General features: G+C 45.1%; 2 protein-coding genes across 3 annotated transcripts in view; both read left to right on the top strand.

Moving 5' to 3' along the window:
* Positions 1 to 14,457: 14,457 nt before the first annotated feature.
* Positions 14,458 to 57,683, top strand: rnf130 (ring finger protein 130). 2 transcript variants are annotated; one of them, XM_080840588.1, is made up of 10 exons: positions 14,458 to 14,594; positions 15,141 to 15,678; positions 27,684 to 27,878; positions 37,586 to 37,836; positions 40,336 to 40,407; positions 45,507 to 45,589; positions 51,575 to 51,671; positions 52,323 to 52,527; positions 55,111 to 55,204; positions 55,423 to 56,213. In XM_080840588.1, exons 2-10 carry the CDS (start codon positions 15,405 to 15,407, stop codon positions 55,436 to 55,438), a joined length of 1,287 nt encoding a protein of 428 aa, XP_080696714.1. In that variant the 5' UTR covers positions 14,458 to 14,594; positions 15,141 to 15,404; the 3' UTR covers positions 55,439 to 56,213. The 2 variants fall into 2 exon arrangements, with proteins under 2 accessions (XP_080696714.1, XP_080696715.1); XM_080840589.1 differs by lacking the exons at positions 55,111 to 55,204; positions 55,423 to 56,213 and adding an exon at positions 56,345 to 57,683.
* Positions 57,684 to 71,431: 13,748 nt separating this feature from the next.
* LOC308367524 (arrestin domain-containing protein 3-like) overlaps positions 71,432 to 72,089 on the top strand; it is a 6,838-nt gene continuing 6,180 nt past the window's right edge. Inside the window, exon 1 of the mRNA XM_080841461.1 lies at positions 71,432 to 71,741. Coding sequence (XP_080697587.1) covers positions 71,486 to 71,741 — 256 coding nt within the window. The 5' untranslated portion in view covers positions 71,432 to 71,485. The remainder of the gene's footprint in view (positions 71,742 to 72,089) is intronic.

Here is a 72,089-nt window from a genome sequence, read left to right as displayed (position 1 = left end):
CTGCCATTCTCAAGAATATTCAACCACGTATGATAATCGCTTTAATAAAATTAACAAGCTATATTTCACTAACATTTGGTGGGCAGATGCCATTGCTCGAGATCTCAGGCAGGACTGAGTCTGTCTTATAACTATGGCTGTAGTGCACATACATACCATATAATAACGTGATTGGCTGAAATTAGAAGAGATCTGATAGGCTACAGGGTATATCTTTTAGAAAAAATGCATTTGTGAAACTGAGGGCCTGATTTACTAACAGGATTGCGCCCATTTCTGGCGTAAAATAGCGTTCGTAAACATAAAACGGTATTTACTAATGGGCCGCAGCGCATATTAACGCCTGTGGGTGTGAACAGGGGAGGTAACTTGGAGGTGGGTGGTAACGTAGGCGTGAGGCGCAATTTACATGGGTGGAGACAAGGTAAGTGCGCCTAATGATGTCATGCGTGGTATTTACTAAACTGCCTGTGGAGCGCACGTCTCCAATTTGCAGGCTAATTCTCCGCCTCATAAAAGCACGTCTTAACCAAGCGCAATTTCATTGAGTCTGAAAACGTTGATATGGCAGCAGTGATAAGAGAAAGGCGAAGAAAGAAGACAGAGACAGCGCACAGAAATAATTTTTTCAACTCGCATAACACATTTTCAGTTAAATGAACCACAAATCATTAGACGGTAGGCTACAGGTTAACCAGCCACGCAATACTTAAATTACTGAACCAGATCAGAGATGACATCTAACCCTCCAACCGGAGATCACATTCCATTCAATCAGCTGGTAAACATTGCAAATATTGGCACCGGATCATTTCAAACAGTTATAGTATCAGCAGTTGATATATCTCAGCCTTCAGAAAATATTCACACAGGTACTCGAAGCATTGCTATGGCGCACTGGTCAATACATTTCCCCACTGCCACAGCCGAAATTATAGACATCAAACAGGACTTTTTTTGAAATCGCAAACTTTCCGAACATAATATGAACCATTGATTGCACCCACATCCATATATATTGTAGTGAACCCATGTCCCTTGTAGAAATTATCAATCTCGCCATGTACACATCTATATTGTTATAATAGACAGTTTATGCATTAATGCCACCAATAGCATATTCTTTATAATCGTGTTCTTTTAAACATCTTGCTGTAGGTGATGGCGGGCAGAACAACATTATAGCAGCGCACACATTGAATCAGGTTCAGTGATTGAGCGAACGTGAACCAATATATCTATCTCCACTTGCTGAAGCTTAATTTTCTCTTCCTAAATAAATACCACGGAAAATGCGCAAAAACACCGTGCGTTAATTTGCGAACGCAGATTAAGAAGCGCTCGCATATTAGTAAATCAGGCCCTGAGTGCGTTAGGAAAGTTCCAAAAATCCAAACGAACGAATGCAGGGATTTGTAACTCGTGTTCGTCGGGTTGCAAACAAATGTCATGGTGTCATTTATTTTTGAATCACAAAATACATTTGTGAAACATGAAATACATTTGTGAATCGCGTTTCGTTGGTTTAAAACACGTTTCGTTGGTTTGTGACTCGCGTTTCGTTGGTTTGAAACGCGTTTCGCTGGTTTGTGAATTATGAAAATAATCTAACTCCATAAACTTATGCTTCACAATGCAAGACCTAATCAGAGAACAGAGATACTGTGTAAATACCTTACTTATGGGATACTAGCTGCAGTCTGTTACATTCAAAAGAGAGAAAGTGTCTGTCATAATTCTTTTGCTAGCTCTGCAATTCATGTATGTGTATCTCTATTAACATTTACATAAATTCTCTAGGTAGACACTTATCTTAAGTAACTCCCATGCGTTGTACATTTCTAGCAAATAACCAATATATAAAAATAAGTATCAAAAATATGTATCTGTTTTGTAAAAAATACATCCCAGGTAGAGAGGAACAGTGAAGATATTGCTAAACTTTTCAAAATAATCTTACAGGAGACATTCAAAGGATCGAATCTAACAACAGGGGGAACACTGAGGAAAAAAGAAACAAAGACAAATGTCACAATCGCTTACACCTAACCATGCACACAATGAAACATACTGGAGAAAAGCCACATCAGTGTACTCAGTGTGGAAAGACCTTTAGCCAAATGTCTAGTCTCAAGACACACCAGAGGATCCATACTGGAGAAAAAACACATCAGTGTTCTCAGTGTGGAAAGGCCTTTAGCCAAATTTATAATCTCAAGAAACACCAGAGAATCCATACTGGAGAAAAACCACATCAGTGTTCTCAATGTGGAAAGGCCTTTAGCCAAATGTATAATCTCAAGACACACCAGAGGATCCATACTGGAGAAAAGCCACATCATTGTTCTCAGTGTGGAAAGACGTTTAGCCAAATGTCTAGTCTCATGAAACACCAGATGATCCATACTGGAGAAAAAACACATCAGTGTTCTCAGTGTGGAAAGACCTTTAGCCAAATGTCTTGTCTCAAGAAACACCAGAGGATCCATACTGGAGAAAAACCACATCAGTGTTCTCAGTGTGGAAAGGCCTTCAGCCTAATGTCTAATCTCAAGAAACACCAGAGGATCCATACTGGAGAAAAGCCACATCAGTGTTCTCAGTGTGGAAAGGCCTTTAGCCGAATGTCTCATCTCAAGGCACACCAGAGGAGCCATACTGGAGAAAAACCACATCAGTGTTCTCAGTGTGGAAAGACCTTTAATCAGATGCCTCATCTCAAGGCACACCAGTGGATCCATACTGGAGAAAAGCCACATCAGTGTTCTCAGTGTGGAAAGACCTTTAGCCATATGTGTAGTTTTAAGAAACACCAGAGGATCCATAATGGAGAAAAACCACATCAGTGTTCTCAGTGTGGAAAGACCTTTAGCCAAATTTCTAATCTCAAGAAACACCAGAGGATCCATACTGGGGAAAAGCCATATCCGTGTTCTCAGTGTGGAAAGACCTTTAGCCAAATGTCTCATCTCAAGACACACCATAGGATCCATACTGGGGGGAAAGCCACATTAGTGTTCTCAGAAAGCTTTTAGCTAGGATTTGTTTAGGGGGGGTCCATTTTGTCATTTAACCTAACCTGGCGGCGAAGTGTGAGCGCAGCAGGCACGAGCATTGTAGGGGATCCGGGGGCAATTTTTTAAAATTTCTAACTGTCTGAAACGCTATTTCCTGCATTTTGAGGTGAACATTTTGTGGAATCCAGGTAATATTTTTTGGTGTGTCTGTTGAAATATTTTTGCTTAATTGTCACATTTGATGTGCATCAGTGTAACATTTTCCCTTGTGCCTCCTGCATGTGTTTTGTTCTGTCACGTGCTTCCCCCTGTCTGTTTATTTCTTGTTGTGTTTGTGTTGTCAGGCCATGTGCGTTCTGTCATTGTCCGGAGTCTCTGCCCTCTGCTGCTTCCCGGCTTTTTTGTCCCACACCTGGGCCCTGTTCGGCGTACAACTGAAACTAAGATAATTAATCCTCTAGTTAAGTTGTGCCAGGCTAAACTCGTCAGGTAATTTGCGCGTCCACGTCCTGCTTCAAAAGGCAGGAAAGGTTGATCACCAAAACCATGATTTTTAATAGTCTGAACTCAAAGAAAAACTCATTTTTGTCTCCACTAAGGCAGGATATGACCATGAATGCGTTATGAAGAATTCAAGACCATAATCATGTCAAAATTCAACACTGCCGCGGCTGCGACAGCAATATAAGAAACTGTCTATAGGCTGTCTTAAACGTATACTATTTATAAACCTATTCTCTTCATACTATTAATAAACTTTAAGCATCAAGCCTACTTTTCCAAAGGGCTACAGAGAGAGTCACCAACTCCATTACTGTAAAACCTCAAGTCATCCATATAAACTTGGATGGGAGGTAACCGGGTGCTGTCCTCCAGCCTTTCACCATCAACAACCCATTTAGATTGAGGGTGGATCTCAATGCTCTTAACCTTTAAGAACGTACGGACACAATGGTGTGACGGCCGCTGATTTTCCATAAAAGCGCACAGTGTGTTTAGAATGTAGCTACACGAGTATTCCAATGGGTGCGCAACAATGACTGTGTGTGGGCTAGCACACTTTACTCCCTACATCCTCCGTATAATTCATGCACAATAACTATGCAGACACCTTCAACTTGTCCCATTATAATTGCAACTTTATTTGCGCAATATGAGCGCATCCATAGTTTGAAGCACAGCGACTATCACATACCGGGCATCTCATTCATTCATTCATGAAACAGAATAAACACGAACATAGTAGCTACGCAAACGTTATCTAAAGTAATTAATAAAACAACATAGATTAAATTATAGAAAGTGGACATGTCCGGAAGACCAAAAAGACGCCAGCTCACGGACGAGGAAATCCACGTGTGTGGCTGGCTCAGACTGCCACGACGTTGTCATCATTTCAAACGTGCACGTACCAGTTGGCCTACGTTGTTACGATGACGTCGCACGATTGAGAAAGAACCACTTGTTGATTTAGTCTGATATTAGTAAAATATTTTAGCGAATGCACTGCTGATAAAAACGTGAAGGTAGCACATCAGATCAGGCAAACATTTATAATTTCCTTGCAGCCTTGACAATGACTGTAGAACATTCTGTAGAACATTCGTGAAGGAGCCAAAAAAAAACTCACCCAGCTGAGTACGTTGGAAAAATTTAAAACCCACGTTCTTAAAGGTTAAAATGCTGTCTTACAACCTTGGTGTCTTAGAAGAAGAGAAGGAAAGACCATCTCAATTTGCTTAATTATTTTCTTCTGGGTCTTCGATACCTTAAAATACGTCACAACACCATTATTGTAACCAGCAATAATGGTTGGTGTGATTTGCCAGGCGCCAGTCAGCCAACTTTCTAACATCAGTACGTTAGCCTACGTAAGCTACGTAAGTAACCTACGTTCTTTCAGCATACTAACGTCATTAAAGAACGTTCGTAAACAACATTTTTTTTAAATAATCATAATAACCTCGCGCAAGACAGCTTTCTGGATGAGACACCAAGGTTGTAAGACAGCTCTCTTACATTTAAGAGCATTGAGATCCACCCTGAGATTACCTCCATTGTCATGGTGATGAAAGCCAACGGTGAAATGGTACATCCAGCCATTATACCAATCTCCAAAGTAAGTGTTAAAATATTAATAAATGTTCATGTTTAGTAATTGCAGTTTGACCTGTGAAATGTCAATAATTAAGATATATTAGTACATTAATTTCTGTTAAAAACATACATTTCGGCTCACATAGCTAAAGCAGTTTGTACTTGCTTCATAAACTGTTAGCTACATGCCTCGTGCTTGGATTCATTCTGTGCATTTGTACGATACACATGACTTTGTACTTTTGATGTATGTACTGTATCTGTATTTCAGTTTCACACCGTTCACGTAATTAAACTTCACCCTCGGTACCAAGGCTGTGTGTGGTGTTTAACTTGGTGACTAGCTGAACGAGGAAACTCAGTGAGGCCAGTACAATCACTATTCTTTTTTTTCAGAATTCTAAGTAATTTAAGTTCTTTTTATTATGAATGGATGGTTTTGTTTTCTTAAAATAGGATATGCCAACTATACAGTGATGTATTGAAAACAAATTACATTTGTGAATCAAGCCACATCAGGAAAGTCTCAAAAATCTGCACACAAAAAATGCAGGGACAAAAATCCTGTATATGTGAATCAGAAAATATATTTGTGAATGGCATGACATTTATTAGTCAATTTAAAAAATATTCTAACTCCTATCCTGGATTTCCCTCCCACAACTATTACGTAGTGTACAAACATATGCAGTTGCAGTGATTTAACTGCAGAGGGAGTCACATACCACTCCATGGGTTCTATGAGAGTCTCCACACCATTAAGATTTTGGTACCACTTTACAATAAGACTCCATTATAAATGGTCTATAAATGGTTTTTAAATAGGTTATTAATTAGGTTGTTAACCCTTTGTAAGTCATTAATAAGCCCTTATAAATGAGATATAGACACAGTATTTATACATCGATGCGGGCTCACTGTTTGGGAAGATCCCCATCTTGGCAACCCACTGTCTATCCCTTAACTTGCTCTGATAGCCCAATTGCACACTCCCTACCATTCTTGTATCTGTTACTAGAGATTAAACCCCAGGAAGGGGGGGGGGGCTCACAACTCCAGAGGGAGATTTTAGGATATCCAGTAGCATCCAGACACAACATCCATTTTTTTTTTTTCAATTTGAATTTGAATTACATGGGATGCACACTATGGTCTTATCTGGTTTTCCAGAGCTGATGTAGAACAAAAGAAAATATATTTAATTGTGCTTTCTTTGTTAGCTTGTGACGTGACGACATAGGTCAGAAGGTCACAGTCCAGCGCACCATTGGCAAATAGGGAGCTTGAGTTTTATATCTTGCCTAAAGGGGGGGGGGCTTCTTGTGTTTCCGTGTTTCTTGTGTTCTCCCTATGTGGATGTTGGGTCTGGATGCTACTGGATGTCCTCAAATTTCCCTCTGGATTAATAAAGTATCCATCCATCCAAGATCAAGTTACTGCTTACTACTCATTACAAAACAAATCACCCTTTATTAATCAGTTACTAACATTTATAAATGGTAAACCAGAGCCTTATTGTAAAGTGTGAAACACATCATCATCTAGTAATCAGTGACAAACATTTATAACTGGCAAAATGGAGCCTTATTGTAATTTTGTTTTGGGGGGGGGGGGGGGGGGGGGGCACGTTGTGACAGATACAAGAATGGAAGGGAGTGTGCAATTGGGCTATCAGAGCACTCTGAGCGTAATTTTAGAATTCCTGCAGCATTTATTTGACGAGGGGAAGGCTGCTTCCACTCTCAAAGTTTACCTGGCGGCTATTTCGGCCTGTCATGCAGGCATCAATGGTAAAACCCCAGGTAATCACCCTTTAACGTCACGCTTTATGGCTGGCGTTAGGCGTCATGCACTTAGTGCCCTCATGGGATCTACTGGTGGTTTTACGCGCTCTTACAGGGCCTCCGTTCGAGCCCCTTGAGGAAGTAGACATGAAATTTGTCTCTTTTAAAACTGCGCTTTTACTGGCTCTGGTGTCAGCCAAGCGCGTGGGCGATTTGCGAGCTCTGTCAGTCAGCACATCTTGCCTTCAATTTGCGATCGCTGGTGACAAAGTGGTTATGCAACCTAATGCTGCCTACACACCCAAGGTGGTTTCGACTCCTTTTCGCAACCAAGTAATTGAGTTGACAGTATTTTCGCCTCCTCCTTTCGCTTCGACGGAGGAGGAGCGCTTGAATAAACTATGCCCGGTGCGCGCTCTCCGATGTTATACGGAGCGCACGAGTGCTTTCAGAAAAACTGACCAGCTGTTTGTCTGCTTTGGCGCACAGGCAAGGGGCAGACCTCTTTCTAAACCGAGCCTTTCCCGTTGGATAGTGGAGGCTATCGCTTTATCTTATAAGAGTTTATCTTTGGAGCCCCCAGTGAAGTTGCGTGCGCACTCCACTCGGGGAGTTTCTTCCTCCTGGGCCTTGTTGAAAGGCGTCTCAGTGGAAGACATTTGTAAGGCTGCAAGTTGGAATTCTCGCCACACTTTCATTAGATTCTATATGTTAGATGTGTCAACCCCCTCCTTTTTGCAAGGAGTCTTGCACGCTGAAAATTCAATAGCCCCCCAGAGCCTGTGAATGATTTCTTAATATGAACGGTTGTCAGAAACCTAGCATGAAAGGAATGTTTATGTTGCTTTATAATACTTCTGTCATTGATGAATGAAGAGGATGGTTGGTAAAAATGGTGGTTGACTCATAGTTGTGATTTATCTGACATCTGTTCGCAATGTACACTTTGGCTATTATTATTATTACTATCATTATTATTATTATTATCAGTAGTAGTAGTAGTAGTAGTAGTAGCAGCACAGTTGTAAATGTAGTTATTATTGTTGTTAATATTATCATTATTATTATCAGAAGTAGCAGCAGCACAGCTGTTAATGTAGTTATTATTGTTAATATTATCATTATTGTTATCAGTAGTAGAAGTAAAAGCAGTAGTAGTAGTAGTAGTAGTAGCAGCACAATTGTTAATGTAGTTGTTTCCCATTTAAGCTACCAGAACACCAGTGGTGGGTAGAGTACTGAAAATTGGTACTCAAGTAAAAGTACAATTACCTCCTTCAAAATCGACTTGAGTAAAAGTAAAAATTCCAATTGGAAAACTTACTCGAGTAAGAGTAAAAAAGTACTCTGTTTAAAAGTTACTCAAATTACAAGTTACTTTTTTGTGTTGGAGTGAAAAACATAACGTGAGTAAGTCAGAAAGAAATGCACTCTTGACACATTTCTTCACAAGTTGCTTCATTGTATCATGTATGTTTTTTTTTTTCATTACACATCTCATAGATCTCATAGAAAATAACAGTAAGCCATTAAAAATATTGACCATGTAGGAGATCTCATTCTTTCTCATGGAGAGAAATGCCCTCTCTCTCTCTTTCTGACTGCAAAAGCATTGTTATTTACAAGATCATCCCGGTTAGAGAAAAAAAGATGCCATGAATCACCTGCCATTTTACACATTTTTGACTCATGCTAGCAATTCTGACAGTATAACTTAGCTGCCTTTTGCAAGCTAGCCAAGTAAATAAACATGATGCTGACGGTGAGTTGCAAAAAATATTATTACATTGGAGTGGGGGCTGCCCCAGGACTGTCAGCAGGAGCAGTAGTAACGCTAGCTTCATCCATCTTCTCATCCATAGTGGCGGCGATTTAAAGTTATAGTCGTAACGGTCGACCTGAAGTTGTCTCCTGCGCGGTAATGAAATGAAAACGATGTTGCAACCTGTGGAGGGCGCTTCGATAACGCATAGCTAACTGACCTCTCCGTTTTTACCCTCTGGTTGCCGTGTATGCTTAGTCTGGGAAGTCCCGCCCCACTTCTTCCGGCCAAATTGATTTTGCCTCGGAACTGGGTCTGGCAAACTTTGGATAGCCGTTCATTTCAAGATTTCCAGAATCCTTGGAGCCAATCACAAACTGGCTTTTGGCTACCTGGCGCGCCATTGGCGGATTTAAAATAACCACGTCTACCGTAACAAAAGCGAAACTTAAGAGAAAAGCACAGTAAACTATATACTGCTTTCGCGGCTGTCTTGGATGATTTCAAAGGCAAGTTTTCTTTGAAAATAGAACAGAAATCTGCTCTGGAACAATTCATACAGAAAAAAGATGTGTTTGCTTTATTACCGATCGTTGTATTGTTGTATAGTATCGTTGGTCTGATTGGTTAAAGGCGTGTCCAATTACGTGAGTGAAGTGGACCTCCATTGAGGAGTTGGCCAGACTAACTGAACAAATGAAATGCAGTGAAGGGGCGGGGAATTCCCAGACAAGTGTATGCTTGTATTCCAGTAAACAAAGATATGTGTACTTTTATCACAATACTGATTTTAATGAAAGCACAATGGAAATGTAACTGAGTAAAGAGTAGAATTCTAGTTCAAATATTTACTCGAGTAAGAGTAAAAGTGCAGACTTTATAAAGGAACGCAAAAAGTTCTCGTTACTCATTTGCGTTCCTTGTAACGCGTTACTACCCACCACTGCGGAACACCAATAAAGGGAAGGCTTCCTGGATGTTATTGCGTAGCCTACTAAATCATAAACTCTCTAAGATCTCAAAGTCTCCAAAACAAATATACATAAATCCAGTTTGTCATGGGATAATGGCGAGAGCTTTCAAGCTTTAGAGGTGGTGAAGGGGATACATTATTGATGGAGTGTCACTTTCCTCTTGTGCCACTAGAGGTCAGACTTTACTAAATTATTTTAAGAACAGGGTAAAAATCCACCTGATTTGTTTATCTAGTTGTGAGTTAGCTCTTTAAAGAATAAACTGAGTCTGTACCATTGTCTTTGTGATGGCAATGTTTTCGTTTGATATTTTCATTTTAATTAAACCAAATTCTCAGTTTCTGCAGATAGACTATTTGAGCGAAAGTGTTGCCAGTGTGTCAATCAAAAAGTGACTCAGTGACACAATTCTGTGTCTCGGTCACATAGTAAACAAGGTAAACCACAGTTTTGAACGCACCTTGCCATGAATATAACACATTTGAGAGACAGAGAGAGAGAGAGAGAGAGAGAGAGAGGGGGGAGTTGTGAGTGTTTGTGTCTGTGTGTGTGGTGGCGAGGCTGCTTGTTGCTTTTCAGAATGCCAGAACGTGTTTTATATTCAGTTAAAAAGCGTTTTTTTTTTTTTCTTACCGTTGGTTTGGTTCTGATCCAAATTGGCATTGTATTAACTGTGTTACACCAGCCCTATTTGACTGGATTAGTCAACCCGCTCTGACGTTTGCATCACCATCACCATCACCAACACCACTATTTCCCAAGGCCAGTGCTGATTCCAGTGAAACAGAGAAACCACAAAATTCCAGACAAAACTGTTTAATCACAAACAGCTAGCTTGACTTCACCCTGAGGACAGATAGGAACAATGCTGATCAGGTCCTTTTGAATCGACAACTGGGGTCAAATGAGGGTAATGCATCTTCCTTGATATGATGCCATTGCAATCAAAGTGAACCACAAACGTCAAATGTGTGAGAGAGACAGGCCGACCCCCTTGTGCAAGATCGTTCTTGTTGTCTTTTCCGCCGACATTTTTCTACGTCTTCAAACATGCAAACTTGCTGAACATGCTTATTTTCATAGCTGTGTAATTACCCTGGGTTTGACCAGCAACATCCATGCCTATCTGTGAGCGACCCAGTTCTAAATGTACGAGCACTGAGTCAGAGGTCCGTTTAATCAATAAGTCTTTGGATGTTGTAGAGCTCATACAATAAAGACATTCAAACATTGTCTTTATAAGCAACTAACCATGACCACATACAACTATCTAACAGCAAACATCAGCTACCGGGTCAGAATTGATTTATTTCTGTCTTTTGTCTATTTTGCTGTTATTTTCTGAGCCAAGAACAATGGCGGCACTGCGTACGGTGTCCTCCTGTCCAACTCTGACATTTCCCTGGTATTGTGAATGTATTTAGTTTCTTGATTTAAATAAAAATGACAATGGGTGTTGACATTGATGTATAAAAGGAGCTTAGCTGTGCACACACACACACACACACACACACACAGTGATTCAGTGGATACAGTACAAAAGCTATATAGTTTTATTCACCTGATATTTCCTTCACCAAATGTATTATATTATGTAGTAGAATGTGATTTTAGTATGACACACTTTTAGTGTAATTTGAATTAATCTCAGGTTATATCAGCAACCCCCCTTCCTACCCCGCCCCCCTCCCTTTTAGCTGCCAGAAGTGAAGCAGAAGCCGCCACCATCCCATACATATTTATTTGCCTGGGGCTGTCAGCATGCTATCCGTAACCTGATCCCTCCATTTAGAGACATTTAGACTGGGGTGGCATAGTGAGCCCATTTTACCCACCAAAGCCACCCTCTGGCCTGGAAGTCCCACAGGGCCATGCAATCCTCCTCTCTGCCAGATGATCCCTTTACGTCAGAGATCATTGATAACTTTGGTCAGTCGATGCATTTGGCTTAACCTGCTCAGGATGTTAACACACTATCTGTCTCTGGGTTTGTGTGTGTGTGGGTGTGTGTGTGTGTGTGTGTGTGTGTGTGTGTGTGTGTGTGTGTGTGTGTGTGTGTGTATCAGACAAAGAGAGATACTTCAAACAGAGATACATCCAGCGGTGCCCTTTATTGTGCTTGTTAAGAGTGTAAAGTCCCTCTTTTCACTGCCAGTACATAATGTGTTTGTGTAACGAAGTTTGTGGTAGCTGAACTGAAGACAGGTTTGCAAGTTCCCATGTCTAATAAACTAAACATATTTATAGATAATAAACCAATCATTATTAGATATAATGTTGTCATAAGGTGGTTAATACTAGACAATAGTTAACATGCAATTTACCATACTGATATTGTGATATTGAATACATATATTTTGTTTTGTATGATGCCATGAGGTCATTAGCATATGTTTTCCTTTGCTAGCAGGCCAATGTCAAGTGTATGGGATAACTGCTTGCTGACTGCCTCGTGTGTATTGATCTGTACAGAGTGGTAATGCTCTATTTTATGTGCTTTCAAATGAAGTTCATTGTTGCAAAATGATTCAGGAGTTTGCGGTAGCTGAACTGAAGACAGCAGGCTAATGTCAAGTGTATGGGATAACTGCATGCTGACTGTCTCGTGTGTATTGATCTGTACAGGATGACATACGCAAAAGATCAGTTTGTGGCCGTTTCTTGTTCAGCAAAGCAGACAACTAGAACACAACGCAGAAGAGCCCGTTACATTTGCACTGGGCATCACAGTAAATATTCACAAAGCAGAATGTGTGAAACCAACAAAGTGGGAAAACATGGATTTAGCGGCAGACTATAAGATGCCAATGGAATTCAGTGGTGTGTTTTCTTACAAGCCTGCTGACAAACAGTAGATCAACCATAACAGTTTGTACACTGATTCTAAGAGCTCATTAAAACATTACTCAGAGTATTAGCCCACTAGTTTTATAAGTGACACTGTATTGACAGCAGGCTGCGAGTTAGGTTCAGTGTTGCTTAGCAACATGTGATAGTGTCAAGAAAATAAGTTGGCGAAGGCGAGCAACATTATATCTTCATTTAATGCTTCAGTAATTTCCTCCTGTGGCGACGCAATGGTCAACTTACAGAATATCTGCAGCATTCTACATTAAACTACATCACATTTGATTTTCTTACAGCAAGCACTCAACCATTGACCACAGATCTAGACTGCCCTTTTCTGACAGCTGGGGTCTGTTTCTGTTTCTCTATGTCAAGACTCTTTTGACATCTTTGCATGCTTATAAAGCACCTTGAGACTTCTCTGTGACTTAAAGTGTGCTATATAAATACAATTATTTATTAGGATCTGTATGAAATTCTTAATCCACAGCCTTGGCTACATCCTATGTAAACTAGCAGACCTAAATAGCCATCTGACATACAGTACAATACCTGCCATTTATGCATCCTGTGAAAATAGGTTACAGTGGAAAGGAAATAACCATAGCAGCCACATGCAAACACCTTATAAAACACCTTGCGATACTGACAAGCTAATCGTTGTTAGAATCAACAAGCCATTCATCTGCAGGGACCAATACAATCATATCCATACCTACTTCAGTCAGCGTAACAGAGTCTCAAAAACCGCTGTTTGCTTTTCGTCTTCCTCTGTTTGTTTTTCTTCTTTCCCTCCTAATGCCTGCTTTTGTTATCGAATGGTATGTCAGGTAGTTATGTATCACTGCATTGCTGAACTGTATCACAAAGCTCCTAGCAAGGTAACGGTATGGGGACCCTGTAGAGGGTTTCTGAACATGTAATTATAGTCTCCGGCACAAAACCATAGATTTCGAGGGGGTTCCCATGGAATTGTGGTTGCTGTGGACTAGCATAATCAGCTGTACTCAGGGAGTGTGGTTGGGATTGGGGGGGGGGGGGGGGGGGGGGGGCTCTGGCAGGGGTGTCGTCAGGTTAGGCAAAGCAGACATTTGTCCACAGTAACAAGAATTCCACATAAGACACTGAACAGATGCCTTTTGAAGATGGTGTAGATGGCGGGGACAGGGGGTAGGGTGTTAGGGGGCCCATGCTCAGACTTTTGCTTGGGGCCCCTAAAGTAGAAATGTCCTTGCCTGGATGTGCCAGCTTAAGAAACATCTGGACACACCCCCGGCTAGTGCTGACAAACGTACTTAAAGGCTACAAGGATACATATAATAGAGTGTCCTTAATTGTCAGTGTCAATTTAGCCCTTACATGCATTTATTATGACGAAAATGATCAGGATTGTTTTCATTATTCAAAATGTTGATAACATTGAAATACACTCATATTTTTTTTTTATTCAGTTTTGTTTAAAAGTCATTGGCCTGTCCACACAGAGTAAATAACAGGCTATAAAGTTTAGTTTTCCAGGACACAGACATGTGCATTACAGTTTTCTCTGCACACCAATACATACAAAAATCAAGTTTTTGACAGATGTATCTGGAGCAGTTTGTTCATGGCAAACACCGTCCGACATCGTGGATTGAGAGTCTCGGCAATCAAATAATTTGAGATTACAAGATAGTAACTACTACTGTTATCTTATTGCTATAGATCTGCTGATGCTGCCCCAACATTATTTGGAGAGACTCATTATGATAAACAAACCCAAAATGGAAATAATTGAACTGTCCACAAATGGACACCATTCATTAAAGTGTTTGACGATGGACCGGAATAGACATTAGCTACAACAAACACATCAGGTCTGATGATCAGCGTCTGTTTCGTTTTTAATACACTACCCCCTTTCAGCGTGCACGTTTGTCTCCTCTTTCGTTCTGTGGGCGAGCTTCGTATACTCCTCGCGCTTGCGCACGCCACCGCGTCGCAGAAGGAATACGACGGGAGCGGATTTGCGAGCTCGCCTTGTTTTTTGGCCGTGGGGACGCAGCGTAAAAAATATAAACGGAAAAAAAGCAAAGTTAAAACAAAAACATCTTTAGCGAGGCCATTTGAAAAGGTACGGTAGGTAAAGCTTGTTGTTTTCGCACCAGGAAATCAATGCTATCTCGGTAGATAGCTGCATGGCAGCTGGCTATCGTTATCAAGCTAATTGCGAGCACAAAGCAATATTGACAGCTTTAGCGATACATTTGTTGCAGATGCAACCTACGTCCATTACATTTCCTTATCCGTCATATTGACAGTTTTGGCATTCATACATGTCTTGCGCAAGAGTGCAGTTAAGGTTCGTGTGTTTGGATAAAGAGCTCTACAGAGCTATCCATGGCAGTGCCGTTTTTTCGGTCCAGGTAATCTGACTTTAGACAATAGTCTGGCATCTGTAGAATCCCGCATGAATGTATCACGACCTAAACAGTAAACAGTAATGAAATCATAATGGCTGTCTTTGATGGAAAAAATGCGTTAATATTTAACTACTTGCTCACGTACCCACTGGAGTAATGTCTTAATAGGAAACGATTTTAATATAACGATTGGCATAACCACTGGCGTAACATGTAAGGGTTGTTTATATTGTCTTGTCACTTTTACCTCTTTGCAGTTAATATTCGGACAGTCAAGACAGTAGGCAGCGCATATATTGGAATACGAACATGGTGTGAAGATGTTTTCATGACCGGAGGCTACGAGGTGGGCATGCGATAAGGAAGGCTACCTCGCCAGACCCCTGCCCCTCGGATAAAGAAGTGTGTATGTGAGTCAGTGTGCGTGTGCGTGTGCGTCTGTGTGTGTATGCGTGTGTGATATAATTTCTTCAGTGACGGATTGGGTTGCTAAAGCGGACTAGCAGTAAGACATTCCGAAGATGCTGAAGAGGTGGTCCGCAGCAACGCCATGCAGCAGCTCTCTCTCCGCCGTCATGCTCATCCTCGTCCTGCCCAGGTGCATGCTCTCAGTCCGTGCCGACAAAAACATGGTGAGCAAAGAGGACTATTACAGCGCGACGGTCAACGCCACAGTGTTGGACCTCAAAGGCAACCCTAAACAAATGCTCACGAAGGACGACGGGAGGTACGGGCAGAATTCACCCAAAACGGAAGCCAAGGGAATCGTGATAGCACCCGCGCCGGTGAATGGAGGTAAGCTTTAAAATACTGCTGTAAAGAGGCTCCCTGTTCCAGCCCATGTCCTATATGACGTCTACATATTTTCTTAGCGGCTTGTGATGAAAGGCAAGCGCGAACGGTGTTATTATCCTACTGTCTGATGTGGATATTCTAATGGAATAATTAGCCTACTATCACGGTTTTCATGCATAAGCTCTTGCCTACAGTCCTTTGGACATCGCTCACTAGTCGCTGTTGCCCTGTCTATTGTGTGTGTGTGTGTGTGTGTGTGTGTGTGTGTGTGTGTGTGTGTGTGTGTGTGTGTGTGTCTGCGTGTGTACGCACACCCCTGTCCTTGCCAATACAATTAGAGTTTGATCCTTCAGTTTTGTTAGTTATGTCACAATGAGTGTACACAGACACTTTGTCTATGAGAAGTTGCTGTACGGTTGTGGTGAAGGCATAGAGGTCAAACATTTAGCGCCGATTTGTGTTAACTTCTATTTAACGCATATTTAAACCGTCGCACACTTTACCATGTCACAATGATTGAACGCTTGGTGGTCCACCATCCGCTACCGTTTTAAAGAGTTCTTGAGAATGTCAGGTCAGCTTAACTGTTTGGCTGTTATCAGTACAACCAAGCCTTAATGGGCCTTCATTGGAGTGGACCTCCTAGATAGGTATGCATTAATGTTTAATGTTGTGAGTTTAAAAGAACTGAATGCATTTTAACCCCCCCAGATATAATTACAGAGTAAAGGCACAAATGAACATTTAAATCTCTGTCTGTTATGTGGAAACCTGTCCTTAAAATAAGAAGACTGTCAATCCTCAGCTCAGGTGTTTTCCTAGTTACCCAACTCATAAATACTGTTGCAAATCAAGCTATTAGTGTAATGAAAGAATGAAAACAGTATGACATTCTCAATGTATGTGCTTGTCTATTTGTGTGTGTGTGTGTGTGTGTGTGTGTGTGTGTGTGTGTGTGTGTGTGTGTGTGTGTGTGCTTGCGTGTGCTCTTGTGGTTGGTGATATTGACACCATATCATGTCTTTTTGGACAGTGTCTTGAATTGCACATGGCTCTTTAACCCAATTATTGTAAGTCATGATAAGGGCCAACTTTGGTTTCTCTTAGTGTCCTTGTGTGTTTCAGGGAACCTGCTGCATGTTCTCTTGCGGGTAGGCTCCTCCTCTTCAGCCTTCTTTCTTTTGTTTTCTTTCCTGCAAGAGCAAGCTGTGTGTGTGTGTGTGTGTGTGTGTGTGTGTGTGTGCACGCATGTTTGTGTGTGTGTGTTTTGTCTTTCCTGCAAGAGTAGGCCGTTTTGCAAGACATGGCTTGACTGAACTGTCCAAGCCACTGTCCCCAGCCGCCCTGTTCACTTTGGGGCAACATCTCAGTTCAAATATGTTTAAACCAGACTCACTAAACTTGTGTGTGTGTATGTGTGTGTGTGTTTGCTCGCACATCTGTGTGCATGTGGAAACTGCTGCGTCCCCTAACCCCTTCCTTCTTTTTCAGCGCTTACGTAAGTGCTTGGGGTCTTTAAGTGGCAGACACTTGTGTGTGTGTGTGTGTGTGTGTGTGTGTGTGTGTGTGTGTGTGTGCTGTTCATTATCTGTGTTTTGGTGACCGGATGAATATCAGAGGCACTGAACGCAGGCAGAGAAGTCTGTTTGTTTTGCTTCTTTTTTTTTTCCTGAATGTCATCTTGATAGCGCCTCACATGTCCTCACTCCTGCCCTAGGCATCTTGTTCAATTACCACATAACGGGGAGCTATTTTTGCCCCGTCCTTCTCCCAGTTGCATCAACGTTTGTATGGACTGCTCAACTACCCCCCCGCTCCCCCCAAAAAAGATCAATGAGTTATAGACCATGAGAAATCCAGGCCATATAAATGATTAAAGGGTGTTCGCCTCTATTATATCAATTGCTTGTTTTGGAACAGCCTGTCGTGTGAGTGTGGCTGTGCTCCAGTTAGATTGAGCTGACCAGCCAAACCAGTTAAGTCCTTCTGATAGGGTCTGAGAGTTTTTCCACTCTCTCTCTCTCTCTCTCTCTCTCTCTCTCTCTCTCTCTCTCTCGGTCAGTGCGGTGGTGTCCTAGTTCATCCTGTCTGTGGTTTTCCCCTCCCTTGCCTCTCCACTGTCCAGCCAGCTGTGGCCGGAGGGAGGAGTCTGACCCAGGGATGCGGCACAAACACCCACCCCTAAAGGCGGCTGCTTGGTTCTGCGTTGGTGTTACATTGTTGCGCAAAATTTACTCATAGCAATTCATGCTCCCTGAATGGTTGCGGGTGTTGCCGAGCAATTCACACCCAGAACAATAGGCTTGCGTAAAAAATGGCGCAAGTCTAGAAAAAGGGGCCGACGCACGCAAGACGTGAAAAGTTGCGCAAGGATCGCGCAAGGGGCTTGCGCGGCCTCTTGCGCCTGCGCTTACGCTTACGTCTCTGACCATAAATCAGCCTAAAGAGGTCAGCACGCCCAGCCAGAGCCATCCAAGCAAGACGCCAGTGGCTCCATTGGCCACTCTTTCTCTCCATTTATTAGTGACTCTTTCTGCCTCTCTTTCCCACCCTTTCTCTCTTTCTCTCTCCCTCCATCAGTTACTCTCTCTGCCTCTCTCTCCCACCCTCTCTCTATCTCTTTGTCTCTCTCTGTCTCTGTCTCCATCAGTGACTCTCTCTGTCTCTCTATCCCACCCCACATGTGTGTTTGGAGGCATTGCAACAGAACAGGAACCAAAAGGCCCATGAGACTTTGCACCACAAGGGTCAAACTGACTGACCTGATTGGCTGGCACAGTGGAAACCGGCACTTCAGCCGTGACTAATTCCTAAAATGTAACTGGGCAGAGCGGAAAGTGTGCCACAGTCATACCCCCCTGTCTTTCTCTTTAGAAGCAGCTTCCTCCATTACAGTATACAGTTGTGTGCGTGTCCTTCCTCTTTACTTATGAACTGCAGTAAGGCACAAAAGAGCAAAGTGTGGGCATTTAAAGCACATTTAATGTGCTAAGACCAACCCAATTTTTTTGTGCTGATAGCCCTGTCTCTTTTGACCCTGGTCGAGGTACTTGTAGCTCCCTGGACAGGCAGGATGTTGTTGCACCCTCTCAGCCCCTGGGTAAACGGTATCACCACTCAGTGCGAGTGTAGGCTTGGTGGGCGCCGCTATCTCCCCCTCTCGCCTGAAGGTCACCCAGGGCTATATTGCTGTCTGTCTCTCTCTCTCTCTCTCTCTCTCTCTCTCTCTCTCTCTCTGTCAGAGTTGTATTGAGATGCTTTGACTAGAGCATGGTGTGCTTGTTTCGCTCAAATGGAGTGTGTTATGTTGTTTCAGACATCATGTTCTTGTTTGAAGGGACAAAACAGAGTGAAAACAGAAAAACAACCACGGGCGGCAAGGTGACAGGAAACCTCATTCGCCGCCTGCTATGCTTGGCCTACATGGGGGTCATGGGGTCGTGTTTTGGACAGTTGGGGATTTTTGTGCCCCCTCCCCCCCCTCTTTCTCCAAAAGTAATTTCTCCATCAACAAGCGCGCCATGACCTAAACTGTAGGGAAGTATTCTTAGTAGAGCTCTAGGTTCTGTGCTTTGAAAATGAGGGACAAGAGAAGCATGTCTAATTGTGTTCCTGCAGTGTGCATGTGTGGAAGAAGGTTTCATCAATCCACAGTACAGACGGCTCAATAAAGTTCTGAATGCAGTGCAAGCATGGCCACATCGTCTTTGCTCAAGGGAGATAAAGCCGCCAACGGTTCCGTGCTCAGTCAAGACAGAGTGAAGACTGTGCTTCCTCTCGGGGTGCATGTCAGCTTCTAAAGCCCTCTCTACGCTTACTTCGCTGCTCGCCTGCTAGGTTCACCTTCTCTTGTGCTGCAAGCTTTCTCTTTCCACTGTTTCTCCAGCCACTTGTTTTTTTTCCATGAATCTTTTTTTTCTGTGCATACATAGTTTCTGAAACCGTGCGTGTGGAATTTCTTCAGCCTTTCCAATCCCTCCTCTATCTGTCTCTTCTCTCTCTCTCTACTCTTTCTCTGTTCATTCTCTCTCTCTCTCTCTCTCTTTCCCTCTGTCCTGTCCATTCTGTTTGTCCCAGGCTGTCTGGCAGTAAAGGGGACATCAAGCAGGGAGATCAAATAGTCGTTGCTCAAGCTGCTCTGATGCGTAGCCCTAGGCAATGAAGACCGCGTAGACCTCTGCCTTTAACTCCCCCCCCCCCCCCCCCCCCCCATTCACCTGTCCTCCATCTCCTCGACGGTTGCCACTCCAACCAGGGCCTCGTTGCTCAAGCTGCTCTGATGCGTAGCCCTAGGCAATGAAGACCGCGTAGACCTCTGCCTTTAACTCCCCCCCCCCCCCCCCCCCCCCCCCCCCCCCCATTCACCTGTCCTCCATCTCCTCGACGGTTGCCACTCCAACCACCAGCCTTCGCCCCCACCAACTACCAATGGGAAGCCAAGCTGGGGACCCCCAACCAATCAGACATCAAAGTTGATGGTGACGTGCGTCGATGACGTCGCAGTGCGGGTTTCCCGCGGTGCTCTTTCGCAGACGGAGTGTCGTTTTCGGGTGTGGGCTCAAACGGCTGTAAATGGCTCTGTGGCACGGCGTCGATTCCAGATATTAAGCCTCTCGCCAGGCACTGCGCCGGCCAGAGGAGCAGGCAACGCGCTCTGACTCATCCAAATAAGCCAGTGCATATCTCCATGGTCTACCGTGGGAGCACTGCTGAGACTTTGAGATGATATTTATAACTTGGGCAACAAGAAGCTCTCTTCACTCCACACCAGCTTTGCATGTAGGGCACCCCAAGCCTCCCGCCTGTAATTGTCACAGTCTTAGTGAATGCGCTACAGTGCGGCTGGCGTATTGACGCACTGAGAGTCATAAGAGTGTGCTTAGTAGCCTGGTGTGTGCTGCCGATTCTGTGATTGCTGAGGCAGCACTGCCCCAGGCTCTGTGGAGGCATAAGGAAGCAGAATAATGATGATATTAATACAGAAAACCATTGAAGTTGACATTGTTGTGGATGGTGCTTGCTGAGGTGAGAGTATAGCAACTAGTAACCCGAGCTTGGAGACGGAGAGATTTTGCACTGTCTGTCTCCATCATATGCTCTACTGAGGGTACGCCACTCTTTCAAGGAATGGATATCTGTGAATGAAGGCCTCATACTCCCAATGAAAGTTGTTAGACACAGCGCTCTCTCGCTCTCTCTTTCTCTCCCTCTCTCTCCATCTCCCTCTATCTTTCTCTCTCTCTCCATCTCTGTCTCACTGGCAGCTCTCCTCCTGAATGATGGATGTAACCAGACTGTTGATAGCACCTTTTGTGGGGGAGGAGAAGCCCCCACCCGCTACATTAAGGATGCAACGCACCGTTAAATTGACCCAGGACCTCAAGAACACATGGCCATGGGGCAAGTGAGTGAGAAAGGCAAGGAAAAGAGAAGGGGAGAAGGAGAGCGTGAGGGAGAGGGAGAGGGTGAAAAGGGAAAAAGAGAGCGTGAGGGAGAGGGAGAGAGAGAGGGAAGAAAGAGAGAGAAAGAGACATAAAGAGGGTGTGAGGGAGAGGGAAGACTGAGGGAAGAAGACCTGCAAGACAGTAGCCCATGCCTGTGATATGTGTCTGTAAGAGATGCAGAGCGGAAATGTGAGCTCTGTTATAATGTAGGGATATTGATTTAAGTAGCGGTTTCATCATGGCCGATTCCTGCGTAGAGAGGGCAAGGGGAACATTACTGACACACACACTCACACACACACACACACACACATACACACACACACACACACTCTGAGTTAACCGATTGAATTACACAGTAGGTTTTGCATATGTGAATGTGACAACCACAAACTCATAGAAAATTACAAGGGATTGTTTAGTCATATTGGAGCCTGGTCTCTCACTGACCTTGCAGTGTTTTCAGAAGGAGGCGATGGCAGCTCACACGCAGACTCCACGTCAGCAGAGGTAGCCGGGGGTCTCTTACCTGGCCAGACATGCCTGACTCACCGCTGCTTACGCAACTCTTAATCACACAGTGCTCTCTCTCTCTCTCTCTCCTCCCGAATTCTGCTAACATTGTGAACTGCTTCTGGGTTCTGAGAGACAGAGAGACAGAGAGTGAGTGAGAGAGAGAGGGAGGGAAGGAGAGAGAGAGGGAAGGTGAGAGAGTGAGGGAGAGAGAAAGAGTGAGGGAGGGAGTGAGGGAGGGAGTGAGGGAGGGAGTGAGTGAGGGAGTGAGGGAGTGAGCGAGCGAGCGAGAAACAGAGGATGATGAATGTGCTTGCCACTCATCACACAGTGTGTAGGGTGTTGCACCTATTTTGAGCTCTCTTTCTGTGGGTTTCTGCTTCAGGTCTTTTAGCAGCCTGTAGCTGAACACATGCAATGGAGACTATGTATACTATATAGTGACTTTAGTAGTATAATGTTATTTACCAGATTCATGGTAAATAATTGTGGCATTGGCAGAATTTGGAAATGGACAAGACGGTGAGAAATGTGGGTAGGGATAAGAATAGAAAGGAATGCATTAACAGACAGCTTTTACGCTACGTGGGAGTTGTACATCAGAGTCCTACTCATTTGCATCATATTGTCATTATAAGCTGGCTTCCAATCAGCCTGCGGATGACCCAACATAAGTCCCCAGACATGAAGATGTGAATAGAATTCCATGAGGGTCAGCACCTCAACTAAACAAGAACAAAGAACCTAAACATAACAGTATATGATGCATCTTAAATGTCATCAGCCCCCATGTTGTTCATAACAGCTTAAGCTACATATTATATTGTGCCTGTGTACTTCCAGGCAGCTCTTTCATGTGTGGTAGACAAAGACAATAGATGTCCCCCCCCCCCCCCTTCCCCCGCTCTTCCCCCACGTACAAAAGCGCTGCTGGAACTGTTCCTTACGCCCACGCCAGGCATCATACTGATGCTGTCTCTCCCACAGGTGCCTGCCACGTTCCCTTAGTGTGTGTGTGTGTGTGTGTGTGTGTGTGTGTGTGTGTGTGTGTGTTTGTGTGTGTGTGTGTGTGTGTGTGTGAGTGAGGTTGGTGCCGTTGTGTTGTGCAGGTGTCTCTTGAAAGGGGGCCCCTCCTACATGCCGTGGTTTACCGGTTTCTGACTCAAGGTCTTGCCAGAAACATTGGCACCCACAAATCTTCTTTTTCGTTCTTTAAGTCTTGTTTATCTTCCTTCTTATCCATCTTCTCCTTCCTGTTCTTCTGCTTTGTCTCCATCTTCTTCTTCTTCGTCTTCCTCTTCTTCTTGCTGTACTACTTTTTTCTTCCCTCACAGCTGTACTGTGGTTGCTTTGATCACCACCTCAGTGGAGCTGTGCAGCCTGTTGGAGCACGCATCACTTTGCATCAATTTTCTGTCTCACACCCACACATAAACACACAGACACACACACAGACACACACACAGACACACACACAGACACACACACAGACACACACACAGACACACACACAGACACACACACAGACACACACACAGACACACACACAGACACACACACAGACACACACAGACACACACGCAGACACACATACTCTGGTGATACTGCCAAGCTATTTCCTGTGTCAGAGAGAGCCTGGTCTGCTTGTTTTATCACAGTGAGAATTTCACTCTCACGGTGAGTGTGTTGTTTTTATTTGTTAGATCTGTGATAATGCACACAACGGCCATGAAAATAGAGGAAGTTGTGATGGTGGTGATCTCCCGCTTGTGGCTCTTTTCAATAAACGCCTGTGCATCCCCAAAATGAGTTCATGCTCAGCTCGTTTGGTCTTACTCGGCCTCCCTCGTGTCAGCTGGACCTAACAGTTGTCTGGCTGGTGATGTTGCCAAACGACAGCATACAAGCTTGGCCTGAATGATTTCCCCAATCGCTCGATTGAAATTAAAACTCGAACCCCTTGTGACATCCCCCCTCCCCCCATACCAACGCCCCTCCACTCCCCGTCCCATGCTGCTCCATCTCACCACAAGAGTAGATGAGTATTGACAGCAGTGAGGGCTTCTGGGAAGGATTTGGCCCTCCAGCTCTTTTATTTAACTCTTTTATTATTATTATTATTTTTTAATCAGATTCCCAGCCTGTATGGACATGCTATCATTCCACATTAAAGTCCATGTGTTGAGGCTTTGAGGCAGCCAGGCAAAGGTTTGTTTGCCTGCTACATTTGCTGTCTGTTGGATGTAAACAGAGCTCTTCTGGGTCATATGGTATCAGCAGCCTCTGTAGTCGATCTCATTACTGTATTTTAACATATGTGGTAGAAGTCCAAACCTCTCTTTCGCAGAATTCACGCTGTTTTGAATTTGTGGGCTCTACTCTTAAACATAAAAACCCACTTAGAGCTTAAGTGAGCTTATGCCAGGGACTGTATGAGTCTTTGCCTCCACAGAGACATAGTCCAGTAACGCACTGAAGGCACTTTCATGTGATGAGAAGCTTCTTCGATAGACTCGAGTTGATCCTGCTGACACAAGTGAGACTGAGGATGAATGACCCGCACAAATTTCCAGAGAAGGCAGCTTATTACTGTTACGTTCTCATTTATGGGGAATACGCTCCCCCCACCCCCACTCTCTCCCTTTGTGTCTCTCTCTCTCTTTTTTCTCTCTTTCTCACTCTCTCTCTCTGTCATGCACACTTTCTATCTTGCTCTCGCTGGCAGGGTGCGAATGGGCATGCAGAGTTAAATGGAGGACAAAAAACCTAAACCATAAACCACGTGTCATCTGTCTCTTTCTGTGCGCCTTTTCTAAACAGATGAGTGTTTTTTTGCTGGTCTCTCCCCACATCAAAGCACAGAGGGGGGAAAAAAGAGAATATAATTATGATATTGAATTTATCTGGGCCAGATTCCAGGATAGCTCAGCTACTGTTCTCTTCTTTTGCCTTTGAGGCTGGTTCTGACCTCCAGGTATAAAAAGACACATTGCCTGTGTATGTGTTAGTGTGTGTGTGTGTTCGTGCGTGTGTTTGTGTGTGTGTGTGTGTGTGTGTGTGTGTGTGTGTGTGTGTGTGTGTGTGTGTGTGTGTGTGTGTGTGTGTGTGTGTGTGTGTGTGTGTGTGTGTGTGTCAGATGCTAGGTCGAGGGCCGTGGCCCCACACAGATGGTCATTAAAGTCAAAGCAAAGGGAGTGTTTCATAGCAGAGTCATCATTATGCACTAAATAATGTATTCATGGATTTTAAAGTAAGCCTTTGAGGTTCGTCACACACACTCTCTCTCTCTCACTCTCTCTTGCCCCCTCTCTCTCCCTCTCTCTCTCTCTCCCTCTCTCTCTCTTTCGCTCTCACACTCGCTCACCCATACATACACACAGAATTATGTAAATATATTTTTTTTTTGTGGACTGGAGTCAGTATGAGCTTTTAGTAAGGTTTATTTTGTAGATGTGAAAGCTGTTTTCCGAACTCAAGAGCACACCAAGGTACCATAATACGGGAGTCCTCCATAAAATGAGGGTGTGTGGTACGGTTCACCTGAACTCTAGCGCGGTTTGTAAGCCTTCTTGACCAAAACCAGGAAGCAAACACTATAAATGACCAGTGGTGGATCTAAAAATCTCCCAAAAATAAATAAATCAACCTCATATGTGAAATTATTTATCAATATGAAAAGAATCGTGACTAGAAGGAAAGCTACGCGGCAATGTATGCTTTCGGGCATACATGTATGCACTGCAAGTAAAGCTGCAAAATGATAGCAGTGCAAAAAGGACCAAATTACCAAACACAAAGTGTGTGGCTTTTCCCCCTCCCTTAATTTGTGTCGTTGCCTAACAGTATTGGTCAATAAAAGCTGCACAATGCTTACGTGCTGATGACATAAACAGACCGTGGTTCACAGCCAAATAATGTCATGTGACAAGAAACCAGCGGGGGTGGGGGGAATAATCATGCTCAAGTTCAGAACAGCAAAATTATACACCTTTTAAAGGGCCAAGTGAACTAGCCAGCAAATGCAGACAGACAGACAGACAGACAGACAGACAGACAGACAGACAGACAGACAGACAGACAGACAGACAGACAGACATGCTTACTCTCCCTATAACACAATATTAGGACTACTGACAGACAGACAGACAGACAGACAGACAGACATGCTTACTCTCCCTATAACACAATATTAGGACTACTCACAGACAGACAGACAGACAGACAGACAGACAGACATGCTTACTCTCCCTATAACACAATATTAGGACTACTCACAGACAGACAGACAGACAGACAGACAGACAGACAGACAGACAGACAGACAGACAGACAGACAGACAGACAGACAGACAGACAGACAGACAGACATGCTTACTCTCCCTATAACACAATATTAGGACTACTCACAGACAGACAGACAGACAGACATACATGCTTACTCTCCCTATAACACAATATTAGGACTACTGACAGACAGACAGACAGACAGACAAATGCAGGCATATAACTGAGTAGCAGTAGCGTGTCTCTCCCAGACCCCATGTACCATATCAAAGGCCTGTTCGCCCTGCTCAGGAGCCCCCAGTCCAAGAGGTCGACCGGCTGCAGAGCGGCATTTCATTGTGTCATGTTAAAGAGCCCGTACTCATTGGACAGGAGGCTATCTCTGGTCCATTATCAGTGAGTGGTGGGGGAACATGTGTTGGCCAGGTCCTCCCTGACAGAGCTGTAGCTCTTAGTGGTCAGGAGTCAAGGAGACCAGAGCTCTGGAGCCATACATCAAGGAGCTAATGATTTACTGTCTGTGCGTGTGTGTGTGTGTGTGTGTGTGTGTGTGTGTGTGTGTTGTATGTTTGTGTATGATGTACAGTGTTTCACGTGACCACACAGACATGCGTCACACACACACACACACACACACACACACACACACACACACACACACACACACACACACACAATGCATCTGGTCCCAGACTGAATTCTGCTGCAGAATTAGTTTGTGTTGATTTCAGAAGGTGTCCCTTGAAGGTTAGCTCTGAGATGGGCACGATGCCACCATGCACCAGTAAAACACGCACATGCACACGCACACGCACACGCACACGCACACGCACACACCAATTTCACCAATTTCACCAATTTCACCAATTTACCATTAAGCCAGCTGCTTCTTTTTTTCGTCACCTTCCCCAGCACATTGAATCTGAGTGTTCTGTTCCCGTTTAAGCAAGTGTTTGTTGTTGTGTGCGTAACTGACATACACCATGAGCAGGTGGCCACATGGCCGTGTCTGTGTTTGTGAGTCTGTGTATTGTATTTAATATGTTCTGAGGACAGTCAAGAGAGTCAGGGGAGGCTGCTGAATAAAAGAGAAAGCTCTTCTCTTCTCTTAAACATAATCAATGACATTGACCTTGGTATCCCTGAGCAACACGGGGGCCAGGCCTCTCTCCACTCTCCACCATAACCCTCTCCCAGCCTTCTCAATCATTTCACTAAGTAGTAGACCATCAGTTTGCATAGAATGCTCTTACCTGGAGTGACGTGATCATTTCCCTGGTAATGGATGGAGGGGGGCTTGTCTTGAACACACAAAACTAACAGGGAAGTGAGCGAAGTAAAGCAACAGGAACAGCCACTCTCCCTTCCCCCTACTCTTCTCCCCCTCTCCTCTCTCCTCTCTCCTCTCTCCTCTCTCCTCTCTCCTCTCTCCTCTCTCCTCTCTCCTCCTCTTATTCATATGCTTGTGCTCCAGTCTGGCGTCTTTCCCGAGGAGCAGCGTTTGTCAGCCAGCTGCACGCGTGCACACAGGCACTACAGGGACCGGGGCTGGGCTAGGCTGGGCTGGGTTGCTGCCACTTCTCTGGAGCCTGTTCTTAGAAAGTCATATTTATAATAAACGAAGGCATATTTCTATGTATAAAGTGTGTTTTACTTGCTGTGTGAAAGGGCAGTTATGGAACCACTCACATTTACCCTTTTTTCTGTGTGTGTGTGTGTGTGTGCGTGTGTTTGTGTGTGTGTGTGTGTGTGTGTCATGCGCAGTGGTGGACCTGCAGGGATGCTGTCAGAACACACGCTTTGTGGTGCCTCCCCGCTCCACCCAGTGGGTGGCGCTGCTCCAGCGGGGCAAGTGCACCTTCAAGGAGAAGATCCTCAAGGCGGCCGCCTTCAACGCCTCCGCTGTCCTCATCTACAACAACAGCTCCAAAGAAGACACCGTCACCATGGCCCACGAAGGTAAGGCTGTATAAACACCCACACACATACACACACACACACACACACTTACAATCACACAACCAGTATACATGTCTCCTGTTACAGTTGCCCCCCCCAAACACGCATGCAGTCACATTCTCCCTAACACACATATGGGTCAAATTATTTCCTATACACATTTTTGTGTGTATATATATATACATACACACACACGCACAAAATATACTTTCTCTCCCTCTTCCTATCTTCCTTTCTCTCTCCAGGTGCATGCACACTTACAGTAAGCATTCATGCTCACACAATGGCTGTTTACCCATAAGCACTAGCTCCACAAGCTTCCTATGCTTTGCCCCAGTTCTTATTCTGTGGACTCATAATATGACCTACATGTTGTGGCAGGAGTTCCATACCCAATGTTGTGATGATGGCAAACACAATGTCCTTATGGAAAACATATTCATTTATCCCGCTGGTATGGTATAGCTTGTTCTCTGTGAATGCATACTGTGGTAGTGGGCGAGCTAGCATGGCATTTGAAAAACCACACAACAATTAGTCAGGGAAAACAGAGGTCATTCATAAGCAAACACCATATGGACATGACACTGCCCACAGCCGTGGGTGACTTTTACACACACACACTAACACACACACACACACACACAGACACACACACAGACACACACACAGACACACACACAGACACACACACAGACACACACACAGACACACACACAGACACACACACAGACACACACACTAACACACACACTAACACACACACACACACCTAAACACACTCCAGAGATGAGGATGGATTCAGGACGTGTCCTGCCTGGTTCTTCAACCTCTACTGAAGTAATTAAAAGCAGAACAACAGCAGTTGCCAGGAGATGTAGTGTGACGCCAGTAAATGTCGGGCGGGGTGAAGTGGGTTGCTGACTGGCAGAGGTGAATGAAGGGTGTGAAAGTGATGCTGCTGATCCCAGACAGGCTGGAACGTTATGTTAGGGCTTATGTTCAGGAACTGTTTACTGCGATGAAATTATGAAAGATAAGGTAATATAAATCCTGAGTAGTCATTTGGGGTAGAGGTGTGTGTGTGTGTGTGTGTGTGTGTGTGTGTGTGTGTGTGTGTGTGTGTGTGTGTGTGTGTGTGCATTGAGAGGATGCTCTTCCTGTAGGGACACTCTGAAGGGTACACAGTGAGTGCACACTGGAATCCAGCCACTAGATGCACATCTACAAACACACACTTACGCTTGAAAGAGTGACGCAGAAGCAAGCCTCTGCTTTCCAGTAGTTTTCCCTCATCCTGAAGCACTCTGTATTACAGTTAGGGTGCGATTTGTCCCAAAAAAACAGAGGGGGGGATGTTTTTTTTTTATCATGAAAACAAGCAATTAATAGGCCTAATTATTTTCAAGTTAACGGTAGGCCCTATTAGGTTACATTTTGAACAGTTGAACATTTATTGAAAACTTAAACTGCTCTGGACTCGTTTCATTTTGCCCTCATTTTATTTCCAGCGATGTTGGCTATAAGTGTAAGAAAACTCTGTCACAACCTGCCTGTTTTTTCATATTTTTTTTAATAATTGAGGGTTGTCCCCTCTGTGGATGAAATTCATCCAGCTGAGATAGGGATGTAAATAATAATAAAAAAAATTGCACCCTGATTTCAGCTGCCTGGTTCTACATGTCCATACATGCCCCTGTCTAATACATTCCACAGGCCTTCTGGCCTGCTCAGACGAGAAGATGGTCTGTTTGGAATCAGTACAGCCTTTCATTCACAGCCCCCTGGATGGAAGGAACTTGGACTGAGCATAAAAAACAAAACAAAGAACAGATCCTCATAATATCAGAAGCCCAGAGAAATCTAAAGAAGAACACACACACACACACACATGCACAAAAAGGGTTAATCTTCACAAGGAAGCCAAGTGCAGTGTGTTACAGCCAGTCTAGCGTGCATTAAGAATGCAAGGCAGCTAATGCGACTTAGCCTAGCTTAGCCAAGGCTAGCCTAGCATGATGCAGAGCGTGGTGGGGACACTGAAGCTATGAGGGAGGGAGGGATGTGGATAGAAGGAGTGAGTCATGAGGTGCGACAGCTCCATATCCCCGGGATCGATGGGGATTTATAAATATAGAAAGACCCTATGACTAATTCAGAAGGTCATTTTCCTCTCATGAACACTGGCATTCTTGGAGCAAAAGAGCAAGGGAGGGAAAAAAAAGAGAAAACTTGGGAAATATTGATCGCCCTTCACACGGGAAGGGTTTCATTCTTTCTCTCCCCCCCCACTGTCTACCTCTCTCTTTCTCTCTCCCTCTCTCTCTCTGTCTCTCATTTTCTCTCCCTCTTTTGTTTATCCCCTCTCTCGGTTTCTGTTTTTTTTTTTTTCAGTGTTTATTTTTATCTAGCAGGGCATTGTACAACTGTAGTTGTGGTTCTGGTTGTGGCTGTGCGTGTTGCAGAAAAACAAATGTTGAAGGAATGTTGATGCATTCCTGCTAAGATAAGACTGAGATGAGACCTAGATTTGCTTTGACTAGAGAAACAAACAGGAAGTGTGTTGTTCTTGGAACTGTGTGTGCATCACACTGCCTTCAGTCTCTGGCATGCAGCAACTCTGTATCTGTAGCGTCACGTCACTTGGATGGCGTCCAAAAGAAAAAAAAACCTTGCTTGCTCTTCAGCACAAAACATTGCTGAAGGACATGAAAAGAAGCCTGATGAATGTTGGGATTGGTGTTTGGTCGGATGATTTTTTTTTTTCAGCTCAAATGTTGTCCAGCATTGGTGTGAACCTGGCCAGGACTACCCCAGTGAATGCATAGCCCTGACAGTGAAGCACAGAGGAGGGAGTGTGATGAAATGGGGCTGCAGGAGTGCTAAAGGAGTTGGGGAGATGACATTCATAGATGGCACCATGAAAGCATGTGTGTATACCAAATGACTGTCTGTCCAGTTTCCACAAGCTTAGTAGAGGAGGAATATAATAATAGTGATACAAAGCAGACCGCCAAAATGATATAAGAGGAGGAACAAAAAAAGAAAACTATGACCTGGCCAGGTATGTTGCCTGACGTGACTCCAATAAAATGCCTTTGGGCCAGATAAAGGTAGAGCAACGCAACCACGCCTCTGAAGAATGAGAGAACAAATGTGTGCAACACCGGTGTCCTCCATGGATCGAGTGTCATTAACAATAAAGCACGTACAAAGTATTCGAAAAATTAAATGTTTAAATCTCAGCAATAAAAGGTGTCCCGACTTGTTGCATTGAGTCCCAACTGTGAGGCTATTTTGTAATATAGTAAGTCTTAAATTAGTTCCTCCTCTGAGGCTTTTTTGTAATCTTAATTGTTAGCTTTTAATTTGACACAAATACCTTACTTTTCAACTTAGAAATAATGAAGGTGTGTTCAATTGTTAATCATTTGACATTTTAACTAATGCCTGAACAGGATTGTGCTCCTGTTGTATACTGTAGATTTGATGCTAAAAAACTACAACCAGCAGAAAGAGGGAAAACAAAGAAAAAAAATGTGTGTGTGTGTCTGTCTGTGTCTGTCTGTGTCTGTCTGTGTCTGTCTGTGTCTGTGTGTGAATAGTTGCGGATTACATTTGAAAATGGTATCTGTTTGTATGAGTGTGTTGTTTGACTGACTTTACTCAGTGTATGTGTCTGTTTGAACAAGACTGTGTGTGTGTGGTGTGTGGTGTGTGGTGTGTGGTGTGTGGTGTGTGTGTGTGTGTGTGTGTGTGTGTGTGTGTGTGTGTGTGTGTGTGTGTGTGAGAGAGAGATATCAACTCGTCAGCATCTCTGTCCCTGGCTCACGTGGCAGTGGCAGCTGCTGCTGAAGAGCTATCTCTCTGTCAGAGTTGCAGACAGGTGAAGGTCAGCACCACGCTCCCCTCCCATTGGTCAGGTACATGGAATGTTTGGTTGAGTCATCAACGTAAGGTCAGCCAAACTGCTCCCAGCGCACAGCCTCCTCTCCTTTCCTCTCCTCTCCTCTCCTCTCCTTCACTCTCTTCACTCTTTCCGTTAAATGCACAGCCATTAAGCCATGTAAACTCACCTCTGACTGTCATATCCTTTAAAAGTGAACCCCTCCAGACCGTTGTCACCTTTCTTTCTCAATTTGATTTGAGGCAGGGTGACGAGCTCCAGCGTTGCGTAGTTTGGCGTCATACTATGGGCTATATTTATCCTGTGGCTCAGCGGGATGTATCGTAATGGGAAGACAGACATGAGTAAAAGTGATGTGGTGCATGAGCAGGCGCAGCTGCCCCCATCTTCATTAGGCCATGCACACACTGCCAGAGTGTGTGGAGTCACATGAGAAATGGGATGCAGAAGACTCGCAGATGGGCTTTTTTTTAGGACTCCTCTGGTTGCTCCGGTTAGGGTCCCTTTTTAGTTTGAAGTGTGTCTGTGTCTGTGTGTGTTTACACGTGTGTGTGTGTGTGTGTGTGTGTGTGTGTGTGTGTGTGTGTGTGTGTGTGTGTGTGTGTGTGTGTGTGCGCGCACGCTCTATATATACAAGAATTTGTGTTTGGTGTTAATGTGTGCACATATTTGCACATGTGTGTGTGTGTGTGTGTGTGTGTGTGTGTGTGTGTGTGTGTGTGTGTGTGTGTGTGTGTGCTACAGCTTTGCAGCCGGGTGTGTGACGGGCAGCCTGAGCCAGGCGGTTATAAAGGTAATGATTTATGAGGCACGGACAATCCGCCAGCCAGTTGTTTTGACTGGCTGTGATTCACCATTGATCCCCATGGCCATAGAGGCCATAAAAGTAGGTGGTTCCATGATAACATATAGGTAAATCTTTGTGGCTGTGTGCGTGTGCGTCTGTGTGTGTGTGTGTGTGCGTGTGTAGACTGTCATGTAAGCACGTCTATGTGAGTGCAGAATATGTGATTAAGCACATTTGCTTCCAAGGTATTAAGAGGTCTGAAAATCGCAGCTCTGCTGAAAGGAAACTGTCTCCTTGGTCATTAGGGCAAACCCCACAACAGAGTTATGACTAATATGGACAAAGTCATGTAATCCACAGTGCTGGAAAATACTGACGTTAATCCAAATACTCCATTTCCATTTTAGGTCTGTGGTGCTACTTTTGTAGCCAAGACATTCAAGTTCAAGTGCTAGTGTTGGTATAAGGATGACCTATGACCTCTTCACAACCCAAAATAAATTCTTCTGCCTTAACACCATTTTGTGAAGAGAAACCATTGCCATTGTTGTAGACCACAGCCCAGTAATGCCGTTTTGCTGCAGCTATAGTCGTGCCAGCCTCTATTTGCAGATGGTACAGTGCCCATCAATGAAAATGCAATTTAAAAAAGCCACCAACCCCTAAATCCCACTGGAAGCAGACCTGTGGGCCCACCCTCACCAAAGTCACAGCTCGGCTGCCAAGCACACTCTCTCCTCTACCCCTCCTTCCCTCCTCAACCCCCCCCCCCCCGGCTCCATCCTACAACCAACCCATCCTCCCCCCTCCTCCATCTGCCCATCCCCTTCTGTTTGTCAGTCAGGACGGCACAAAGGTGCCCTGCATCGCATCAGCCACACACACACACACACACACACACACACACACACACACAAACACACACACACACACACACACACACACACACACACACACACACATCTCCCATGGCACCCACTGACAGATTAGCCTCAACTGCTGAGTCATGCAGCTGTGGCCTAAAGGGCACCTTAAAGGGGCTTTCCTCTGAAAAAAAGGAAAAGAATGATCAATCTTTAATCTTTAATGACTTCACCTCCCTGTATTTTAAACATTAAGACCAAGGTGCAGGCAGGCAAGCAAGCCTTGTGAAGCGCTCTGTCTCATCATAATGTCAACCGGGATTGACAGAAACACGTCAAATATGCTAATGCTAACAGACGGGGGGAAGAGGGAAAATTCCGGAAGATGGATGCACTGCAGGTCATGAATCAAAGCACATGTGGGGGCAAGAAAAAAGAAGAGGGAGGGAGGAAGGGATGGACTAGGGGGAGGCCTCCCCATCAGCCTCTAATCTCCTCAGAGCACTTACGATGGTATTGGGCACGGTGGTTGCCGTCAAGGAGGAAGCAATCTCTTAGCGATGCCCTTGGAGTCAAGCAACAAGCAGCCGCTAGCATTTAATCTGACAGCCCCCTCCTGAGGGAGCCCAGAGAGAGGGAGCGCTCGACAGTGCCTACCTGTGTTTTATGTGTGCCTCATTCAGACAGATGACTGACATCACGCAAGAGAGAGACAGGCAGACCTGAACAAAGTAGCTTCTAGAAGTAGTGCTTACCTGTCTTTATGTTTCTAGAGTAGTGCTTACCTGTCTTTATGTTTCTAGAGTAGTGCTTACCTGTCTTTATGTTTCTAGAGTAGTGCCTCCCTGTTTTTATGTTTTTAGAGTAGTGCTTACCTGTATTTATGTTTCTAGAGTAGTGCCTACCTGTGTTTATGTTTCTAGAGTAGTGCCTATCTGTGTTTATGTTTCTAGAGTAGTGCCTCGCTGTCTTTATGTTTCTAGAGTAGTGCCTATCTGTGTTCATGTTTCTAGAGTAGTGCCTACCTGTCTTTATGTTTCTAGAGTAGTGCCTACCTGTGATTTATGTGTGCGTCATTCAGACAGACGACTGACATCACGCAAGAGAGAGAGACAGACCTGCACAGTCGCTTCTAGAAGTAGTGCCTACCTGTGTTTTATGTTTCTAGATTAGTGCCTACCTGTGTTTTAAGTTTCTAGAGTAGTGCCTACCTGTGTTCTATGTGTGCGTCATTCAGACAGACGACTGACATCACACAAGAAAGAGACAGACCAGCACAGAGTCGTTTCTAGAAGCTTACAAGCTCTCTTGTTTCTTTTGAATCTTCCTGTGTATAAGCAGATAGCAGACTAGCAAGCAGTGGCCAACTGTGTTCATCTAGGTATGTTTGAAATCTGCTAGCAGATAGGTACGAATATCTCATGCTGCAGCCGTTTGACTCCAAACGGTGTCAGTTCTCTCAGTATATAGACATCTGTGCCTTGTTGAGCTGCCCTAGGCCTCCGCACTGGTCTGAGGCCAGTATCTAATGCATGAATGTCAGTTAGCCATGCTCCACTAGCACTCCCCGGCCGCTACCACGCACTGATGTAGGACTGTTGTTCTGGGGAGCGACGTGGATGGAGACAAACGGCTCGGCGTGCACCCCGCCAGCCTCATCCGTCACCAGCGGAGCGAGGCGGACTGTCCCCGCCACGCCTCGCTATCCCCTGCTGACGCATCGCTCCCCCCGCCCCCCCTCCCACGCCCTCCCCTCGGCCAGGCAGGTTAGCTCCCCACAGCTCACTGTGCCTCTTGCTCTTGCTCTCGTCCCTGGGATTATGTGCGTGTGTCCCGCCCCAAGTGGATCAGGGTGACTTTACACAACAAACATTAAATTACAGTTAAACGGCAATTACCAGGAAGACAAACGTGCACATACTGCACCTGTGTTGTGTTTTTCTCACAGCTGTGGTCAGGATCTATCTTGGCTCCAAGTCTTTCTCTCTCTGGTCTGCTTGGACCAGTAAGGAAAGCCAATGGCTGCAGTAATCTGAACACCTTTCTAACCTCCACAGGTATGATTTGTAAATCTTTGTAAACATCCATCGTGATGTTTGCACTGTAATTTCTTCACGGGCAGAGATCCCTTGATGACTGTCTGTTCTCCCATCTCCAAAAGGCATCATGCGAAGCTTCCCTCTCTGCAAAAGCACTCTCTGATTCTTCAGATTACCTGCTGTGATGGCACAAAGCTGTCATTGCCCAGAAGAATCCGTCCTTACAGCTCTTAACCTGCAGGCAATAAGCACAGATCACAGGCGATGGCCAATTACATTTTAAGACCTGCCATCTCATGTGACGCATCAAAAGCACACCGCCGCAAAACAAGGCTGCCTTTTCTGTCTCAAAGACGTGAATTAGCATGAGACTCAGCTGTTCCCTCTTACCTCTGAACATTCTTCAGTTTGCAACACCATGAAAACTACATGTGGTCTCAAATGACTCGGGTTTACTAAGCCATCTTGTTTGGGTACTAATTTTCTTGGCAGCCTCGTCCTTAATTAAGGTATTATATAACCCTTGGGGGCATTGGGGCAATGCCACCTTGCCCTGAGGCAGAGGAGTATCAAACAAAGGAAACCTTTGTAAACCGTATCTAATGTGATACACCACCAGTAATAATGGATGTCTTACAGCTCAGCTGTGTGTAAAAGTGGCCCGCACGCCTATCGCACACATGCACAGGCACAGGCACAGGCACAGGCACAGGCACAGGCACAGGCACAGGCACAGGCACAGGCACAGGCACAGGCACAGGCACAGGCACAGGCACAGGCACAGGCACAGGCACAGACACAGACACAGACAAAAAAGCATGATCAGAGATGAATCATTTACTTTCTGGAAACTTTTTGTAAAGGTTTTGGATTGTAGTGGAGTGAAATTGTAACTTGGTTAAACCTAAATCATCAGTCCACCAAAACCCAGTCTCTTTTCAAAAGCACATACGAAAAAGGTGTGAAGCAAAACAACTTCCGTTTGATGCGTCGTTTAAGCTATGAATATTTTTAGTGTTCTATGAATAAGAGTGCCACACTGCCTGTGAGCCGCCCCGGTGACGACACGATTCCAGATCAATGGTCGTGTATGACTGAGGTGCCGCCACAGGGAAATTAGATTGTGCCTTTCCTGCGCTTATCAGTCTTGGCCGACCTTGCCATTTTTCATCGCTGCTCTTTTGGCAACCGTCGGAAAATAACAGCATCAGCAACAGCAGCATCGTCATCGTCAACGCATCTGCACCCAACAGAAGTAGCAAGGCAGCTACTTCTCCCCTCCCCAACCCCCTCATTCAAATCGCATTTTCTCCCCATCCTGTCTCCCTAAAAAAAATGCCATTCTTTTCCCCGACTACATGCTCCTGTTACTCATTCGCTTGTGCAAATATGCCGTTCGGCACTTTTTGTTTTGGCTATGTATCTTCTTTCTGAGGAGGCTGTCTTGGAGAGATTAGGCTAATCAGTGTTTGCTTGGCAGCGGGAGGCAGTGGGATGGTGAGCAACACCAGGGGGGTGGGAGGTGATCAGAGCTCAAGGGGGGCCCAAGCCCAGATCAGTACGCCATCCAATATTTATCTGGGCTCGGCTCTAATGCCTGCCATGGCACGGCCATGTGTGCCAACAGCCCAATGTTAAATAGGTCAGATTCCCTGGGAGGGCGAGATGAACTCTGCATTGAATATGATGGGAGGTGGGGCGATAAGCCGGGGGTGGTGGGGGTGGTGGTGGTGTTATGTGTGTGTAAGTGTGTGTATGGGTTATTTACGAGTGTGTGTGTGTGTGTGGTTGTGCGTGGGTGCGTAAGTGCGTGTGTGCCTAAATGGGACACTGTGAGATCTGTATCCTGACACTGTTGACAAATGGCAGGCAATGACAAATGCGTGTGTGGTACATTTGGTTTCTGCATGTGCTGAATTAACTTTGTTATTTTTCCTGTTACTCCAGTTTATCGGTGGCTGTGTGTTTCTATGTCTGTGAGTCATAGCTGTTTGCATATGTGTGAGTGAGTGAGTGCGTGTGTGTGTATATGGGCCTACATTTTCTTGTGTATCTAATCAGCTCACTGGCACCTTCTCTCTCTCTCTTTCCCTCTCTCTCTCACCCCTCAGGTACGGGTGACACGGTAGCGGTGATGATCACCGAGTCCTACGGCAAGGAGCTGCTGTCACTGCTGGAGCGCAACCTGACGGTGCTGGTGTCGGTGACGGTGGGCTCACGCGGGCCACCCAAGAACATCAATCGCGGCTCGCTGGTCTTTGTCTCCATCTCCTTCATCGTGCTCATGATCATCTCCTCCGCCTGGCTCATCTTCTACTTCATCCAGAAGATCCGAGACACCAATGCGCGCGACCGCAGCCAGGTGCGCTCTGCACACCACTTCCTCTTCCTGTTCCCTCCGGTGTCTGAATGTGTCTGGCTTCCCAGGCTTCCTAACCTACTTTTTCTCTGTGGTTGTAGGTTTAGCATTTTTCGCATTTAGCGTTTAGTGGTTTTAATGTTAAGCGTTTTTAATGTTTTTAATGTTTCGGCCTGCATGAGTGTGGCTAACTCATTAGCCAACACTAAAAGTCATTTGAGGTGGAGTTGCTAATTTTTCTCTGCTTCAAATCCTCTATTTGACCCATAAAATGACTTCCTGCAACTGCACAAACAGAAATGTGTTTTGCTTTTGACTTTGGGATTATTTGGGCTGCATAAATCTCTCCAGCAAGGTCACAAAGCTTTTAAAAAACACTCCAAAACAAGAAAAGTTGGCCGCCCCTGCTGTAATGATGTTGTTTATTTATTTATTTTTCCAGAGGCTCAAAAGAAAAATGTAGCCGCTGACATTTATTGCACATTTTCAGGACAGTATCGTGTGGGCAGTGCATAAAGCAACAAAGAGTTCCTTGGCTCTCATTCTCACTCGCGACCTGTCCTGCTACTTGAAATGATGAAAAATAGCATGGGGAGTGGCGGCTGATATTATTAGCCTTTAGTGTCCCCTGGTCATCACTGCTTGACCTTTACTGTGTGTGAGTGTGTGTGTGTGTGTGTGGGTGTGGGGTAGTGTGTGTGTGTGGAGGGGTGGGTGGAGGAGCATGTTGGCCAGTAGGAGTGAGTGGCAAGGAGAATGTGTGTGGGAGGATGAGTGGGTGGGGGGGGGGGGGGGTAGCCTTATGAAAATTTGATGCACTAAATCTCCGTGGCCGTTCAGCTTATGAAAGCTTAATGACGGAGGGCGGTGGTAAAACCTTGCTTCCTCAGCGTCTGACTCCCCTCTTCAACCGCAATGCACAGACACATACACACTCGCCCACACACACATGCACACACACACACACACACACACACACACACACACACACACACACACACACACACACACACACACACACACACTGTACGTCTACACTGCTCCTGGAAGTCACTGGGGATCTGGCCTTAAGACCGGCCCACACCCCTCCCATCCCACAGTATAGGATGCCAATTACATATAGAAAAGGAGAAGAGGTCCAATATTGGTGATCACCCTTAAAACCAGGTTCAGGCTGATCCGTGTAGCCCCTTCTACACACACACACACACAAACACAAACACACACAAACACAAACACACACAAACACACACACACACACACACACACACACACACACACATACACACACACACACACACAGCACTACAAATGCCAGCATGATCAAAGAACACACTAATGTCTTCCATCTGCATGATTATCTGTTCTTATTGAAGTAATTTACACAGCAAATGCTTTGTATCAAATAGACCTGTAGTGCTGTACAGAAAAGGTAGACCGTACATTTGATCTGTATTTGAAGTCTATGGTAATTGAATCCAAGACATTTGCATTGTTTGCGTATTCTTCTCCTGTTGTCCTGGCTACAGAAACAGAATGCATGCTCAGCTGATTTTCAGATGGCAGAAAATGGATTCACCAGATTACTCCAGTAATGTAATTACAACTGGATACACAGGGGTTGGAGAGTTCATCTACACACGCACAGGCACACGCACACGCACACGCACACACACACACACACAAACACGCACACTATCCACTCTCCAGGCAGAGGGGCGGAAGCCTTGACTGGTATGCGCTGTCTGTCACGGCAGTGATTAGTGTTTCAGGCCGAGGCTCCTGCATGTCTCAACTGCTCTTCCCATTGTCCAGTGATGGCAGTGATGACCGAACTCATAGGGAAATTAGAGCCATGCTTGGCAGACACAGTGACAGGAATATCAAGAGGAAACACACACACACGCGCAAGAACACACACACGCACACACACACACGCACACACACACACACACACACACACACACACATTTGCACACTGAAGTAGACCCAAGTGTGAACGTGATAATTCTTCCCACTGATTAATATGAAATTCCACTCCCACACATTCCGTAGAGGTGAATGATTTACAGTCAACCCTTTTCCTTACGTCATCCCCAAATCTCAGTCCACTCCTCACCACTGCACAAAGTCCCCTCCACACCTGGCCGTTTCAATGCCTCCGTTGCCTTCTGCCTGACCAGCCAGAGTGGGTCGCCCCTCAATCACCCCCCACCCCCAGTGGTTACACTAACCCCCCCCCCCCCCCCCTCCCAGTGGCTCTCACAGTGAAGTAGTGTAGTGGAAGGAGTGCCAGGCCTTAGCTTTGCACCAGCAGACATATTAATCACAGAGGATGGTCCTCTGTTCCAGTTCTGTAGGCAGATAAATAAGCACCTTGTTTTATTTCGGTTGCTTCACACTGTTGATATATATCCTCATTCTTATTCACTGGAACCTGGATGGGTTTTTATCAATGGCTGTTTGTTTTACTTCTCTTTTTTTATTTATCGTCCACTGCAGAGGAGGCTGGGAGATGCGGCCAAGAAGGCCATCGGGAAGCTGACCACCAGGACTGTGAAGAGAGGGGATAAGGTAAGACTTTGCCTCCCATCTTAGCCCTCACATCCATTAGGAGCCCTTGAACTGGGCTGCCGTAGCCCCAGGTGTGCAGTGTGTGACCGTTGGATGTGACATAAGAGAGCTATCTCCAGCGTTGCCTCTGTAGCCCCAGGTGTGCAGTGTGTGATCGTTGGAGGTGACATAAGAGAGTTGGATGTGACATAAGAGAGATCCACATCTCTCATGGATATCTGCTCTCATCAGAGACGCTGTTCCGCTGGTGTTTAAGATGACTGGCCCTGGACCATGACCTGAGACTGTAACCCAGTCGCACACTGTTATTTGCAGTTAAATCAAGTTATGTACGGTGTTGACCAGCGGACCAACGGTGCTGTAGAAGGGGCAAGTACCTTCAGATTTAGGGCTGTGAAGATTTAATAACACCAAACATTCTTTGACCTTTGAAAGAAATGTACGTTTGCACCATACACCACGCACAGCAGCATGTCCTATTAAAAATCCCTCATAAAACATGAATAAGGAAGGCTAAGTGTATACAAGGTGATCCAGGTGTCCTTAATCACAGACCATGAAAGGGGGGCGCCTTAATTTCATCTGGGAGTTAAGTGGGGGGTCAGGCTGAGGTCAGGAGCACCAGCTCTTGTTATTCTGATGTGTGGGATGGCAGCTGGTGGCCCCCTGCAGAAGGGCGGTCTGGAGGTGGCAACCTTACAGCTTTGTCTGGACCTGGGCCGTTGGGTACAGGAGGGGTGGGGCGGCTCGAGACTTTCGGCCACAGTCAAGGTCGGCCAGTCGCCCACGGCCATGAATAAAACATCGGCCTTGGCACTGGCCGCCGCAAGAAATTGAAACTCTCCATCTAGAGGAAGCCAGAGGCGGGGAGTGATTGAGCATCGCAGAAAACGGGAGGGAGGGAGAGAGAGAGGGGGAGAGAGAGAGACAGGGAGAGAGAGAGAAATATGAAGGGAGAAAGAAAGAGTAATGCCCCCCATCCATGGAGGAAATCTGGTCCGTTACAGAGAACAGATATCGGGGCTTCAGATATCACCAGAGATTGACCAGTCATCCAGCTAGGCTGTGCCAGGGAGGAAAGATATGTCCATAATATATCCACCTAGCTCATCCTCACTCCCATCCCATCTTTCCCTCCCTCCCCCCCCCCCCCCTCCCCCTCTCTCTCTCTCTTTTTTTCTTGCTTTCTGCCTCTTTCTATCCTCCTCTGCACTCCTGTCAAAATGTTTTACCATTTTACAACAAAAATAGCCATGCTTATGCATGCAATAATCTATCCCCCTCCACTCCTGTACCCCTCAACGACCCCCCCCCCCCCTTCTCCTGCTTGCTCACTTACTCCCAGCCCTTGGTAAATAGGTTTCAGCAGAGCCTCCATCCACATCTCCTTTACTGAATTTTCCAGATTCAGTTCACTCTATGCCTGTCTGCTGCAGTGCTACTGTTAGAGCCCAAACGAATGATTCTCCAGTGCTACTGTTCGAGCCCAAATGGCTGAATATCCAGTGCTACTGTTCGAGCCCAAATGGCTGAATCTCCAGTCCCCTTATCCCTTATCCCCAGGCTGGCTTAGTTTCTTCCTGGCCCTTCTTGGAGGCGGCCTCACTGGAATGCATCGACCGATGAGACAAAGCCCATTAGAAACAGGACACCCACCCGGCACACCGTGACCTTGACCAAAGCTGGAAAAGAGGTGTGTGTGTGTGTGTGTGTGTGTGTGTGTGTAGAAGTGACAGAAATAGCCGTCTGTGAGAGCTGAAGAGATGCTTCCGGAAAGGAGCAATCTGTACCCTCACAGCCCTCCTCAACACTCCTTTCTTCTGGTGTGAAGGGAGAAATAAGTTAAGTGGCAATGGAGAGCTATTATTGGACCCCATTGAAGTGAAGGGACTTCACATATATAACATGCGGATGATCAATAGAAGCCTCCAGTCTCGGAAAGTAAAAAAAAATAAGCGTAGAATTTTACAGCGTAGCGCAGACAAAAAAACTCCTTCTCAGCCCTTAATTATTCGACGTCATGGTAATTATCATTGTTTACTCAAGTATCATTGAGACATCACTGATTACAGTGTGTGTGTGTGTGTGTGTGTGTGTGTGTGTGTGTGTGTGTGTGTGTGTGTGTGTGTCTGTGTGTGTGTGTGTGTCTGTGTGTCTGTGTGTGTCTGTGAGTGTTTGTGTGTGTGTTTGTCTGTGTGACGCGTACCAGCGGGTCACCTCCGAGGCCTCCCAAACCCCACTGCTCATGGCTACCCTCCGAAGCCACCCAAACCTCACCTCCGAGACCTCACCTTTCACAGTGTGTGTGTGTGTGTCTGTGTGTGTGTGTGTGTGGCGGTGTGGCGTGTACTAGCAGCCCACCACTGAGACCTCCCAAACCTCAGTGCTCATTTCCCCTGAATTGGCGCTTCCAGAAGCGGGTCAGTCCCATGGCCGACAGACACCAGTGTGTATCTGCCTGAAGAGCTAAAGGTTAGGTTGTGACACCAACATTCGCACAATGTCAAAGCTGGAAACACTTATACACACATAAATGACCACACACACACACACACATTTTCTTTCATGCATGCACGCACACACTCACTCATACACACACAAACACACATGTTGGCACACATTTATGCCTTCATTGCACGTCACAGCGCCTTCAGAGTGACTAGTGATTCGTCATTAGCAGGAAGTCCCCCGAGCCCAAACAGGAAGTGCGAGTAAGCACAGTGCGTGCTTAAAGCTCACCATTTTTCTTGAAGTTGACTACTTGCAGAAACTGTCTCCCCCTCCCATCATGACGGCGGGTCAGATAGACATAGTTCCGAAACAAATGCAGTTCCTCTTCAGCTTTTATGACCAATAAAGAAATGGACTGGAGTTGAAGGCAATTCTTTTGAGTTGTGGGATTGTAAAAGAACTTTTTTATCGTAGACATCTTCGTTTTTTCCACACAGACATACTTTAGGACCATTTAGAGATATTAAAAATGAATCAAGACCTGATGACGCTCTTTTGTCATTTTAATGACACTAGATAAGACCACCCTCATCTGTAGCCTGCTTGCACCTGGTCTGTGGCCTGCCTGCCTACCTACCTGTGTTGTATTTTACTGCCAGCACATCAGATGAGAACTCATGCCGTCGCCTTGTTACATTGGAGACAGTTTGAGAGCACTGTTAAACTCTCCATTAGGCTCTCAAGGAGGGAGCCCTCATATCACACCTGAAATGCTATAAATGCTCTGGCTCCACTGTAACAGATGTGAATGCTACCTCTGGAAGCCCCCCCCCCCCCCCCCCCTTTTTCCCCGTCTATTTAATGTTCCCTCTCTAATCTCAACTGTGGTAAATGCCATGACCTCATTTCATTACATATCTCTCTTTCTTACTCTCTCTCTCTCTCTCTCTCTCTCTTTCTAACGTTTTCTCTCTCGCCCCTTGTCGTTAATACAACATAACTGAAGCTACTTGCATATTTAATAGCACCGATGTGGGAGTGCAAGTGACATCCTCCCCGCCACACACACACTCCCCCAGGTCCTAGAGACAGTAGTGTGACATCCCATACCCCTGAGATGTATTGTGGAAGTGGCACCTCTACCTCACACGGTGGATGTGTGCAGACATAGAGCCCATAGAGAGCGGCCCGGTCCAGCCTATAGGGAGCCCTCAGCCCAGCCCATAGAGAGCGGCCTGGCCCTGCCCGGCCCAGCCCATAGAGAGCGGCCCGGCCCGGCCCAGCCTATAGAGAGCGGCCCGGCCCGGCCCGGCCCATAGAGAGCTGCCCGGCCCAGCCTATAGAGAGCGGCCCGGCCCGGCCCATAGAGAGCGGCCCGGCCCAGCCCATAGAGAGCGGCCCGGCCCGGCCCGGCCCAGCCTATAGAGAGCGGCCCGGCCCGGCCCATAGAGAGCGGCCCGGCCCGGCCCATAGAGAGCGGCCCGGCCCAGCCCATAGAGAGCAGTCCGGTCTATAGAGAGCGGTCCAGCCCATAGAGAGCGGTCCGGCCCAGCCCATAGAGAGCGGTCCCGCCCAGCCCATAGAGAGCAGCCCGGTCCAGCTTAAAGGGAGCCCTCAGCCCAGCCCATAGAGAGCGGCCCAGCCCATAGAGAGCGGTCCAGCCCAGCCCATAGAGAGCGGTCCAGCCCAGCCCATAGAGAGCAGTCCGGTCTATAGAGAGCGGTCCAGCCCATAGAGAGTGGTCCAGCCCATAGAGAGCGGTGCAGCCCGTAGAGGGCGGTCCAGCCCATAGAGAGCGGTCCAGCCAAGACCATAGAGAGCGGTCCAGCCTATAGGGAGCCCTCAGCCCATAGAGAGCCAGTGATGTTAGGGCTGGGGAGAGGTAGGTGATGGCGGAGGAAGAGGAAGAGGAAGATGAGGGCGGTAGTCTCCTCCAGGGTCCCTGCCCAGGCTATGGATCTCTGTGCTGCACGGCACCAGGATGTCCTTCCCCTCAGTGGCCACAAGCCCTCTGTCAGCAGAGATGGATATCCACCCCAGACCATAAATAACCCCAGCATTGATCCTCCTTCCTCTTCCCTCTGTCTCTCCCTCTCCCTCTCTCTTTCTCCCTCTTCCTCCCTGGCATTCTCTATTCTCTCCCTTTCCTGTTCACTCTATCCATCACTCCTCTGTTTTATTTCATCCCCCTCTCCTCTCTCTGCTTCTGCTCCTCTCATCCCTCACTCCTCCCTCTGTACTTCTCTCCTTCCGATTGTTTGGCTTTGAGGTCTGATGTCTAGTCTTCTCTCTCTCTTTCTTTCATTCCTCTCTCCCTCTCCCTCTCTCTCTCTCTCTCTCTCTCTCTCTCTCTCTCCTCCTCTTTTTTTTCTTTCTGGCACACCCTGTCTCAGCGGTTAACACAAACCGTGTCGCGCAGGCAGAGTAATCTGTTGTCATGGCGACTGTAATTTTCGTGGATGGTGTGGCGGCAGGCTGCCATGTCTCACCTGGGGCTTGGCTTGGTTGTCCACGCGGTAATGGTTTATAATGCCGGATTATTTCCACCATGTTTGCTAGTGTCTGCACTTAAGTCCTTAGCGTTGACCTACATAATGTATTTTTGTTGCCCGGGGGGTTTAAAGCGCTGTGTTGTGTTTTTCCTGTAGGAGACGGACCCGGACTTCAACCACTGCGCCGTATGCATTGAAGGCTACCAGCTCAATGATGTGGTCCGCATCCTACCCTGCAAGTGAGTGTGTGTGTGTGTGTGTGTGTGTACGCGCATTCGTGCAGTTGAGAATGTGTTAGTGTGTGTACGCGTGTGTACGCGTGTGTGCTTGGTTTGTGTGTGTGTGTGTGTGTGTATGTGTGTGTGTCCTGATATATGTGTGTCCACTGCTGTGAGAATGAGTTTCTGTGTGCTTGGATGCCCAAGGGACTGTGTTGTTTACCTGCTGGCTCTCCTCAGCAGAGAGGCCCTTCGCTTTAAGTGGGCCACAAGCACATCTCAAGGACATCTCAAGGACTCCTGCTCTCCTCAAACACACAGCCAGCTTGGCTGCTTGACCTGTCTGTCAGTCACCGGAATGGCTATTTGACCTGTCTGTCCGTCACTGGAATTGCTAGCTGGAGCGTGTTGACTCCATGACAAGAGGTTCACCTCTACAGGCCCCTGCCCATCCAGTGCCAACACACTGTGGGTGCTGCATACACAGCCCCAGCGCCATGCCCCTTTAGCTCCAGCCGTTAGCACCTCTCACTGGCAACATGGCCAGGAGTTTGCACCGGCTCTGAATCAATGCTAGCGAACATTTAGCAGCTTACCAGGAAAAAAGTGATAGGAGAGAGAGAGAGGGCAAGTGAGGGGGAGAGGGAGAATGAGGGGGGTGAAAGAGAGATGGAGAGAGGGAGAGAGGAAGGGGGGATTGGAGATCCGCTGCCTTGAAACCTGAGGGCTTGTTTAGGAAATACGGCCCCGGCCACAGCCATGAATCACAGCCACGGCCGGCTCGTTTCGGGGTTATTTTTAGCCGTGCTTCTGCTGGTGACCTATCACACAGCTCCAGGAGCCCTCCAGCCCAGACACAGTCTTAACACACAGAAGCTCTCTTTCTTCTCCTCTCTTATAGATAGACATGGCATACGCCACAGCAGTCTTTCTGCATCTTTCATTTTTATTAGTTTTTGTAAGTTGGTCTCTCTTTCACTCTTTCTCTCACTCCCTCACACACACACACACACAAATACACACACACACACACACACACACACACTCTGAAAGCCCTCAACACCATCTGCTGGGTCTGTCTTGACCACACAGCTGGAAGTAGTCTTGTACCATTGAATAGTGACTGCTGAGGTCATTCAGACATTTCGCAAACACGCACACACGGACACACACACGCGCACACACACACACACACACACACACACACACACACACACACACACACACACACACACACTCTGTCTGCCTCCAGGGCTCCTTGTGATTCCTGTCAGTGAGACGTGTGTGGGAGATGGCTGTCAGTCAGTGGCAGACTGTGATGTGACGGGCCTAAATGAGAGATGGCCGCGTGTGTGTGTGTGTGTGTGTGTGTGTGTGTGTGTGTGTGTGGTTGTGTGTGTGTGTGTGTGTGTGTGTGTGTGCAGGGCATTACACCGACCTGCACACAAACTTCTTGTTTATCTATTTCTCTCTCTAGCTCTCCTGTCTCTTTTTTCTCTTTTTAACCCTTTCGCCTGTTGTTAAAAACATGTTTGTGTCAGTAAAATATATTTGAATGTATGATTATGTGACATAAAGAACTTCAGTGACAAGTGTTTTCATTTAAATGTAAAACTCCAAAAACAGATCACAGATCATGGCTTGCTCTTTTTCTGATACTACAGTCTTTTTCCTCCTTCAGTTTGGCTTCCTCTGAACTCTATATTTGTGTCTGTCATTTTGGTTCTTCCTCTGCTGTCTGTTTTTTGCTGAATCCTGCAATTCAATCTCTCTGCCTGTATGACCGCTTCCCCATATGACAATTTCCTCTCTCTTTCTTTCTCTCTCTCTCTCTCTCTCTCCAGCTCTATCTCTCTCTTTGTCTGACCGCTTCCCCATATGACAATTTCCTCTCTCTCTCGTTCTCTCTCTCTCTGTCTCTCGAATGCATGTTGACCCTCTGCCATCCATAGCCCAGCAGTGCTATCAGTGTAATCTGTGTATCTCTCCTAATTGCATTGGGTCTCCATGAGGCCTGTTGCTCCTCCTGCTGCTGTTGCTGTTGCTGGGCAGGGTCAGGTCCGCTGTGCTCAGAGCAAAGCTGGTGCCTGTTATCAGATCAGATAGAGGAAGCCTGCAGAGGCCATTCGAGGGCTGGGACCTGTTTTCAGAACAGATAGAGAAGTGAGCGCGGACGCCGCTAATGTGAGTCCGGCTCAGGAGCTTAATCCAGCCGTGCTCAAATGGCCGTGAATAACACACAGGGAGAAAATGAACTGTTACGGCCGTTCTTCCCTTAAGGTTGAAATAAGTGAGGGGATTCACGCGATGGCATAAAATAAACTTTGGAGTTTAAATGGCCACTCTAGATGTGTATCAGGAGAGTGTGATTAACTCCGAGATCCGAGACACTTATCTGCAGCTAGGAGAGCAGAGGAGTGGAGAGCAGAATTAATGACAGAAGATTAGAGGAGGGAGGCAAAAAGAGGAAGTACATTTGGGCTCTCAGAGGAGGATTTTAGCCTTAACGAAGACGACGACTTAATATAGTAGAGAGAGAGGGAGAGAGAGAGGGAGAGAGAGAGAGGGGGAGAGAGAGAGGGGGAGAGAGAGGGGGAGAGAGAGAGGGGGAGAGAGAGGGGAGAGAGAGAGAGAGGGAGAGAGAGACGGAGAGAGAGAGAGGGGGAGAGGGAGAGGGAGAGAGAGACGGAGAGAGAGAGAGGGGGAGAGAGAGGGGAGAGAGAGAGGGAGAGAGAGAGGGAGAGAGAGAGGGAGAGAGAGAGAGGGGGAGAGGGAGAGGGAGAGGGATGGAATTGAAGCAAATGAGAGCAAACTGCTCCAGTAATAACAGAACGAAACCAATTCGAGAAAAAAGAGAGAGGATGTTTATAAAAAAAAAATATCTGTTATCACGTGGGCACACCCAGCGGCCGCACGTCACCAAGCAGGCCGTATCTCCACGGCCGTATTGCCACCCACGCCGCCGGCACCCTACCAGGGGCGCCCGCCTGCCCTCCCTCCCGCAATCAATAGTAGCAGCATAAGTAATGGGAGCACACTTGACCCGGCTGGGGCCATTCAATTTGCGTCTTCCTGCATTACCCCTGCCCCCCTCCACACCACCTCCGCTTGCCCCAGGGTGTGTGTTACAGGCGTGCGGACAGACGGCAGCCAGACTGCTGCCCCCCCACAACCCCCCAGTAGCCAGACTGCTAGTCATTTCCAACCCCCAAACCAGATGCCCCCCAGTAGCAGTCCCGTGTCAATGAATGCCATCTGACTTGATTAATCCAGTAAAGTCCAGTGGGATTGTTGTGGTAGTCCAGCTGTAGTGAACTGGTCCAGAGCACTGTTGGGTGGACTGGCGAGTAGTTTGTTTTTTCACCAAGGTGTGCGATGCATGGCAGTGACACCAGCTGTAGTGAGATCATACAAGCACATCAGTTCACGATCTCTTTTGACATAGTCTCTGCTCTAGGGTGGAGCTTCTGCACATCAGAAACCTTTACAGGGTGAACAACAGGCTGCTTTGAACTCGTAACCATTTCCAACAACGTGCCTCTTGATTGTTTACAATCAAACTAAAGCAGTTTCTGTGTCTCTATGTCTCTGTGTCTCTATATCTCTGTGTCTCTATGTCTCTATATCTCTGTGTCTCTATATCTCTGTGTCTCTATGTCTCTGTGTCTCTATATCTCTGTCTCTATATCTCTGTGTCTCTATATCTCTGTGTCTCTATGTCTCTGTGTCTCTATATCTCTGTGTCTCTATGTCTCTGTGTCTCTATGTCTCTGTGTCTCTATATCTCTGTGTCTCTTTATCTCTGTGTCTCTATATCTCTGTGTCTCTATATCTCTGTGTCTCTTTATCTCTGTGTCTCTATATCTCTGTGTCTCTATATCTCTGTGTCACTATGTCTCTGTGTCTCTATATCTCTGTGTCTCTATATCTCTGTTTCTCTATATCTCTGTGTCTCTATGTCTCTGTGTCTCTGAGAGCAATACTTGCACACTAGCATGGCTGGTGTAGTATGCAGCATGGTTGATAGTTGAAAGAGGCACGTCCTTGAAGATGTGTATCAGTAAATGTAAAACGTAACCAGATTAGTGGTTTTTGATCATTGTGTATATTTTATGTCTGGGTCTGTCTCAGGGGCGCTAGTGAGAGCTTGATTCAGTATCAATGTAATTTCCACGTAGATAACCTATGACTTGAAATAAACATACTAACAGCAAGTGTCATGATTCATGTTTCAGCTTCACCTTCACATATTAACATAAACATACTTCCCCTTCACATATTGACATTTATACTATTTAATCTTCCTAATTCTTCCTTTGTCAATTCCCCTGTCTGTCTCTCTCTGGTATGGTATGTTTCATGACCTCTTTAAGAGCCATTGCGTTGTAAACACCCTCATCATTAATTCATGGAGCCCTTGTTTGTGCGCTGGCTAAGAGAGCAGATAAAGCAGCCCCCTGGCTCAACAGGATGGAGGCATGCACTGTTCTTCACAGGAGGCCAGACAGTTCAAAACCAGGTCACACTTCATCCTCACTAACACACCCAAACAAGTTACAAGATTACTCTGTATCTCTACTCGCCGATAAACAGTGTACCGTACTGTACGTCTTTATAGGGAAATGTTTAATGTCCAGGCCTAACCATATGTATACCTGCAATACATTGGTGCTGCATTTCTTGTCTCACAAGCCGTCAAGCAAGTCTTAAGTAAGGAACCATTCCTTTACTTGGTTTTGCTTACCAAAACCAGACTCACATTTGAATTCATGAGTTTAGTTAAATGTCAAAAGCCCAGCCGCTCTGCATACAGAGAGACAAGTCCACTCTCTGCCGCTGTCTAGGCCAAGACTAGGCATGCTAAGGGCACTTAGCAGAAGGAGTCTTTCTTCTTTAACGACATCTTCAGGTATCTCGCCTGATGCATTCCTGTAATGCTTCTGCAGCACTTACAGGGCTCAGGAGCAGGAGCAGTGTGTGCAGTGCTGTTGGTATTGTGTTAAGTGATTTCTGAGGGAGGACATAAAAAATGCTTTGTTCACGTTGCATCAGCCGAATGTGTTTGAAGGACCAAATACGCTGTAATGCACAGGAATCCCAATGCTCTCTCTCTCTCTCCCCCTCCCTCTCTCTCTCTCCCCCTCCCTCTCTCTCTCTCTCTCCCTGTCCCTCCCTCCCTCCCTCTCTCTCCCCCCCTCTCTCCCTCGCTCTCCCCCCCCTCTCTCCCTCGCTCTCCCCTCCCTCCCTCTCTCTCTCTCTACCTCTCTCCTACCCTCTCTCTCTCCTTCTCTGCTCTGCTTTGTGAACCTGATGAAGGTTAGTGTGCCCACAACGGCAGCTTTGTCACCTCTTCTAACGGCCGGTCCAATGGCACCGTTGTTTAAAAGGCACCGGCACCCTCTTCCTAAGGCTCCTGGACCACCCGACCCCCCCACCCCCGCACCCAACAGGGCTGTCTTTGTGCCATCGCAGGGCTTCCGTGAAGAGGAAGGAAGTTGAAAAAGAGTACTTTGATGGCCCACGCAGCTACTTTGAGTTCCTGTTGTGTCTGTCTTTCCGTCTCTCTCCCTCTCCCTCTCCCCCCCCCCCCCCCCCCTTTACTTGGTGATCTCCATGGGGTCCTTCCCGCTGTATACTCTCTCTCTCTCTCCCTCTCTCTCCCTTTTACTTGGTGCTCTCCATGGGGTCTTCCTGCTGCATTAACAAACCAACCAACCCCTCCGCCCGAGTTTTCTCACTTAAGTTCCCTGGAGTGATTCCATTTCTTTTCCTATAAGAGAAGTCTTGTAAGGTGGTGTTCCCGTCGCTTGGGATGAAATGTTTGAAAAAGAACTGTGCTCCTTTCATTTCTCATGCAGCAGCGAAGAAAAGCCGAGTCTCATCTGTGCTCCCAATGGTGAATGTCTGACCGTATGAATGGTGCCCAAATCATTTGTCTTTCCAAAGCTGAAACGTTGCGGAAGACTCCCGTTGAATGTGTGTTTTCCGTCTGTTTGTCGTCCGCAGGCACGTCTTCCACAAGATGTGTGTAGACCCCTGGCTGAACGAGCACTGCACTTGCCCCATGTGCAAACTCAACATCCTCAAGGCCCTTGGCATCATGGTGAGTGAGTCAGGCCCCATCTCTTGTCACTCGTCACAGACAGTCCAACTCCACCGAAGCACAGGGATCACCTCTGACCTCTGAGGCCTGGCAGGAAACAGCTGTCTGCTGTCAGCGCTGCCACGTCTCCCCCCTGTAGTCAGAATTGTCAATGAATAGCTGTAAGGATGGCCTGTAGTTGCCAACAGAAGGACCCATACAGTAATTCTGAATGGCCTCTACGTGAGAGATGTAGTGTACCTCAGCTGGTCTGCATAAGCTGCCCTAGGTTGCCCCCTGCTGGACAGAGTCCTTGACTGCATGTGTGTTATTGCACTCTATGTACACTGTTCACATAGGGTCCAATGGGTGCTGTGAAGTAATATTTGTTACATCCACATTATGCATGAACACAGTACTTTTCAGGTAAGCTTTTTATAATTTTTTGGGGGGTTGCATTAAGCTTTGAGAGTTTAGTGGATGAGTTGGCAGATGACATCAATTGACCCCCAAAAACATCTAATCTAAACTGTTACTTCATATAGTGTTTACATTATACACCTATTGTACATGTAGTGCACATGACTATCATTTCATTTTCATATCCTGAGACATAATAGCCTCTTCTCTTCTTTTCTCTCTGTTCTGTCACCCCCATCCATGTCCATTCAGCCCAACCTGCCTTGCGTGGACAATGTGGCGTTTGACATGGATCGGATACCACGCAGCCAGACCTCCAGCCAGCGGGCGGCGCTAGTGGACCTGTCCAGCGAGAACACCATCAGCCTGGAGCCACTTCGCCACTCCGGCACCTCGCAAATCTCCTCCGACGGAGAGGTCACCCCCCGCACTGGAGAGATCAACATCGCTGTTACCAGTAAGACAGACACACACACACACACACACACACACACACACACACACACACACACACACACACACACACACACACACACACACACACACACACAACCCTAAATCCTACACTTGCTCTTCCTCTCCTCTGAACTGGCTCACTTTTCTCTGCAACTCTCAGTTTAACCTTCAACTGTATGTTCTCTCTGCTCCGATAAGATCAAGTCTTTGTTGTTTCTCCATGCCTCCTGTTTGACTAGCTGCCAAAGGGCATCTTGTGGGGTGGATTTTCAGTGCTAAAGGCACCAGTGATGGATCGGAGCAACAAATAAAAGCTAAAGAAGGGTGGATATGGAAGTGTTTGTTGTCATCTGATCTACTGGTGTAGTGTTTAGCCATTAGATACGCCAGTCTCTACACTTTGAAGGCAGGACAGTCACACACTCAGCCTTTAATTTGACTTGGTTACGGATGCACACACACACACACACACAAACACATATACACACACACACACACACACACACACACACACACACGGACAGCTGCAGACCCCACCAATGCTTGGTGGTTCTTACCGTACTTTCTAGAGTGTGCTTGGAGTCCGCTTTCTAGGGAGACATTCTAAAGGGCTAACGGAGCTGACCGAAATCCTATGAGTGTGGACATCCTGCGTTCAGCGTTTTCTTCTCCGCTGACACCCATTGGAATGAAAAGGCTTAACGAGGATTAAGGTTCCAAAACAGCTATCAATGTTTTGCCTTTTTTTATGGGATATGGTGCTTATGGTGCTATTTTGACAGCTTAAAACACCTTAAGCTTTTCCCATAGGGCGTCAATGGGAAGGGATGCTTAATGTTATAAGATAACGTCTGTAGTCATAGGATTTCAGTTTAGGTTTTCCGGGAGAAATGTTGTGATCATTGATCGCTGTTTTGGAACATTAAGCCTCGTTAAGCCTCTTCACGTTTAGAATGTCCCCTCTCTAGGTGCCCTTGTAGTGTAGTGGCCGTGCACAACAGTCTGTGCGGTCACCAAGAAATGGGTGGGTGCACAGACACCTGACGCCCTCTTATTGCTACATTTACGGCGTGGACCTAAGCTAGTGGATCCTCACCTGCTCATGAACTATAACACTGGCCTCCCTATCTCTTTCGCTCACTCGCTCACTCACCTACTTGCATACACACACTGACACACAAGGACACACACACACACACACACACACACACACACACACACACACACACACACACACACACACACACACACACACACACACACACACACACACACACACACACACACACACACACTCATGATGTCACACTCCAAAAAGCTGTTTTCCCCCTTACTGCCCCATCCGTTGAACCTCTCCGTGGGCTTGTCATTAATCCCAGCCTAGTCTGTCTTCCTCTCTCTCCATCTTAGGCTGTTTTAAGGGTACACTCCCCTCTCTCTCTCTCTCTCTCCTCCTCCTCTCTGTCCATCTTAGGCTGTTTTAAGGGTATACTCCCCTCTCTCTCTCTCTCTCTCTCTCTCTCTCCTCCTCCTCTCTGTCCATCTTAGGCTGTTTTAAGGGTGCACTCCCCTCTCTCTCTCTCTCTCTCCTCCTCCTCTCTGTCCATCTTAGGCTGTTTTAAGGGTATACTCCCCTCACTCTCTCTCTTCTCACTCCATCTTAGGCTGTTTGAAGGGTACACTCCCCCCTCTCTCTCTCTCTCTTTCACTCCAGCTTAGGCTGGTTTAAGGGTACACTCCCCTCTTTCTCTTTCTCTCTTCCTCTCTTTCCATCTTAGGCTGTTTTAAGGGAACACTGACCAGAGGCACTGCCCTTTGGGTTTTCTCTTCCTCCCCATCCTTTTGTCTTCCTTGGGTTCTGCTCCTCTACCTTTCTTTCTCTCTGTCTTTCTCTTCCTCTATCTGTCTTTTTTTGCCTATTCCTGTAAGCAGTTCTATTCAGATGTTGTGAACGTTCCTTTAGCAAATGCATAAATGTGACACCATTCGTTTCCAGGGTTTCACTCTGTCTGTTACAATAGTCCTCTTCTCTTTGTGCTCACACACAGGGGTTCTGTCAAGCCGTCTCTTGCCTTCGCTTTAGAAGAGATGGATCTTGTAGTGTGTGTGTCTCTGTGTGTATGTCTGTGTGTGCCTCTATGTGTGTCTGTGAGTGTGTTTCTGTGTGTGTGTCTGTGAGTGAGCGAGAGTGAGTGAGTGAGTGGGAGGGAGTGGGTGAGAATATACTGCTTTTCTCTCCTCTTCCTGTTGGGTGAAGTCTTGCAGCTGTGGGATTTTTTCAGGCTCGTTTGCTCGCTGCTCTCCGCTGCTCTTCTCGCTGCTCTACTCGATGGCGCTTTCATCTCCACCCCCGCAGTGGACCCTCCTCTTTCGCCGTCTCTCTGCCTCCGCAACTTCTTCTTCCCCCCTTTTCGCCATCCATCTGTCGCCACAGCAACTCGGCCTCTGACTCCCAAACACCCCCCTCCCTGCCAACCGTCTCCGCTGCCGGGCGCCAGGCAGGTGGGGGGTACCAAGTTGTCCTCCACTCCCACACCCCCACACCTATCAGTGACCCCCCCCTCCTCCTTTCCTCTGTTGACAGAAGAGTGGTTTATAATCGCCAGCTTTGGCCTGCTCAGTGCCCTCACACTCTGCTACATGATCATCAAGGCCACGGCCAGCTTCCCCAGCTACTAGTGAGTACCTCACACAACACAGCACAACACAACAGACTTATGTATTCATCTCTTCCACTTAAACTCACACTAGTCTATCTAAAGGAATGTATATTAGTGTACTACTTACACCTAATTCATCATTAAAATTAAGTATTTTTATAATTTGTTTGTACCTAGTTAAGTATTGTTATTATTCCACATGCTCAGGCTCTGTGTTTCTCTCTCTTACTTTCCAGTGTGGAGGTGGACTGAAAGAAGCCCGTCAGTATTTTGAAAAGCAAAGCCTTCCTTTCTGCGCCGACAGTCTCCCACTGTCCTCATTTTACTGTGCCATGTCTTGTGCTGCTTCTCTGAACTTTTATCACTGTGCCTATTTTTAGATGTTTAAAAAAATGAAAGCTTTTGGATCAATTAAAACGTGTTGATACCCTCTGTACAGTGTCTTACTGTTGTTATTTCTTGTGTCCCCTGCCATGTAGATATTTAATATGTATGTGTAATAGGGATATATATTTACATAACTGGGATGTGTGTCAGTGACTGTTGATGTTATAGCAGATTCGGATTGACCTTGAACAGATACCAGTTATGATTGTAGATTGTCACGACTGCTAAATGTATTCTTGCAATGCAAAATAATGCCACTGGGTGTCACTATTAAGTGGCACACCATGTTCTCACAGAAGGTAACAGAAGAGTTTGATCATACCTTAGATTAGTATTGCCCTAATCCAGCCGATTTGTCCTTTGTTATAGTGGTGATATTTTGTTCATTGTCACACTGTGGTGTGGAGTAGTTTCTACCAATGTTTTATTGTCATGCCTCTAAAACCCAAGGGGAAAGAATTACGGGCATGTAAAGAGGGAAACCATAATCGAAAATGTCTCCTTGGTAACCATGACCAGACATACATTCTTGCCTTTGAAGTGTGTTCTTATTGTATGTTTATTGATGAATTGTCAATGCATTTTGTGTGCCTGATTGATTGCTTTTAGTTTTCTTTGGAAATAAATGTTTTATTTTTCTGTTGAATTGATTTGTTTTATTGCTTTTTTTTCTACCACTATTTCACTTTTCATTGTGTTAATTCATATTCTAATATGCTTTACATGCATACAAAATAGGCCCTTAATACTTCCTTCTTTCTCTTTGTGCAGGTGGGCATTTTTTCAACCGAAATTCTCTGTCACCACGAAATGTCGTTTGTGAGATGGAGCTTCCTGATATTCAGGCCTCGCTGGACCTGTACGACGAAAACAAGTCGTGAGGTTCAGACTGGTACCCCAGCCCTCACAACTCCTCCCCAACCTCCCCAATCCTGACCCGTCCTCCTTGATTCATCCTCTAATCCCTCCGTCCGGTGATGAGGCCACGTTTGGAAACAGACATGTGACAGTGATACCAGAGTCGCCTCATCACAGGTGACAGGATGACAACACACCAACACCGACTACAGCAACCTTTTTGAGACTGCAGAATGTAACTGCGAACAGCATGGGATGGTTTGGGGCTGGATTGTTCGCCGAACGGGACTCATCCTCACTCAAAACTCCTCCACACACACACAGCCGAAGATTCTCAACCTCTCTTACTGGCTGGAATATTTTTTTTTGGTTCGCAAAAGACTTTGTTTTTTTCTGTATTCTGTTCCTAGGTGAGGCTACTGCTGAAAGTGACCTTCGAGTGACCCCTTGCTCTAGTCCTTACATCAGTTCCAAAAACAAAACAAAAAGCAAAATCAGCTCTTGGATTTTATGTGTTTTAAAAGCTTCTTGCCTACTACGTGTACATTAGTAAACGATCCTCCGCTCTCTCTCTCTCTCTCTCTCTCTCTCTTCTCTCTCCATCCTTCTCACTCGGTCAAAAAAAGAAGCTCTTTGTTTTAACTGATGGCAGTGTTAAGAAAAAAAATGCAAAAACATTAGACTGGGACTGTGTCTATGGGCCAGCTGGCTGTATTGTATTTTCTGTGCTGGTGATGAGGAGGGCATTGTCAAGTTGACCTGTGTACTTGGCCAGCCTTTCTCCACTCCTCCATTCTACTCATTTTTCGAGATGGATGGAGGGAGACAGGGACATCACCAATAACTAGGAATCAGCATTTGGGACTCCTCTGAACAAACAGCATTCCCCCCTCAACCTCAGTGTTTCTCTGTATATATCGAAAGAAAAGCATTTTAAATGTATATTTAAAGAGATGCTAATGAAATACCCTCAGCGAGTACGAATCTCCAGTGTGTCTCCTATATGGGGACTTAGTATATATATATACGGTATTTGCATATATACATATATATATGTATGACTATATATCTCAAGTGGCCTCTACGCGCTGTTTGTCCTTCTCGTCGTTCCCAGAGAATGGGGTGGAGGGTGTCCTCTGTTCCATGCTGTCTCTTTGTGTTCCTGTCTTTGTATCTGATGTTGGGATGAACGTGTGACCTGCTCCGCAGCGGTCATGGTTGTGGCCTAAGTGTGTTACATACTGCCTCAGCATTAAACTTCTTATAATTGCCTACGACTGTTTCAGCCACGGCCTGTTCTGTTTCACAGGGCTTAAAGGAAAACCAGGATAGGGTACTGCAACACAGACGTAGGGTACTGCAGCACGGATGTAGTAAATTCACTTTGGCAACACGGATGTAGTAAATTCACTATGGCAACACGGACGTAGGGTACTGCAACACCAACGTAGGGTACAGCAACACCGACGTAGGGTACTGCAACACCGACGTGGTAAATCCACTTCGGCAACACGGACGTAGTGAATTCCCCATGGAAACACCGACGCAGAAAATTCCCTATTAAAAAATGCAATAGGGATGTGCAGGTTTTATTGCCCTTTTATTGTTCATCAGTGGAGAGACAGGTTGTTGAGAAATTATGTAAAATCATTACTTGGGAAACATGTCAAACCATTTCAGTGCCATATTTGAAGATATATAGGGCTGATTTCAGGTAAGACCGTAGGCATCATTTGTTGTGTTAGTTTGAAAATGTTTATAGTTTTTTATTTTTTTTGTAAACCTGACAAAAGTCACACATTCAGACAAACTTATCTTAAGTTTAAATCTATTCAAACATTTCATGATATGTTTTCCCAAAACTAAATACAGGTGATATAGGGACAGTTACAGGGAAATGCGTAACACATGTCTATAACTCCACTGCCATCAAGAACGCCAGGTTCAATGATTTTAAGTAAACTTAATTTAAAAATATTGTAATAAAATAATGTGATAAATGTACCCAATGGAATTCACATGCTTGCACAATAGTTAGCCAGGCTAAGCTAATGGTTTGAGTAAATAAACAGACTTCTCCCTGCAGATTAGCCTATAAAATGAACTATCAGCTTATGCCAATCCCAATCAAAATTGTTTATGATACCTGTCCACATAGTTACAATAGGGTGTTGCACAACTATAGATTAATGATGTCATCATTCCAAAAGGTGAGGCCACCTACACATTTATGAAAATAAACAAGACCATCAAGTACGAAATTGAATTACGGTAGCTTGATGAGGGAACGGCCTTGTCTTAATCATAATTTCTGGGATTTGAGTAATTCTTCCAATCAGGAGCAGTCTACTTGCTCCACAGTGCAGTGTTGATGCAGCAGCTAGAAGCAGTGTTATATTACATGTTCTGCCTTCACACACTATATCTTAGGAGCTAGTTCTCATCAAGCAAACTAGTCCCTCACAGGTCTCTCTAGAAAGAGAGACCAAAAACTGAATATAGAGGCAAAACATGAGACATGAGTCTACTCAGACAAACGATGTGATCCTCACAAATTGGTGGTTTTAATTGGTAGGCTGGCATGGACAACTAGCCTGGTTAGGGCTTTTAGTAATACCATGTGGACCATGAGTTGTGTGGACCTTCAGTAGAGCGCTCTCTCCCTCTTAGGTGCACCTCACTGACGAATTCAAATAGGGTAAACAAGCCATAATGTGCCTAGTGGGGATTCTCCAAAGCCATGCAGGAGTAAATGGTTGGAGGAAGTTACCATGTGTGGGCTGTATTTTCATTGTCTTTGCATATTGTGCTAACAGGTCTTATTTTCCACAGAAATGAATCTGCATTCAGGGGGATTCTACGACACTTTGGAAGTTGTGGACAGTGACTGGATTGTTTTATATGCACAGGTGTACTACTCGTGTGTGAAGTATTGCATCAAAAATGAAGATGTATTTACGAGTTTAAAACCTTTCAGGGTCAAGACTCCCGATACCTGCAGTGTCGCCTATTTGTTGGTTTGAAGAAGCTGCATTCGGTGCCTGATGCTGACCACTAAATCTTTAACTCCAGTTCCTTTCTCCTTTAATTGATACAGTCTGTGGAAATCGAATCACATATAAAAAGGCATAGCACTAAAAACGTTCTTGTGGCCCACCACTACATATCTCTTTGCTCACCCTGATTGCTGAAATATACATATCCGATGTTCCAGAGAACAGATGCTTGATTGGCAATGTGTTTGGCTGGTAGTAAGATTCAGATGGGGAACTTGGGACTTCATTATGACATGTTTGGGTGGGATGTATTATGGTGTTGTTACTGTAGCCAATGTCACTGTACACCGTGTGCCCTTTCTCTAACTTATGTGGTAAGTCCATAGGTTTACTATTGACTTGTTGAAACATATTGCCTTCAGTGTCATAGGATGCTATGTTGCACTCATTGCTATGATATAATACCTCGACGTAAGATGTGCAAACTGTAGCCTACGGGCTGTCTTGTGACACTGTTATTAGCTACTTACCTGGTCATGCTGGGTGTGCCGTTTGTATGTGTGCGTTTTAGCTAGAGTTTTTCACTTACCTGGGGGGTATTCCATGTAAGTGGTTTAGTGACAAACCTGGATAAGTTAACTTATAGTAAGTGGTAAACCTCCTAATAAAAGAACCCCCATTGGTTTATTCTCCTTGCAAAACAACGTCAGAGGGCTCTTCTATTAGGAGGTTTACCACTTACTCTGAGATAACTTATCTAGGTTTGTCACTAAACCACGTAAGTGGAATACCCCCCAGGTCATGCTCACCCTGATGACGTAAGATGTGCAAACTGTGTAGCCTACGGGCTGTCATGTGACACTGTTATTAGCTGCTTACCTGGTCATGCTGGGTGTGTCGTTTGTATGTGTGTGTTTTAGCTAGTGTTGTGCACCAGGGGCGTAACTATAGGGGGTGCAGCAGGTGCGGCTGCACCTGGGCCCGTGGGTCTTGGGGGCCCGTAGCCAGGGTTTTTTTCGTGCCCAAGAAAAATATTGCCGCAGGGGGAGGGGCCGTGGCGATTAGTGACATAACCTGACAATTTCACAGTTTAAGGGGTTGTAGGCTGAATATCTGCGCAAGGGGAGGGGGTGTGGCGGCGGCGGTGACCCAAACATGGGGTACGGGACTTTAATATGTTTGGGAACCACTGCCTTATGCCACTGAATAGGGCCCATCATAATAGCCTGCACCTGGGCTCGTCGTAACTACGTTACGCCACTGCTTTGCACCAGCTTACCTTTTTGTTTTACAAGAGAATCTCAGGCTCACCCATCCACCCACCGGATGATCCCTCTCTCTCTAGAATATAGCCCATCAGTCAGTGTGAGTAAACAATTCTTGAACTGTGATGTAAAAGTCCAGGACCATGCTTACAGTACCTTGCGTAAGTATTCACCCCCTTGGATGTTTTACCCTTTTATGGCTTTTATAAATCAGTCATGGTCAATATAAGTTGGCTTTTTGGACAAAAAAATTCACAAAATAGCTCTCTTTAATGTCAAAGTGAAAATATATTTCTACACAGTTATGTAAATTAAATACAAATATGTAATGAAAATAAGTGATTGCATAAGTATTCACCCCCTTTATCACCCCCTTTATATAGACTGACCTAATTCAACAGAGGTCCAGCCAATTGGTGCTAGAAGTCTCACAATTAGTGATATGGGGATCAGTGTGCAGTGAATGTGTCTCAAGTGATTGTAGTATAACGACACCTGTGTCTGGAAGGTCTATTCACTGGTCAGTATTCAGTAATCAGTATTCCTGGCTACTGTTACAACATGAAGACCACAGATCACCCTAAGAAACTCAGAGAAAAGGTTATTGAAAAGTATAAGTCAGGGGAAGGATACAAAAAAATGTCCAAGGCACTTAACATCCCCTGAAATTATGTTCAATCCATCATCAAGAAATGGAAGGAATATGGCACATGTGTAAATCTGCCTAGATCAGGCCGTCCTTACAAACTGAGTGACCATGCAAGAAGGAAACTAGTAAGAGAGGCCACCAAGACACCTATGACTACTCTGAAGAAGTTTCAAGCTTCAGCAGCTGGTATGGGAGAGACTCTGCATACCACCACTGTTGCCTTGGTTCTTCACCAATCAAAGCTTCATTGAAGAGAGCCACTGTTGAAAAAATGCTCCACTTTGGTCTCATCAAACCACAGAACCTTCTTCCACTTGACCATGGAGACTTCCACATGCCTTTTGGCGAACTGTAGTCGATCCTTTTTTTCAACAGTGGCTCTCTTCCATAAAGCTTAGATTGGTGAAGAACCAAGGCAACAGTGGTGGTATGCAGAGTTTCTCCAATCTCAACTGCTGAAGCTTGAAACTTCTTCAGAGTAGTCATAGGTCTATTGGTGGCCAATCTTACTAGTCTCCTTCTTGAACGGCCCCTCAGTTTGTGAAGACGGCCTGATGTAGGCAGATTTACACATGTGCCACAATCCATCCATTTCTTGATGATGGATTTAACAGAATTCCAGGGGATGTTTAGTGCCTTGGACATTTTTTTGTATCCTTCCCCTGACTTATACTTTTCAACAACCTTTTCTCTGAGTTGCTTAGAGTGATCTTGGGTCTTCATGGTTTAACAATAGCCAGTAATACTGATTACTGAATACTGACCAGTGAATGGACCTTCCAGACACAGGTGTCGTTATACTACAATCACTTGAGACACATTCACTGCACACTGATCCCCATTTCACTAATTGTGAGACTTCTAGCACCAATTGGCTGGACCTCTGTTGAATTAGGTCAGTCTATATAAAGGGGATGATAAAGGGGGTGAATACTTATGCAAGCACTTATTTTCATTACATATTTGTATTTAATTTACATAACTGTGTAGAAATATATTTTCACTTTGACATTAAAGAGAGCTATTTTGTGAATTTTTTTGTCCAAAAAGCCAACTTGTATTGACCATGACTGATTTATAAAAGCCATAAAAGGGTAAAACATCCAAGGGGGTGAATACTTCCGCAAGGTACTGTATATAATTACATGAGTTGGGTGTGAGATCTATTTGTCATAGCTTATTGTTTTCAAGTTTATATTCAGGGGTTTATTAACAATAAGTGTCGCTGCCAAGAAAAATATAATCTACACTACAAGTCAAATTCGCTGAATTAAAGCACAGTGGAATGTACGTGACAATGAACTGTATTGTTGGAGGAATGGATTTACGGAATACCCATTGATTTAGATAAAACGGGTTAGAATTAAACCGTTGGAATTTAAAAAAAGATGTCGCAACCTCAAATTGACCCAAGGGAAATAATGGGTGTGGCATTAGATACAGTTTCGCCTTCTGGTTTGAGTGGGGTAAGATGGGAGGTCAAACCTAATTGGCTGTAGGGGTCAACCAAACAGGGCATAGGTGGGAGGTATTAGGTAACCTTTTCAATATCGTGGCGCAAATGTATTTGGCAGATCTATTTCCGTAGTTCACCTCTTTGTTGTGGCTTAAGTCCTTCAATAAATCGGTGAGAACTTCATATCCTGGTTTTCAACCGCTGATTGAGAATTGCATGGGACTGCAATAGAGTCGACAAATTGGTGACCCCGACGCAATTGAAAAAGGACTCCGAATGCATTACTGAAATGCTGCCTGAATCAACTCATATTCTGTTAAGGAGCCATTAACGAAAGGTAAGCAGATTTAGCTTATAAGTGATTGCTTGCATGCAAAGTTTTTTCTTTGAAAACGGGACTTGCGGGCATGATAAACTGTGGAGGTGCCATGATGGACACATGGTAGCTCCACACAAGTTATTAGCACTGTTGATTAGTGCGCACTCTTTGGTTTTAAGTACGAAAGGGGGGAGGAGTAGGAAGGGATAAGGAGATAAGGAGAAGGGATAAAAACCTTGGGGTATTTTATGGGGTTGTGGGTATATATGGGGTACCCACTGCTCTTTTAATCTCTTTTATGGCTCAGGAATAAAAAAACACTTGGTAGCCTGAGCTCAGCGGTAAATATATCAGTGAATGCCAGGGATATTGCCGCTGAATCCCATGGCAGGATCAGTCCCCATCTGGGAATATTTTACACTGGAATGTGTAGTTGTATAGGAGGTCATGTACAACATAGATATGAAAAGGGATAACATATACAGTGCCCCCAACAAATATTGGCACCCTTAGTGAATGTGACCAAAACAGGCTATGAAAAAATATGTCTTTGCTGTTTAGCCTCTTGGTCTTTCACTCAAAATATTCATAAAATTCTTACATTTTCATTGAAGTAAAATTATTGAAAGAATTTTTGTTTTTTGACATTAAATACATATTATTCCCTAAAACAGGTGTGCCACAATTATTGGCACCCCTTAATTTTATGTTTTGAGCAGCCTCCCTTTGCCAAGATAACAGCTCTGAGTCTTCTCCTAATGCGTGATGAGGTTGGTGAACACATGGCACGGGATCTGTGACCATTTTTACATACAGTATCTCTCCAGATCGCTTCAGCTCTTCCCACAAATTTTCTATGGGGTTTAGGTATGGGGACTGTGATGGCCATGGCAAAACCTTTATTCTGCTGTCGGTGAACCATTTTTGTGTTGATTTTGAGGTGTGCTTCGGATCATTGTCCTGGTGGAAGGTCCAACCACGGCCCATTTTAAGCTTCCTGAGGGGGCTGTTAGGTTTTCATTTAATATCTGCTGGTATTTGATGGAGTCCATGATACCAGGTATTCTAACAACATGTCGAGGGCCTTTGGAAGAAGAACAGCCCCACAACATCAAAGATCCGCCACCATACTTCACAATGGGTATGAGGTATGGCTATCTTTCTTTCAACGCCAAACCCACCTTTGATGTTTGCTGCAAAAAAGCTTTATTTTGGTCTCATCTGAACATATACAACTCTATTATAAAAGTCTGACTTACATTTGGCAAACTGTAGGCACTTTAGTTTGTTGTTGATTGACAGCAGAGGCTTTATTCTAAAACAACTTGTGGTGAAGTAGGTGACGTCTGATGGTAGTTTTGGAGACTTTCTGACCCCAGGACTCAACTAACCTCTGCAATTCTCAAGCTGTGATCCTTGGAGATTATTTTGCCAGTCGAACCATCCTCCACACGGTGCATGGGGTCAATTTACAGACAGGTCCTCTTCCAGGCTGATTCCATACATCTCCTGTCGCTTTAATCTTCTTAACTTTTGCTCTGATTGTGGAAATGGGTATTTCTAACTGTTTAGATATTTTCTTATATCCCTATATCCGGGTTTCAGCAGCTTAACAACTTTTGGTCGCACTTCGACACTGTGTTCTTTTGTCTTTCCCATCTTGATGAATGACCAAGGGTATTTGGCCTGTGTCACCTCATATTTATACCCCTGTGAAGCAGGAAGTCATGGTTGACCACTTAAGAGTTCCTAATCAAACAGGTGAACTTAAAAATGTAAAACATGACTGGTAATATACTTCAGTTAGATTTTAACTAGAAGATTTTCTAGGGGTGCCAATAATTGTGGAACCCATGTTTTGGAGAAAAATATTTTATGTAATGTCCAAAAAAATAATTCTTTCAATAATCGTACTTCAATGAAAGGGTACGATTTTTGTGAATATTTTGAGTGAAAGACCAAGAGGATAAACAGGAAAGATATATTTTCTTATAGCCTGTTTCTGTCCCATTCACTAAGGGTGCCAATAATTGTGGAGGGCACTGTAGGTATTGTAATGGATGGGTTTATATGATGGGTAGAGGTATGTCTGAGGACAGGACCAAAACTGAGAGATGGTAAGTATATTTTTATATGTGAAATTTTGCATTTCAGGAATGGTTTTAGTATAACAATAAGGAATTTGTGGGTAGTATAGAGTGAAGCACCGAAAACTTTGGCAATCATATTCCACACTTCTGGAACATGTCCAGAGGGCATGTTACAATTATTTGTATCTGTTGTTTTCTAATTCTGAGATTATATATACACAGGTGGACGCATATGGACTGTCCAGTCAGGAGACTGGGTATAGGTGAACGATTTAAACTAAAAGAGCCACCAGCCAATGGAGGTGAGAGGTCAAGGGTCAAGTGTGTAATATTCTACTAACTTTTTTGCAGAGCTTCAGGACCACAAGGTGGTGGGATTACCATAATGCAGTGAGCCTATCAGGGTTAGAATGGGGAGCATTCGGATGCAGCAGCTTGACCTGGTGAGAGGCTGGTAAAGTCTTGGAAATGCTGCAGTTGATGGATGTTTTTTACACTTGGGGGAAGGGAACTGATGGAACACATAGCATTGCTACTTTTATTTGGTAGAATGTAATCATTTACAAGTTAGAGAAGAGTTTATCCTGAGGGAGTGTATTGAAAGTGATAAAAAAGGATGTGTGCTTGCCTCACTTATCACAGTTGAGGTAACTGATTGGAGGAGGGAAACTTCTCAGTATTGGGGATTTAAAAATCTTGATTGGAAAAAGGGATTTTATTTAGCCTTTTCCATCAATGATAGATATTATAAGTTAACTAGAAAATGCATTTCCTGAAGGAAATACCAGTGCATGAAATGCAAAGGTTAAGAAAGGAAGAAGAAAAGAAAGAAGAGTGAAAGAAGGAAAGAAGAAAGGAAAGAAGAGTGGAAGAAGGAAAGACAAAAGGAAAGAAGAGTGAAGAAAGGAGAGAAGAGTGGAAGAAGGAAAGAAGAAAGGAAAGAAGAGTGAAAGAAGAAAAGAAAGAAGAGTGAAGAATGGATAGAAGAGTGGAAGAAGGAAAGAAGAAAAGAAAGAAGAGTGAAATAATGAAAGAAGAAAGGAAAGAAGAGTGAAGGAAGGAAAGAAGAGTGGAAGAAGGAAATAAGAAAAGAAAGAAGAGTGAAAGAAGGAAAGAATAAAGGAAAGAAGAGTGTAAGAAGGAAAGAAGAGTGAAGAAAGGAAAGAAAAGTGGAAGAAGGAAAGAAGAGTGGATGAAGGAAAAAAGAAAGGCAGGAAGAGTGGAAGGAGGAAAGAAAAATGGAAGAAGAAATTAAGAAAGGAAAGAAGAGTGGAAGAAGGAAAGAAGAGTGAACAAGAGTGGCTCTGGATGAAGAGATAAAGAGAGAGAGTGAAAATATTGAAAAAAGGAGATAAAAATGGAGTGAAGAAGAGAGATTGAGTGTGAGAGAAAGTTGACTGAGAGAGAAAGATGGAGAGAAAGATGGAGAGAAAAAAAAATAGAGAATGGATGGTGTCTTAATGTTCCTAGTTACAGTTAAATTGAGAGAGACAGAGAGAGAAGAGGTTCCTTTAATTTGGCACAGGTGTCAGTAAAGCACAGGGGCAAGCCAGTTTAAAGACCCTATTATGATGTCATAATGGCCCAATGTAAGTCAATGTGAGAAATTTATATTCGTTTTTATTTAATATCTTAAAAAGTATAAAGTTTAGAAAAGTGAAAAATACATAGCATAAGTGTCGTTTACAAGACCTACGCGACAAAGTTTGAAAGAAGTTTCTACGTTAAGCGGTTCGGGCTGAATTAATCGCAGAAAAAGGTAACAAGAATAAGAAGAAGAAGCCTAGGAATAACAATACAGGGCATTTCATGCACTGTAATAAGAAGAAGAAGAAGAAGAAGAAGAAGAAGAAGAAGAAGAAGAAGAAGAAGAAGAAGAAGAAGAAGCCTAGGAATAACAATACAGGGCATTTCATGCACTGTAATTAAGAGAAGACCAAGTCAAGTGGTTCTTTAACAGCTAAGTAGGCTTTAACAGACTTCTCAAGAGTTAACTGTCCTGTTACTCAAGATATTGCCACGGCCGATTTACATCTTGACATATTCCACGGGCACAAGCTGTAACTATTCTAGTCTAACTCAGAGGTATTACATGTGGGACCTTACATGTTAGTTCGACTTGGTTCAGTGACAGGCACCAGGCGGTCGCACGATTCCGTATAACCATTGGATCCAGTGCAGAGGCTGGTCGGCAATCCACCGCTATATAATATAATTAACAGTTCTGCCGTAGCATGACTAGTCCAGTTGAGCTAGCCAGGTACCTCAAAGTCTTACACTTGTGGCCGCTTTGGGTATGGAACTACCTCTAGCCAGTCGTTTGTGGTAACACGTACTTCTCTAGTTAAGAATTTCTACCAGAGACCATAGTGGGTTATAACTCTAAAGAAACACATGAAACATCAAAACACTTAGAGAAAATGAACATACCTGGCTGCTTAGAAGTGACTACTCACACGGTTGTGAGGGAGATCCAAAAACAGAATACTCCTGGATCTTTGAATATTTTCCCACTCAGACTGAGACCATTAAAATAAGTTCAAACATTATACAGAAATCATCTTTTAATGTAACATTTCAGCTTAACTATAACATTAATTTCTCTGTCCCTAGTTTCACCTCAGCACGGAAAAGCACGGAGAGAGAACCAAAGACAGAGGTCTGAGATAATAGTCTCTGCAGGTGGGTGGGAAGATCAACAATTGCGACAGCCTCTGGGAAATGTGTGTTGGGGGCACAATAAACTAGCACCTAACCCCCGTCAAATGAGTAGTTAACAGAGAAAGATAGCCCTCTGTGTTTTTCCACTCCAAAGGTCCTTCCCTGACATCTGTGATTTTCCATCCAAAGATAAATTCCTAATGGTTTTGGTAAGTAAACAGACCATTCCCTGCAGATTAGCCTATGATATACGCCAAGAATGGGCAATTGGCGGCCTGCGGGCCACGAACGGCCCGCCTCCTCACTCAGTTCCGCCCGCAGATACATTTACAAAAATCTTAGAATGCTTCGTTTACCGCACAGTCAGTTCCATGTTGTAGTGTATTGTTGTTTTGGACACGCACACCGTATTGTATTGTGCGCCAGCAGGCGAGGCCACAAGTGTCTCATTAAGGGAGAACCAGGTCCTACTGACAGTTGTTGCACTAAATGTTGGTTTGCTGTTTTGTGCCATCATTGAATGGTGATTTAATAAACATACAGAGATGTGTATACACGTATTTTGGTCTAATTTAAAATGCGTTCTCATATCTGATTAGTGGGAGTGCGTGGTCCCAAGCGGCCCTCTGGTACCGATGAAGAAAAATGTTGGACCTCTCCATCATTAAAGTTGCCCATCCATGGTTTAATGGAAGATTTCCATGTGCATGAAATGATAGCTAGTTATGTAGCTGATGTTATAGTCTCCTCGATTTAACTGACAAAATAATAATAAGCATGTGAAGCTTCATATTAATGAGTTCATATTCACACATACTAACATGAGTTCATCACACGTTAGCAGCTGGCAAATGTTAAGATGGTTCCATAAAATAGAGATAGCTAGGATCTTTAAAAAGCTAGAGCAGGTAGAACCCCTGTAAGTGCCTGTGCAGCTTCATATTAGAGTTTTTCTCCATTGCTTTGGCTCAATTCTTGAAACAGAAATAACATTCTCAAAGCTCTAAGTGCATTTGGCCAATTTGGTTCGGCACAACTTCAAAAGGTCATATCTCACCCAAAACAGTTAACTCAATCTTCAAAACCAAATAATTGTCTCATATAAATAGTCAGTGCCCCCCTGTCACGCCCAGCTTGCCCGTGCTGGGTCTGCCTCCCTCAAACCCTGGTAATTAAACTTTGGGGCCGTCCCTCTCCCTCCAGGCTACAGGGGGAGCTGTCTGGTCTGGCTAACGTGGCTAGATGGCAGCTGATTGGCGGGGACATTTAAAAAGAGTTCCTGATGTGAGTTCGCTCTCTCTGATCCTCTTGGATGGTCTCTGCTTGCGGAAGGCCTGCAGCCCCAGTTCTTTGGTCCTCTCTTCGTTCCATTTTACCACTACACATACACTATGCTGATCTGCACCACATTGATCTTTACTTTTGTTGGCCTCCCATAGACTTTATTTGAGTATTTGATTTAATTATTTAATAAACTATCTTTTATTTAAACCTTAACTCTTGTGTGGTCTCCCCATTTATGTTACCTCCACACCGAGCCATGTGGTTGTAACACCCCCAAATGAGAAGTTCCTTTCTCGATTGCTGTGGCTCATCTCTCGGGGGAAAAAGGACAATGCCCCCCAAATGAAAAGTCCCTTTGGCATCGTGTAAACACTGCAGGTCAAAACTTTTAGATGTTGTCAGTATGGCTATGCAACGGGGGAAGAATCGTCAAGTGTGCCGCAACCATCCGTACACTGATCTGCTGTGTCATTATCACAAGCAGCATCCATTGCCTGGAGCAGGGACCTCTGGTTTTGAGCCCGATGCTCATAGACCCTCCACCGCCACGCACCCTTGCTCCTCTCCTCTGCTTCCTCGAGCTGGCAGTTGCACTTGGTTGTTGCCCTGAACGATGCCTCCATGTTCATAAATTGTACTGAACTTGGTCAAGCTCTAGACATTTGATGGAAGCATTTTATACTAACTCCTGGATGGCACCTGTACGCTAATTAAACTTACTGTGTGATAAGTGATCGGATGTGTGAAACTCTTCCTTGATTAGTAAAGTTCTAGTTGCACATGAAAATTGAGGCGATGATCCAAGGGTTCCATATTACAGTAGGCTATATACCATGATGTTTTTCATGGTATTGTGCCTGAAAGATTTTGACAGTGGAGTGAACTATTGTGCAGGTGATGATGTACACAATGAAAATTATGCCAACATGTTTTGCAGAGAACAACGACTTGACTGAGAAGCAACAGTCAGTTTAGACCAGCAAGATATATTCAATTGTTAATTGGGCTATCTGAAGGCAATTGTACCTAACCATTTGCAAAGATGTGCCAAATCATTTGAAATGTGTGCAAACCGTAGGCAATTGTACTTGTCATTTTCAAGTATGTGCTAATACAATTCCAATTTGATTAAAGGAATGAGAAATTCCAATCTGTTGTAAACAAGTGCCCAGTGGTTTGGAGGTTTGCACGTGTTGTTCTGAGAATGTAATTTCTGTTTCGTGAAATCAGCCAAAGGAAACGGAGAAAATCTGTAACACAGGTTCACATTCACTTCATATTAAAATGAGTTAATATTACACACGCTAGCAGCTATGGACTGTTAAGCTGGTTCCCTAAGCTAGAGATAGCAAGGAAAGTTCATAGTCAGGTTAATTGGCATGAGACCTCTCTCACCTCTCATGGAGGTTCACGCTCCATGTCTGGTGGAAATACACCACACCCTTACCACTACCACCACTTACTTTAGCGTTATGAAAGACTGCATGTAACTGAGTGTGAAAAGGTGAAGTCCCCCCCCCCCCCCCCCCCTTCTCACTTTGTTCCCCTGCACCTGTGGACGGGTCCAATTGGGACTGATTGGGCCTAATTAGCCCCTGGACTACCTTGTTATGCTAGAGACAGACTGGACAGACTGGACAGGCTGCAGAGAAGCTGAGACAAGGTACTATACAAACCTGTGTGACATAGTTGTACCTTGTCTGTTTTAAAGCTTTAGTTTTGTTCAGTGTATGTTTCTTTGTTTTGGGGTTGTGATTACCCTGGTGTATGTCTTTATGTTTTTGGGGTTCAAGTCCCTTTGTTTTTTGTATATATGATTTTGGGGTTCGAGTCCCTGTTGTAAATAAATATAGCTGTATTTGTATAAGACAGCCACTGTCTCCTGCACTGTATGTTCTCCTGCCTGCCTGCAACCACGATCCAGAAGCCTACATCCCACATGTTGAGATGGCTGGCTCAGACCTCTCTCATACTGAGTGTGAATGAAAATGTGTTATATATGCTATCTGATGTTGTTTTTACCTAATACGTTCATGGGATTTGTATACATACACAACTTTCTCTCCAACTTTCACATGTGCAACAGGACCACCTCGGTTTTTCGGGATCAAATGTTACGATTGCCATAAATGCACTGCAGTTTTCTGACTTGGGCTGTAGCCTCCTTCGAAGGGTGCAGTTTCATGTGCTGCCTTTAGGGGCAGAAACGTCACAGGGGGCTCGTGTAGGCTACTACACAAGCACACCCTCTTCCGCGGGGCTCACTAGCGGACGGACAGAAATAGAGAAGGACACTATGTTCGTTTGGGACGTCCCTCTTCTCTCTAACTGACAATGCCGGGAACTATTAAAGATTTTTCAGTGAGCTACGACGCCGTAAACGAAGACAACACTTTCACATGTGGGGATTATGTTAAAGGACGCGTGGTACTGCAGCTTGGAAAGGAAGCCAAAATAGAATATCTTTTCATTAAAGTCAAGGGAGATGCGGACGTCCGCTGGACCGAGCGTCATGGCGATGACGACCGAACATATTCAGCTCACGAGAAATACTTCAAATTAAAACAGGTGTTGATATCAGAGGAAACTGGTAAGATAGCGAAACATTGTTTAGTTGTAATAAACTGCTACCGTTAAAACAAAAAAAGTTGCATTCGTGTTTCTTGCGGTCGAGGCTTTGCAGCAGTGTGTGAGACCTCTTTAAGAGTTGTAGGCTATTTTGCCTGGACTGTGGTTGCCCAAGATGAGGCCTGAAATAAGGCCAGTAAAGCTCTCTGCAGTCATGTCTTGTCATGGACGTGTGAATGTCGGGTTGGCTTCCGCACAACGCTTTCATTTTAACCTAATCATGGACTGCAATAATGCCAACGGTTTGTAGTTACGCTCACAGACGAAAGGCATGATTAATGACAAGCATGTTTACATGACAGGAGCGATA

The sequence above is a fragment of the Sprattus sprattus genome (assembly GCF_963457725.1).
Source record: "Sprattus sprattus genome assembly, chromosome: 6".
Classification (NCBI taxonomy): Eukaryota; Metazoa; Chordata; class Actinopteri; order Clupeiformes; family Clupeidae; genus Sprattus; species Sprattus sprattus.
The sequence above is the reverse complement of the archived record's forward strand: the minus strand, read 5'-3'. Positions and strand labels throughout refer to the sequence as shown.

Coding starts and splice junctions, on each gene's coding strand:
- rnf130 (XM_080840589.1), top strand. CDS start 15,405: ATGCTGAAGAGGTGGTCCGCAGCAACGCCATGCAGCAGCTCTCTCTCC. Junction 15,679..27,683: donor ACCCGCGCCGGTGAATGGAG/GTAAGCTTTAAA, acceptor TGTCATGCGCAG/TGGTGGACCTGCAGGGATGC. Junction 37,837..40,335: donor ATGCGCGCGACCGCAGCCAG/GTGCGCTCTGCA, acceptor CGTCCACTGCAG/AGGAGGCTGGGAGATGCGGC.